The 72089-nt window shown below is 34.3% G+C and overlaps 1 protein-coding gene across 2 annotated transcripts; it reads right to left on the bottom strand.

Moving 5' to 3' along the window:
• Positions 1-19492: 19492 nt before the first annotated feature.
• On the bottom strand, positions 19493-43003 carry LOC149563323 (uncharacterized). 2 transcript variants are annotated; one of them, XM_089826664.1, is made up of 4 exons: positions 42047-43003; positions 39704-39841; positions 20084-20323; positions 19493-19981 (listed from the first exon to the last, which is right to left on the bottom strand). In XM_089826664.1, the coding sequence occupies exons 1-4, from the start codon at positions 42902-42904 to the stop codon at positions 19868-19870; spliced, it is 1350 nt and encodes a 449-aa protein (XP_089682790.1). In that variant the 5' UTR covers positions 42905-43003; the 3' UTR covers positions 19493-19867. The 2 variants fall into 2 exon arrangements, with proteins under 2 accessions (XP_089682790.1, XP_089682791.1); XM_089826665.1 differs by lacking the exons at positions 19493-19981; positions 20084-20323 and adding exons at positions 22773-23131; positions 23236-23475.
• Between the last annotated feature and the right edge of the window lie 29086 nt (positions 43004-72089).

Raw genomic sequence — 72089 nt, 5'->3', positions numbered from 1 at the left:
AACATCCTTAATCTTCTCTCTCTATTTCAAGGTTGCCTCTAATAACATTTCAGTCTCCCTTTGAGTCTCAATCTCCCTCTCTTCCTGCAACAACATTCTCAGAGGAAAAGATCAAGGTATATAGCCCGTATAGAAAAATTAGAAAGGGACTACAATAATAAATAGTGTGCACAAGATCATTTCATTAACATAAACATAAATATCTAATTTAAATATACGATTTGAACATATATGTACATATGTGTGTGTGTGTACTCGCACATATACACTTTAATCTATTTTTTAATATACATCTTATCATACTATAATATCACTTAATATTTATATAAGAAAAATACTCTCATAAAGAAACTCATATAAATAATGTGAACAAATACAAATTAATATACCTATTATACTCACTGAAAAGATATTTGTATGTTTAATGCATATATTACCTTGAACTCACCAAAAATGCTTTCGTCATGAAGCGATGCCTCTTCGAGAGGATATCTATTGTATACTAATCATGTCCTAAAGTTTTTGTCACTTGTTTCTAATATAGTTAACCAAAGTCAAGAGGCGCCCTCACAATGTCTTGTAGTTTTATCACCAAGACTTTATCTTTCTTCCAATTAGTGATTTAATGTTTAGGGAGTCGATTCCTTTATCGAAATTAAATCTTTACTTGTTTGTAGGTATCACATCATTGTTTCCATAATCTTCCTTCAATATTTGATTTCTTCTTTCTCTTTTATTTATGTATATTATCGAATTGTTTCCACTCTTTCCACAATCGATGCCTTTTACTTTGCACAATAATCATATACAAATTGATCTTTATGCTAAGACTAACTCCCTTGTTGACTATTATATTTAAGTGGCCTTCATGCCAATTTTATTCCCTTTTAGAAATTTGGTTTCTTTTCTTTCTTCATTGTACTCAACAATCTTAAGTTGAGTGACCCATCGCAATTACTGATACTTCGCTTGCTACCTCCTTGATGTACAAACTTGGGTTGCTAGTTTGATTGATGTTGACTGAGCTACTATTTGTGCGTTTAGATATTGCTTTTTTTTAATATTCAATATAATGGAGTTCGATGCTTAGATATTCCCCCATGTATTTGTATTCCACATAAGCTGTGTGGAATAGAGTCCCCTTCTATATACCCAAGGTGTGTCCCTTATAGTTGCACAAATATTTCACAACCATACAAGACCGGACTCCACTATGTGATTCTCAATACCCACTCTCCTTAGACTAGATCAAATTCAAAGTCTAAGACACCTCCTTGAGGCCTAACAAGACACAAACTTTAAACTGAGGTTTTTAGGGATGAAATAGGGTTTCTTTCAACCTTAGATGTAGTTTACCAAATGTTTTTACACACAAGTCACTCCAATATGTACTTTAGAAAATCAACTATGAACTTTGGAAGTCAACCATGAACTTTGGAAATCAGCTTACTCACCTAAAATTCCAAATAGACTAAAAGGAGAAACTAAGGATTTGTGAAGGAAACCTTCTTGGAACTCCACCATAAAAATTCTTAAACACCTTCAAACATTCCAATCCTTAAATCAACAACCCCTGCCAAGTTAGGACTCTTGACCAATCTCCTAACTCAAGTTGTTTGCAAAACTCTCCTAGGCTTAATAGGGCTAATTAGGTCTCTTTTCCAAAGCAAGTACAAGATTTTCAAAACATCTTCCAACCAATATTATTAGAATACTTCAGGGACATGTCAAAACATCTAAGTCCAAGTTCCTATAGTTCTATTCCACCCCTGGGCCAAGTTGTGCCTCAAAAACCCAAATCTGGACAATCACATTTAGATGCCTGTCAAGAGGGTTTAGTGTTTTCTCTCAACATTTTCTGCTTCTTGTTCTGAGACCCAAAAAATCTTAATGTACATCCTCTCCCCCTTCTTTTCACTAAGGCTTATCTTTTTCCCATGGTGGAATCTCTAGGAAAGAGAATTTTTCTTTCGAAACCCTAGTTCGGGTCTCTTTGCGACCAACAAGCAATCAAAAATTGATTTCTCTTAACCAGCATATTTTTGAAGTCTCAAACCACTTGCAAATCACTCATAAGAACATTCTTCAACTTTCCCAATCTTTCAGAATTGCATATGAATCTGTACAGTTCTGTACGAGTAGTTTCTCAAATAGTTTTAATAGGAAAATAACTGAGTTTTATTGATTCGAAACAATGATTACAATAGATTCTTCTCTTCTATGTTGAGAAAGGTTTCTCAACCTCATTTATGCCATTCCTAAATAGTTCCAACCGATAAAGATTGTTGTGAACGTCAAGATTCAAAAGTTGTGTTTTTGCACACAAATTGCATTATGCAACCTTAACAACTCTGGCAACTTTTTGCAAAACTTTGTCAAAAATCCTCATTCTACCTAGAAATTGTCCATAACTAAGGTATAAAATTAGGTTTATAACACACCTAATGTCTCCTTGCCTTACAAATTGGACATTATTTCTAGCATTGGATTATAGATCCAATTCCTATCCTAACCCTTTGTGTTTGATCCTCCTGATGTGCTTGCAATGTTAGGTATTGGAAGTGCTCCTGCACCATACTCTCGGGGTGCACTAATCTCAAGTCCTCTTGAGATAAGCTCTTGCAAACTTAGACCATGCTTCTGGATCTCTTGTCCATTCATACATACAAACTCTTCCTTAGGACATCCCTACCATTGAACCAAATACTTCTTGTATGCATTTTTCCTGGTTTGTTTGATGACCTTGGTGTCCAAGATCTTGTCAAGTTTTCTTGGTTCATGGGATGGTATCCTTGCTACATCTTCTTCTAGTTCTTCAAGCTACACTTTTGAACCTCCATTCACACCAACTTTTTATGGGGTTAGATCACAAATATTAAATATGGGAAAGATACCAAGGTGTGAGGGAAATTCTATCTCATAAGCATTCATTCCATGCTTCTTCAATATCTGATAGGGTCCTACATTCTTCATGAGTAGTTTGGTATGCTTGCCCTTTGGTAACCTCTCCTTTTTCAAGTATGTCCAGACCAAGTCTCCAACCTGCAATTGAACATCTCTTCTATGTTTTTCCTTAGCCTGTTTATATTTCTTTGCACTCTTCTCAAGTGCCAACCTTATTGAGTCATGAATCTCCTTCACGCTTTTTGCAAACTCCTCTCCATGAGCATTGAGTGCTAGAAGGTAGTTCCCTGAGTTTTAGGATACCTCTTGGATTCTGCCCATACACTATTTAAAAAGGGCTCTTCCATGTGCTTCTATTGATAGTCATTAAATGCAAACTTTGCTTATGGTACGACTGACTCCCACTTTTCTCTGTACTTCTTTGTCAAGCATCTAAGTAGGTTTCCAAGAGACTTTTTAACCACTTTTTTTCTACCCATCTGTTTGTGGGTGATAAGCAGAGCTAAAATTCAAATTAGTTCCCAATTTCTTCCATAAGGTCCTCCAAAAGTGACTAATAAATTTCACATCTCTGTCTGATAGTATGGTTGAAGGTAAACCATGAATTCTAACAATCTCCTTGAAGAACAAATTTTCAATTGATGATGCATCATTGGTGCTTTTACAACGGACGAAGTGGGCCATTTTACTAAATTTGTCCACTACAATATATATGCTATCATTTCCCTTTTGTGACCTAGGCAATCCCATCACAAAGTCCATGCTGAAATTCTCCCAAGGCCTTATAGGAATAGGCAAAGGTTGGTATAGTCCTACATTAGTGGATGTACCCTTGGCCCTCTGATAGATTGTACATGTTTCCACAATCCTCCTCACTTCAGTCTGAAGTTTTGGCCAATAGTAGAACCTTCTCACCTATTGCAAGGTCTTGTCCAATCCAAAATGTCCGCCCCTACTACATGCATGCTATTCTCTAATGATGTTCTCCCTCATAGAACATTGTGGAATGCAAAGTTGATATCCGTTGAACAGTAGCCCATTTTGAATCAAGTAGTCAACATATTTGATGTGATATGCCTCAGAGAAGTTAGAGCATACCTTATAGATGTCCTTAAAATCATTACCATCTTTATACATGCCTTTCAGCATTGATCCCTATACTTTGGAGTTGGATTTCCTGCACAACTAGATTCCTCCCACTTAGTGCATCTGCCACTTTATTGGAAACTCCCTTCTTATGTTTTATTGAAAAGGTGTAGGCTTGAATGGATTCTACCCTATTTCATGTGTTTGTGGCTTAGCTTCTCTTGGCTATTCAAGAAACTTAAGGCTTGGTTGTTTGTGAAAACAAAAAAATATTTTGGAAGGAGGTAGTGCCTCCATTTCTTTAATGACTAGACTAAGGCATATAGTTCCAAGTCATAAGAGGAGTATTTCCTCTTGGCTTCATTCAATTTCTCACTAAAAAAGGCTATTTGTCTCCCTTCTTGACTCAAGAAAACCCTTATAGCCAAGTTAGAAGCATCACATTCAATGGTAAAGATTTTTTGAAAATTAGGGAACACTAAGATAGCTTTCTCCATTACCTTCTACTTTAGCATTTGGAAGGCCTCCTCTGCATCCTTGTTCCACACAAACTTGCACTTCTACCCACCCTTGATTGTATCAAGGATAGGAGCACACAAATGACTGAAACCTTTGATGAAACTTCTATAGAAAGAAGCAAGCCCATGAAAGCTTCTGACTTTAGTCATGGTCCTAGGGGAAGGCCAACTCAAGATGGCTTCCACCTTCTCAAGATTCATTTTTATGTTACCTTCAAAGATCACAAATCCCAAATAAGCAAGTTCTCCCTGCATAAAAACACACTTGTATAAGTTTATAAAAAGCTTCTCTTCATGCAATCTCTTCAACACCAAGTTAACATGTTCTATATGTTCCTCCTTACTCTTATTGAAAATAAGGATGTCATCAAGGTATACTTTAACAAACTTTCCAAGGAATGGCTTTAACACATCATTCATTAATCTCATGAATGTGCTTGGAGCATTAGATAGGCCAAAAGGCATCACTCTTCATTAATACAAGCCTTTATTGGTTTTAAAGGCAGTTTTCCATTCATCACCATCCCTAATCCTTGTTTGGTGATAACCACTTTTTAGGTCTATCTTGGAATAGTACCTTGCTCCGCCTAGCTGGTCTAATCGGTCTTCTATCCTATGCATAGGGAATCTATACCTAATAGTGATTCTATTTATTTCTCTAGAATCAATGCACAATCTCCATGTACCTTCTTTCTTGGGTGCCAACAGGGTAGGTACTACACAAGGACTGAGGCTCTTTGAGATCAATCCTTTATCAATGATTTCTCGTATTTGTCTTGCCATCTCTTGATTTTTCTCTGGGGTTAACTTATATGCTACTTTATTAGGCAAGGTTACTCCTGGGATCAGATCTATGTTATGTCTTATATCTCTGATCGGGGGCAACACACTTGGCAATTCTTTGGTGACAATGTCCTTATACTAGTCCAATAGGTCTGCAGCCTCCTTAGGACCTACATGTCTTAAGGGCTTCACTTCCTTCACAACCTTCTTAGATCTAGCATCCTTAGGAAAATTGACTAGGGCATAGCATGGAGCCTTTTCCTATTTCACAACTTTTAGAAACTCTTTTCCATCTAAAAACAATTTTTTTGAATCTGTCTGCTCTTCTGTAAAATCTGGCAATGGTAAGAGAGTTACCTTTTCACCTCTATGGTTGATGGTGTAAGTTTTCAACTTACCATCATGTTGTGCCTCCACATCATATTTCCATGGTCTCCCTAATAGAAAATGATAGGCATCCATTGGTACAATATCACAGAGAACCTTGTCCTTGTACTTTCCAATCTAGAATTCTACCCAAGCTTGCTTCTCTATGATGGTTTGTTGCTTCTTTGTGAGCCAAGAAACCTTATAAGGGTTTGGATGAGGTACCTTCCTTAATTTTAACTTTTTTACTACCTCCTCAGATACTAAATTATTAGTGGATCCACTATCAATCAACATTCTGCAAACTTTGTCCCCACACTTGCATGTGGTTCTAAACAAATTCTTCCTCTGAGGTAGTTCATGGGTGCTTGGTGCATTCAAAATTGTCCTTCTCATTATAAGGGCTTCTCCTTTCTTAGGTGCTGCATAAGATTCTTGGTTTTCCTCTTCTTGATTGTCCTCTTCCCTGACTAGGTTTTCTCTCCTATCAGTTTGATTCGTTGCCTTTTCTGGACACTTAGATGTTACGTGCCCTGGTTGGTTACATCTGTAACATCTTGGAGGTCTTGATGATCTTCCTCCAAATCTTTCCCTCCCCTATGGGATCCTCTATCATTGTTCGCACTAACGGAATTGTCCTGACTAGTCTTCCCATAGTCTCTAGGATTTTGTCCTCTACGACCACTCGTTCCTCTTCCTTTGTTGCCAAAATATCTCATATTTCTTCCTTTCCCTGCTTGGTCTTGTTTTCTCTTAAGCTTTTCCTCCACTTTCAATGCAATTTGAAAGCATTTTTGGACTATGTTAGGAGAACACAGACTAATTTTGTCTTGGATATTCATCCTCAACCCTTGCATATACATAGCAAGTTTGACACACTTTGGTTCCACCAATTTGGACTTCATAGTGAGTTTGTGGAACTCTTCAGTGTAACTAGAGACATCGATCTCCTTTTGTCTCAGACTTTGCCTCTTCTTGTGAAGTAGAATCTCATAGTCCTTAGGCACATAGGCTTCTTTTATCAAGGTCACCATCTTCTTCCATGTGTTGATGGGATTTTTGTCCATCTTCACCCTTTCTGCTTGAGTGAATTTCCACCAAGTTAAGGCAAAACCCTTCAACTTGGATTTTTCTATTTTCACCTTTTGATACTTTGGTATAACTAGTGAGTGCATCAATCCAATCCATCACTTCTTCTGGATCCATATTCCCACTATAGACAAGAAGATCAAGTTTAGTGTCCATGGTCCTTCTCTCTATGGATTTCAAAGTCTTAAGGAACAACCTCTCTTCTGCAGGGATCTCTTCTTCTTCATCCTTCCAAGGGGTTTCTTTAGCACTCCCCTCCTTCTAATTCTCAAAGTTACCACTAAATTCTTTCTTGACTTGTTCTTTTAGTTTTTCCATATCTCTCTTCATTTGCTTCCTCTTAGCATCATGCTCTTTCACCACTCTTGGTAGTTTAGCATTTGTCATTCTGTTAGGAAGTTCATTCTCATTTTCTTATCCACCATCTAGCATGGTTGCAACTTGTCTTTCTCCAAAGATATACTAAGTTGCTTTGATACCACCTGGAGCAGAGTCCCCTTCTATATACCCAAGGTGTGTCCCTTATAGTTGGACAAATGTTTCACAACCATACAAGACCAGACTCCATTATGTGATTCCCAATACCCACTCTCCTTAGACTAGATCAAATTCAAAGTCTAAGACACCTCCTTGAGGCCTAACAAGGCACAAACTTTAAGCCTTAGATGTAGTTTCCCAAATGTTTTTGTACACAAGTCCTTCCAATATGTACTTCAAAAATCAACCATGAACTTCAAAAATCAACCATGAACTTCAGAAATCAACTTACTCACCTAAAACTCCAAATAGACTAAAAGGAGAAACTAAGGATTTGCGAAGGCAACCTTCTTGGAACTCCACCACAGAAAGTCTTAAACACCTTCAAACATTCCAATCATTAAATCAACCACCCTTGCCAAGTTATGACTCTTGATCAATCTCCTAATTCAAGTTGTTTGCAAAACTCTCCTAGGCCTAATAGGGCTAATTAGGTCTCTTTTCCAAAGCAAGTACAAGACTTTCAAAACATCTTCCAACCAATCTTATTGGAATAATTTAGGGACATGTCAAAACATCTAAGTCCAAGTTCCTATGGTTCTATTCCACCCTTGGGCCAAGGTGTGCCTCAAAAACTCAAATCTGGACAGTCACATTTAGATGCTTGTCCAAAGGGTTTAGTGTTTTCTCCCAACATTTTCTACTTCCTATTCTGAGACACAAAAAAATCTTAATGTGCATCCTTTCCCCCTTCTTTCCACCAAGGCTTGTCTTTTTCCCATGCTGGAATCTCTAGGAAAGAGATTTTTTCTCTCAAAACCCTAGTTCGAACTCCTTGCAACCAACAAGCAATCAAAAATTGAAGTCTCAAACCACTTGCAAATCATTCATAAGAACATTCTTCAACTTTCCCAATCTTTCATAATTTCATATGAATCCGTACAATTTCGTATGAGTAGTTTCTTAGACAGTTTTAATAAGAAAATGACATAATTTTATTGATTCGAAACAATGATTATAATAGATTCTTCTCTTCTATGTTGAGAAAGGTTTCTCAACCTCATTTATGCTATTCCCAAACAGTTCTAGTTGATAAAGGTGGTTGTGAACATTGGAATTCAAAAGTTGTGGTTTTGCACACAAATTGCATTATGCAACCTTAACAACTTTGACAACTTTTTGCAAAAGTTTGTCAAATGTCTCTAAATTTTACTAATTTTAATCCTAGACCCTACCTAGGATTCTAAGATGGTTGTAATCAATAAACAATCATTATTTAACCTTCTAGACTATCTTATCGTCATTCTACCTAGAAATTGTCCATGGAATGACTAAGGTAGACAATTAGGTTTATAACACACCTAATGTCTCCTTGCCTTACAACTTGGACATTATTTCTAGCATTGGATTCTAGATCCAATTCCTATCCTAACCCTTTGTGTTTGATCCTCCTAATGTACTTGTAATGTTCGATATTGGAAGTGCTCCTACACCACTGTGATTCCAATGGGCCTAACGAATATATAGCATCGGTTTGAAGATGGCCTTCATTGGGCACTTTGGCCTCATCTAGTGGAGATTATGTCTCTTGTTATCGTGGCACTTGCCATGATATCCAACATTGGTTGCTTTGTTTAATATGGTATTTGCTTTTTCATTGTTCCATGTAAGCTCTTCCTTATGTGGCTATGATCTCATCCAATGTATATAAACTTCCTTCAATCTGTGCTACCCATCTATTGAACACATTCTTTTAATCCCTTCCTATTGCTTGATATGCTTTATTAATAGTTTTTGTATAAGACTTGTAAATTGGAGCATTGCCCTTATGATTACTCAGCTTTGACTATCACAAATTTCCTCAGTCATGAAATGTATATATTTTATCTTCCGCTTCTATCTCACCCAGTATTTGCATTGACTACTTATATATGTGTCTCACGTGGCAATGGCTTTTGTTGTATATGGAGTATTGTTGTCTTTTGTTGTATATAGTGTATTGCCCTATATCCACACTGTTCTTCTTTCATTGTGCAATATCATTGTTTGTGGTTATTGTTCCCTTATCAACTGCTATCAATATCAGTCAATGAATTTGTATTCCATTTTATTTAAGAATGCAAAGCATATCTTGAGATATGAGTATTGAAGTCATTGCAACCCAAAAAAACATCTCACCCAAAAAAAAACCAGATATATAACCCATAGACACAAGAATAAAAATGAACATCTGTCGGAGTATAAAGTACATTTTCCATAAGGTTGTTGATGCCCTAATGTTTTGCTTCTGTCATTACTACTATCTACTTTTCTTATTCATATCATAGTCCAATTAATCACATGTATCACAGTGAAACAATCATCCATGAGCCGACTGTGATGACCCTTCCTAGTGTGGAAAATTTTATATTTTTAACATTGATAATAATCTCTGTCTATCAATCCATAGAAAATTCACTGAAGTCTCTAAATTTGAATTTATCTATCATGATTTTAGTCTTTCTTACATTTGCAACTAGGCTCTGATACCATGTTGAGTAACATGGATCGGTTTCTACAAATATAATTACACTGCCATTGTTATAGTATGTTCCAAATGCAGATCTCGATCTCTTATAAATATAAGAGTAGGAGGCATGTCTCATGAAGAGACATGTCTCTATGATTAATCATTATTAGTGAATATGTATATAACAATATAAATCACAATATAACATATGTATTATATAATATGTGTGTGTGTAATATATATATAATATAATATATATTTATTAATATTATATATATTTATTAATATTATATATATGTATTATAATTATAATATTATATATATGATATATATATCCACATTGTATCTTCTGATTAAATCAATCCGACTATAGCTATAATCTTAACAACACGACCACAAGTCGACTTTTTACAAATACAATCATCTAGAACCCAGATAAACATAAAATGCCTTAGTTAGCTTACAACAATCATTAAATACACATATGATAAATAACCAAGTCCTAAATAGGTCCACACACATCCCTAAAGATCGATCCATGTCACGATCACCACAACACATATTAAATGCACAAGTTAGCCAACTAGACCCAACAAGACTGCACTCCTTGATGAACTAAACCATTGAGCAACAACAACCCACCAGGCACGCCAAGTATCACCGAGCATATCGAGCTCCCACAAGCATCATCGAGCACTGTATCAACTAAGCGACGCATCCACCAAGTTGTATACCAACCAAGTACCGTAAAGATCACTGAGCTTGAGTTCCACGGAGCAACACTGGGATGAATGAGTTCATTTAGCCACCGAGTTCATCAACGAAGCCACATATCTTCCAACCAAGAACTAATAAGAGATGATCGAGAAATATCAATTGAGCATGATCTCATTCATTGAGTACATTTGGTGAACACCCAAGAACACTCCAAAGTAGTTATCAAGCACCCCTCCAAAAAAATCCAAAGTAGTTACCGAGCACAAACCACTCAGAACCCATGATGCTCCTACATCAAACTCCCCAAGTAAATAGAATATTGTGTTCCACACTTTGATATCATAAAAAAATTTGCACCCAACTTCATCTTCACCAAAGGCTTCCAATCCATGAGGGACAAGAGAACCAATTTACGAATTATCCACATTTGCCTTATCCATTCAAACACCAGAATCATTTGTATCACTACTAACCAATAAACATACAACTTACCACTTCCATCCATATTAGTAGCAATATTAAATCCATCATCAATACATGCCAAAGTCTCAACACCAACAATCTCATTTCTCACAATGAGATGCTCTGCAACATGTAAATCATCACCTACAACAACTTGATTATCTACGACCGGGTGCTCTACAATTTCCATGTCAGACACAACCAATTGATCATTAATACAAACCTCCATCCATCATCAAGTAGGTTAGAAACCTCTTCAACAACAATCACAAGTTTCTATGCAGGTTTCATATCATACTTTACAAACTGATCAACAAAACCAACCTTCACCTCAACCTTGTCACATGCTCTTCTCTTTCAAACAAGTCTTCTAACTAGGTAGACAAATCTCTTCTGAAATGGTAGACTCCACTTCCAATAACACATGACTTCCTTCTATTCTTCATCTTGTTTAGACAAAGTAGCATGCACCCAAGAAAACACCTCTATTACAATTGCCTCAACCAAATTACAGAGGTTTACAATCACCCTAGGGTTCAATCTTCTTAGAGGCATCTTCTAAGATCTTCGTAAACAAAGAATTGAACAAAATCTCTGCAATCATGATCATCCAGATTAACCTTTCTTAACAAGATCAACCTTCCATCTTTGCAACCATCTCTTCACATCCAAACAATTAGTCAATGAGTCCTCTACAAGTGTAGATCATATCACAATCTGCCACCCCACACCAAAATCATCAACTAGAACTCCCAAAGCTAATGATCTTCAACACAATCACCTAACCCAAGGTCCTGGTGCAAACTGCCTCACATTTAGCGATCTGTCTACACACTCAAGAACTCCTTTGCTTTGATACCATCTGATGTAGTGCAAGGCCTAGATAATCCCCAAAGGAGATGTCCAAGCCCCCAACAGTAACCGCACAATATAAACACAACACAACATACAAGATCAGATAACAAAACACAACTCTTGATTCATAGAACAATTGATTACATGCAATGTGCCAGGCTATAAGGCCTTCTTGGTTAAGGCCAACTATAAAGAAAGTAATACTTCTACAAGGTCCCTTAAGATCCAACCCAATCCCTAGCTAGTACACATTTATGACACAACAACAATTTGGTAGAAACGCCAAGCAAGATCTAAACTTGTGCTCACAAGCCACCAATCAATCTCCTTGTTCCTAGGCTCCAACTACTAGTTGTACTCACAAATTTCAAACTCCATCTTCTCTCCTACATCTCTGCTACCACCCTTCGATACCTACAACACTGCCTAAACCCTCCTTAAATACTTGCACGACCAAAAGTCTAACTATTACAATTAAAATCATCTTGAACTCAAATAAACATAAAATTGCCTTAGCATCTTACAACAATCATTAAATACACATAGGATAAATAACCAAGGCCCAAATAGGTCCACACACATCCCTATGATCGATCCACATCACGATCACCCCAACACATATTCGATGCACAGGTCGACCAACCAGATCCAATAAGACTGCACTCCTTGGTGAGCTAAACCACCGAGCAACAACAACAACCCACCAAGGACACCAAGTATCACCAAGCATACCGAGCTCCCACAAGCATCATCGAGCAGTGTAAGAACCTAGCTAGATTTTGTGCAATTCTTCATTTACAAAGATCTTGGAAGATGCCTCCAAGAAGATTGGACCCTAGGCGATTGCAAATCTCTGTAATGTGGTTGAGGAAAATGTAATAGAGTGTTTGCTCAAGTGGATGCTAGTTTGTCTAAACAAGTTGAAGAATAGAAGAAGGAAGCTATGTGTTACTGGAGTTGGAGTCTACCATTCTGGAAGAGATTTGTCTGGCTGATTAGAAGACTTGTTCAAAAGAGAAGAGGGCATGACAATGTTGAGTTAGAGGTTGGTTTTGTTGATCAGTTTGTGAAGTTTGATACTAAACCTGCAAAGAAACTTGTGGGTTTTGTCGAAGAGGTTCCTAACCTAGTTGATGTTTGAATGGAGGTTTGTATTCATGATTAGTTGGTTGTGTCTAACATGAAAATTGTAGAGCACTTGGTCGTAGATAATCAAGTCTAATAAATGACACCTAACCCAAGGCCCTAGTGCAAACAACCTCACATTCAACGATCTATCTACACACTCAGGAACTCCTTTTCTCTGATACCATCTAATGCGGTGCAAGGCCTAGAGAATCCCAAAAGGAGATGTCCAAGCCCCTAGTAACCATACAATAGAAATACAACACAACATACAAGATTAGATACCAAAACTCAACTCTTTATTCATAGAACAATTGATTACATGCAATGTGCCAAGTTGTAAGGCCTTTTCGGTTAAGGTCAATTACAAAGCAAGTAATACTTCTGCAAGATCCAACCCAATCCCTTGCTAGTCCAGATCTGTGACACACCAACAATATGGTAGAAACACCAAGCAAGATCTAAACTTTTTCTCACAAGCCACGAAGAAATCTCCATGTTCCTAAGCTCCAACTACTAGCTCTACTCACAAATTCACAACTCTAGATTCTTTCTTGGATCTCTGTTACAACCCTTTGATACCTATAACACTACCCAACCCCTCCTTAAGTACTTTAACAACCATAAGTCTACCTGTTACATATAGAATCATCTAGAACCCAAATAAACATTAAATACCTTAGTCATCTTACAAAAATCATTAAATACACATAGGATAAATAACCAAGACCCAAACAAGTCCACATGCACCCCTATGATCAATCCACATCATGATCACCCCAACACATATTAGATGCACATGTCAGCCAACCAAATCCAATAAGACTACACTCCTTAGTGAACTAAACCATTGAGAAACAACAACAACTCACTGAGGACACCAAGTATCACCTAGCATACCGAGTTGCCACAAGCATCACCGAGCGCCGTAATAACCTAGCTATGCATGCACCAAGTTGTATACCAATCGAGCACCACACTAATCACTAAGCTCTAGTTCCACCAAGCACCACCAGGATCACTGAGTCCATTCAAGCATTGAGTTCTTTGGCGAAGCCACATCTTCCACCCAAGAACTACAAAGAGACCAAGCAACATGAATCGAGCTTGAGCTCATTCACGAAGCATGTTCACTAAACACCTAAGAAAACTTCAAATAAAATACTAAGTACTCCTCCAAGAACTCCAAAGTAGTTACCAAGCACAAACCACTCAGAACACATGATGCTCCTACATCAATTTGACATATCCCATTTCTTTGTGATCTTCACTTTTGCAAAAATTTGTAGGACACACAAGCTCTAACATTGTTACTTGTAGGTGATATTTCTTCCTTTGTAGTGGTTAATATTAGAAAGGGGATAAATTTTAGAAAACAAATGCATACAATATAAAAATGTGTATAAAAGTTTCAGAGGAAATGAAATCAAACAATTGCATTCAATCCCTCCCAATGATATTTGTAAGGCATTGGAAGAAGGGGATGTGACTTGATAAGGGTGCATACCTTTTTATCCTATATTTAATATGTTTTTTGCATGTAGTTCTAAGTGCACTTGTGTCTATGTGCATGAATATAGACAACGATATTAGAAAATTCTTTTTATGCTCTCATGGTTCTCACTTGTTCTGTTATTTAAATTTCCCCTATTGCTCGCCAAAATCTTTTCTTTTTTTTTTGTCTTAAGAGTTGTAGGTAGTACCCTTGATGAAGGAATGATATTAATTCTAGGTATAGGAGTTTTATATTTGTAGGATAGGCTCTAGGCAATTCTCTTTTTCCAACCCCATTCCTTTTTTTGTCATGGATATTGTCTTGGTAAGACTCTTGGTTTATAGAACGATATTTTTCTTAACACATTGCCATGGATCCGAGTCATTGATTAATGTGCTCCTATCTAATTCAGGGGAACTTTGTCTTCCCATTTGGATAATTTTTAAGAGCCCAAACTAAAACTGCTCCTATAACTAAAATTTAAAATGTTAAAATCTGGATTTAAATGTTGAAACTCTATATGGGGCAAAGCAACTATGTGAAGAGAAATTTCATAGGTTCAATCTACTGCACAATATTTATAAAAGTTGTCAAGGCTTTTTGTTTTATTTTCTTATATTTGATAATGATGTATGAATCTTTGAAATGTTTATAGTTTATACATATTAGAATTTTCTTCCATGCTTAGGATTTATCATGCAAAACTGATAGCTCAACTAGTCTTTATAGTGATTTTTTTTCATATTTTGAATAACATAATACATCAAATATCTTAATTTGAATCTTTATTGTCTTTGTTATGGTTATTTATATGCTGAAAGTTTTTGTAGTTGTTGACTGATTTTGACGAGTTTAAGTTTTGGTCAATAGCATGGATGAAAAAAAATCAACATATATGGCTTCTTCTTTGAAGAATGTATTATGGACAAGAGAAATGGAACGCAAGTTTAGAGACTTTCTTTACGAGGAAGTCCAACTTGGAAGAAAAGGTTGAGGAGGATTTAGAAAAGAAGCTTGGACCGCCATTAAAAAGAGGTTCAATGAGGAGTTGAACCTAAATCTTTCGAAGGACAATTTCAAGAACAATCTCAAAAGATGGAAGCAAGGTTTTAGAGTTATAAAACATATGAGAAATATGAGTGGTTTTGCATGGAATGAGACTACTCTCTCTCTCTCTCTCTATATATATATATGTTGATGAGAGGGTCTAGGATGAGCTTTTGAAGATATTATGCTCTTTGAATTTCTTTGATTAAGTATAAGCTATCTTACTAAGTTGCTATTGAAAGACAAATAACTAATTCATTCATTATGTAAACATGTAAAGAAAAGAATTCAAAAATGTCAATGTATATAAGAGGCACTCATTCCAATACTACAATGACTTAGCCTTCATTATGGGGAATGACATAGCTGAAGGTACAACAACTGCAACAACTCAAGAGATAGGAGAATGAATGAGGCCCTCGATCTAGATGATGATGGGGATTTTGCTACACTTATCGATATTGTTGTTGATTTGGTTGATGACTTAGTTCAATCCAATCAATCTAGTGCACACGACAAATAGAGAATATCACCATCATCATCAAGAAAGCTAAAGAAGAAGAAGTTAAGCATGGATGCTTTGATGAATGTCATATGTGACGCCATCAATAAGTTACATGAGGGCCTCACACAACCTTAAATTATCAAAATGGATCAAAGAAAGTTAGATTCAGTTTTAGATAATGTGTTTGATGCCTTCAAAGCCATTCCTTGCCTTAGTGAAGGTACTACGTTAAATGCATTTGAAATTTTTTTCGTTGAAAGCTCAAGACCCAAAGGGTTCTTGAGAATGACTGAAGGGGACTGAAGGGGAAAGAGTCAAATATATACCAATGAAGTTTGAAGGAATCTAGATACAACATATCTTTAAACTCCGAGACTTAGTTTTACCATTATAACTTAAATGTTTTGCCATGACAACTAAACATTGATTGTCGCACTTTATCACTCTTGGTTGTGTTTGAACAATCCCAACTTCTTGCATTAATCTTCTCACTTATAATTATTCTTTCCCTTTTATGTATTCTTCCACTGTGCTTGAGAAGGAATTTTTGTTTTTTTTCATTAAACATGTCTATGAAAGGAGATTGCAACAAAACATAGATATTTGAAAAACTATTTTAAACTCGTCTTTGGTTTGTTTTCCAAGGTTTTGTAATGCTTTTCCTTTTGAATCATTTTCTGAGATGCTTGTGAAGACAAATATGCAAGCCATGCATTTCTATAAATGCAAGTTTGAGGTTGACTGGTTGTGCTAGGAGTTGGAGGTTCTTTTGAGAGAGACGTGTGAGTTTCTAGGAAGAACAATCGATTTTTGAAGGTTTAAAACAATGTCTGGTAGTACTTGTAGCTTGCTAGGATAACCCCTGTAAATCTCAATTGAAACATCTTATTTATTCATGAGCTTAAGGGAGTTGTACAACCCATTGTACTTGTACGAACAAATGAAGGACAATCGATCTTTGAAGGTTTAAAACAATGTCTGGTAGTACTTGTAGCTTGCTAGGATAACCCCTGTAAATCTCAATTGAAACATCTTATTGATTCATGAGCTTAAGGGAGTTGTACAACCCATTGTAATTGTACGAACAAATGAACAGACTTGAACAAAGTTTGATGTCTATTTCCACTCATCTACCCTTCCTCTACTTGTACTTCGATGAAGATTGCAGATGTTTTAAGACGTCCTTCCATTTTATGAGCGTATTGGTTTTGAGGATGAGTTGGTCATATTTCTTGAGCGATTTACTTCACTTTCCAACACCATAGCAGCGATTTGCATTTGATATCAGATGCACAATCATCATGTTATTTCAACTATCTGTGGCATATTACTTGTTGGGTTCATGTTTATATTGATTTTCTATGTTTCATGTACGTATTGCAGCAATTTATTGCATCTAATATATCATTGCAAATATTGAATGGTAATACCAGCAGTGAGTGTGGAAAATGCCGTGATTATTGTACTCGCCCCCAGCAAATAAACGATTATTCTATTTTTCTGTTGAATAAGTGGAAGTTTGCAGTATTCCCTCTGTACAAGTAGATGGTTTGATCCTTGCTTACCCCATTGAACAAGGTGTTAAATTTTTTTTATTAAGTTTTCCTACTGGATAAGTGAAAGACACCCACTAAATAAGTTACATTTTGCAATAACACCCCATTGGCTAAACGATTGTGTGCTTACTTTTACCGTTGCATATGCACCGCACTGAATATGTGGTATTGGTCGTCTTGTCATCCAGTGCTTTCTAATAATTGCAACATTCAATTTAACTATGCAGTCCTCAACATTGCATGCTCTCACCTTGGTGCTTTATTGATATAGGGTTGTTGACTTTGGTCAATGTGTTGTTGGCAAGTGCTTGTTTAAAATGTCGCACACATAAACTAATTCTAGGTGTCAATTTGGAGTTATTCAAATAGGAAAAAAGTTGTTAATGCAAATTAATTTATTTTAAAAAATTGTGTAAGAACTAATCATTGTAGTGAGAACTAACGAAGAATATGATTGTGTTGTTACACATCCCTAGGAATTAATTTTATCCTCACTTTACCTATTCACTTGGATTGATTCTTACTGAATAAGTATTCCCTTTTGATATGGTTTGAGTCTGTCGAGGTTAGAGGTTGCTTATGTTTTAGAGCACATGTTTATGATAAACTTGGTCTTTCAACCATAGAGCCCCTGATATGTGGGTACATAAAATTTTGATCTTTTCCTTTGGTCTCTTTATTTTACTTTGAAACTCAGTCTATGAGTTAAATGTAAATCTACAATTTTCAGAACATTGGACCCGTTTTTATGTGAGCTATTCCTATAATCTTTTTCAAAAATACTTACACACAAAGCCTTTCTTAAACTTTCATACTGTGATATTTTACATTATTTTCACATTACTGTAAACTCTCTTAGCAATAGTCAATAAAACAAGCTATTTGAATAGTCAAAACTTTATTTACTATTATAAGATTAACCCTTAATATGAGTGCACTTGTAGAATTAGAGGGTTATGAGAAAAATTATCTATCTCATATAATCAAGTTAAACTTCAAATAATCTTTCACTAATACCAAAAGGCCGGGACTCAAGCTCTCCAAGAGCTCTTGTTATAAAGATATGCAATGGATGACTGATCAAAATGTAAATTTAAAATATTAGTAAAAAAAGTATTGTCTACTTCACAGAGAAAATGTAATGATTCATGAGGAAGCCTTAAAAGTGAGCATTTGTCAATATAAGATCCTTAACACAACACAGCGTGTTGAAAGCATTATCACAAACCTCAGAAGAGGTTAAAAAGATACTGGAATTATACATTTTGGTGTATTGGTGAACTCTTCTCAAGCACAAGCACAGAAGACACTACTATACCAATACATCATAAATGAGGTTTGATTGGAGTTCGTTTGTCCAATAGACAGTTGAGATCATGGAAAAAATTGTGGAGAGAGCTATCACACACACACTCTTCCTACTGATAAGGATCTTTTGTGATTACCATCCTAATGAACATCGTATCTACAGAGAACAATAGCAGTTGGATTCAAAAACAAATCTGCGGTTCTGAAGCTCTCTTACTCCTTAGAATGAGAGCGCTCTAACATTCCTAGTTTATATGTCTGGCTTAGGTTTTCCATTTTATTTATAATTTTGTATTAAAGGTTATTACATGCATTTGTGTGTTTGTTAGTGGGTTACAGCGATGCATCTTGTACTGCCATAATTATTTGTCTATTTTTTGACATTTAGATTTCTCTTTTTTGAAGCTCCATGAAGGCAAGAAAGTACTTCAATAATTGAGCTCATCAATTGCTAATAGAGCCATATTTATTTGTCTATTTTTTATGACATTTACAATTCAAGAGTTGAGTCATATGTAGTTGGTAGTTCGATGATAGAGTTCATCAATGCTAACAAGCAATGTGATACAGCTTTAGTATCTGCAAATATATAAAGAGAAAATCAGAGATATAACGTTCCTATGATCTGTCTGACAAGTAAATGCTAACAAATAAGCCGTCGATTCAGAATGAACTAATGAATTTTAGAGATTTATGCACATAACCAGATTTTTATAACAAGCCATGATTTTATAAAAACCAGACTTGGTTAGTCTGCTACAAAGTATTTTAACTCCTGGTAAACCTAGAGACTTGAACAGAATGAATCAACTGGTCCAAACCAAGTCTTGTGACTATGTTCAAACTTGGAAGGGTTTCAATTGCTGATAGATTGCATAAGTGAAATATGCCTAAGAAATATACAAAGAGAACATCCTTATATTTCTCAATTGACAACCTATATATTATTTATTAGTAGTTAACTACATTGATATCTTTAGTGCGCAAGCAAGATAAATCTCTGGCATCTTCTCAGGGTCAATTCCCATGAACTGATTGGCAACTCTTTATAAACAGAAAACATCATTAAAGTTCTGATAGAGAATCTCTGTCCACGACAGCTTCTTTGTATGATGCATATGATTCAATAATTGCTTCGTATACTCCAACTCCTTTTAAATATTCAGCTTCATTTAAGAACTGTGTGCAGCACATTGCAAAAAGATTTAATAATCATTGCTAATTCTCAAATGACAAAGATAAAATAACAGTAAATTTAATAGAATCATTGTTAACTCAAACCTCATTATGGTCATGAACCAAGATGGGAGTATTTGCCATAGGCGAGAAACCAAATGCAGGAAGTCCATGCTCTCTCACAAAGCGGGCATCTGTTGCAGCTGGAAAAATCTCAGGCTTATGAAGCTTCCCTCCAACTTTTAAGATCGCTGCCTCTAGCAGTGTCCACCATGGGTTTGAATGGTTTGCAATCGTCACAAGTGGAAGCCCTAGCTTGTTTTTGATAGGTTCTTTTTGCTTGAACTGAACACAAAAAAGAACTTTTATACCCTTTAATATGGCTGAACTAGTTCTCTCATGTGATATGATTTCTTGTGAACATGAAGTGCATCAGATTCCAACATTTACAATTAACTGCATGGTAAAGACTACGCTTAAAAACTAGCTCAAAACATTCATTGCAAAAAAAAGTTACACTAAAGCTAGAAACGAATATAAAATGCATCTTTGGGGCCGTCAAATATTCTGCAACCTCTAAAGATGCAAAAAAGATTGCCTTTTGAGTGCCTCAGATATAGGGATATGCCCAAATGAGGAGAAATTGCAATTCAAAAGACTAAGTAATGCTTTCCAAATACTATCAAGCAAGATTCCACTTTCCATATCACTGGAAAGGACAAAACCATTTCAATGAAAGGAAGAACTATATATGGTGTTAAAAAATTGGGAACCCCATTCAGAACAGCCAGAGTACGCTATGAGATCATATGAGGGAAAATCCAAATTACCATGGCCTTGGCCACGTAGCTCCTCCTAAATCTTACATTCCACACCCCTCATCTTCCAATATATTTTGGGCCCTTATGTCCCAAAGCTGATTCATTGTTCTTCCAAATCCATTGTGAGAATTTATGTCCCAAAATCAAATCCTTAGTCCCTCCCCATCCATATTGGGTCCTTACATCCATCAACTCTACACCGCATCACCTTTATCTCCGCATCTCCTAAGGGCCCGTTTGGTTGCAAGCGTAGGAATTGAGAATTAGAATAGAAATTTTGAATGAGAATAGAGAATGAAGAATAGGAATGGAAAAATGCAATCCAATCTTATTTATCCCTTGTTTGGTTATGCAAGCTTAAATTGGAATAGGGTTAACTTGCAATCGGCGCCATTTGAAAATATTTCTGAAGATGCAATCAGCGCCATTGGAAAATCGCTGAAATATTTGAAAATATTGAAAACAAAGTTCCAGCGCTCACCCCAGGTCAATGCGGATTTGAAAATTTAATCAAATTTGAGAAAGTTCAAATGAATGCAAGAATAGCAATTCCAATTACAGGTATTTTTTGGAATGGACAAAAGCTCATTTTGGGGCTAAAATGAGAATACGTATTCCTATTCCCTATTCCTATTCCACGCACCAAACAAAGAATACAAATCATATTCTAATTTCCTATTCCTATTCCGGTTGTATTCCAGCAACCAAACGAGCCCTAAGTAAACCAAATCATCCTAGAAATCCCTAATTAAGATCACTAAGGCCTCACATTCTTGAACACTTCAAGCATCTCCCCTCCATTTCCCCATCCTAATTCTAAAGTAACAAAATGGATAAAGATGAAAATCCATTCAAATCCAAGGATTGCGATGTCCCATCATAATACAAGCTAAACAAAAGAAAATATGATCCAAAAACATGTTAAATTCAACAGGCCACAAAGTTTCATGTAGAAAATATGAAAAAAAAATTGTGTGGATTGCAAAAACGTATCCTAAACGACAATTCCGATTGGCATCCAAATTTTCACCTCCAAATTCTTTCTCCATTTGTAAGTCCTCCAATCCTCCATCTATGAGTTTTCCATCTTTTAAATTGTCACAAAGCATTTGTTTGCATTGACCTTTTGATCACACACCTAGCAAAGCATCACCTCGGTTCTTATACTTTTAGTGCATAGTGTCAAGCATTGTATCAAATCAATATTGCTTCAATCATTTCTTCAAACCCCAATCCATTCCCTTAATTTCTCCACCTTGTTTTCCTATCCTGTCCATTTCCTCCCTGTCTTTCCTATACCTCTCCATTAGTCCTCCGATACATTTTGAGACTATACACATTATTTTAACCCACTTAGTCTCTTGAGGGGGCATACTGAAGTCCATCATCATTCCTCTTCATCCTTTTATTGAATAGGTTTTATTGTCACTAGTTACCATCCATCCACTATATTTCAATCTTCTTTGATGTGACACCATATCCTCTAGTCACAATGCCATATCAAAGAGGGATTAAATATAGACATAGAATTTATATCAACAATTTCCATACTGATATTCTTGTAAATTGATTATAAAGATAAGCAATGGATGACTGATCAAATAAGTAACTGTGAAATAACTGTAAAAGAATACTTTCTAGTTTAATACCAGCAAAAATATTAAGAGAAAATGAGAGATGCAACATCCTGTGATCTCTCTGACAGTAAATGCTAACAAATAAGACAGATTCAGAACGAGTTAATGAGTTTCAGGGATTTATGCACATTATAATTTTTTTATAACAAACCAATGATTTTATATAAGCCAGACTTGGTTAGTCTGCTAGAAAGTCTTTTAACTCCTGGTAAGCCTTAGCAGGTTTCTGGGTGCTGGCATGTCTGAAAGAAGTCCGAATCAACGATCAACTTGGCTTGCTTGGCATAGAAACTTGATCAGAATGTTTCAATTGGCCAAAATCAAAATTTGTGACTATGTTTCAAACTTGGAAGTGTCTCAATTGATTAAAAATTGCTTAAAATATACGACCTGTAACATATACAAAGAAGGCATCCTTATATTTCTCAATTGGCAGCCTAAATAAAATTTATTAGTAGTTGACTACATTAACATCTTTGGTGTGCAAGATAAACCCTCTGGCATCTTCTCACAGTCAATTTCTATGAAATCATAGATGGCTTTTATAAACATAAAGCATCATTAATGTTCGGAAAGTATCATTAAAGTTCGGCTGAAGTGTCTCTGTCCATGACAGCTTCTGTGTATGATGTGTATGATTCAATAATTGCTTCATATGCTCCAACTCCTTTTAAATATTCAGCTTCATTTAAAAACTGCACGCATAATATTGCACAAAGATTTAATAAGCACTGCTAATTCTCCAATGATATAGAGAAAAAATAACAGCAAATATATTAGTATCATTGTTGACTCAAACCTCATTATGGTCATGAAGTAAGATGGGTGTATTTGCCATAGGCGAGAACCCAAATGCAGGAATTCCATGATCTCTCACGAATCGGGCATCTGTTGCAGCTGGAAAAATCTCAGGCTTTTGAAGCTTCCCTCCAACTTTCAAGATTGCTGTCTCTAGCAATGTCCACCATGGGTTTGAATGGTTTGTAATTGCCATAAGTGGAAGCCCTACCTTGTTTTTGACGGGTTTTGTTTGCTTTAACTGAACCAAAGAAAAACTTGTATACTCTTAAATATGATTCAACTATCTCTCACATATGATGCATTTTCTTATAAACATGAAGCGCATCAGATTCTAGCATTTACAATTAACTGAATGCCAAAGACTATTTTTAACAACTAGCTCAAAACTATTGCTGCAAAAAAATGTAAAGACTAAAGCTAGAAATGAATAGAAAATGCATCTACAGAGTAACCTAATATTTTCCAACCTGCACCTTACCAATCTAATCTTGCATAAAGGGTTGCCTTTTGAATGCCTCAGAACAAAATGCTCAAATGGGGAGAAATTACAATTCAAAACACTATAAGGAATGCTTTCCAAACACTACAAAGCAAGATTCCCCATTCTTTATCACTGGAAAGGAAGAAACCATTTCAATGAGAGTAAGAATCATATATGGTGGTGAAAATGAAATTGGAAAGCACATATAGAACAGGAAGAGCATGTCTTTAGATAACACAATACGAAAACAGCCCTTCGGTGATGGTTTTGAGTGTATGAAAAACACAAGGAAGACAAAATCTACAGGGATATGTGCCACTTGCAATAAAAAATCCAGGAAGCAAATCCTGCCAGACAAGACGTGCTTGTGACTACAATGTACTAAGGTACTCAGTAATCTGAATTCACAAAAAACCTTGGAGCCAATTGTCTGATGATATATGATGTAATCGTAGGGTTGGTGAATTCAAGATGCACAGGGGATTTTATTCTTGTCGCCTATGGCCAAAAGGGTGAAACTGGGTAACATAAAAAGCAACAGAAGAAAAGAATTTTCAGAAGTTGTCATCCATATCAGTTGTCCATCGTGTTCATAAATACTAAGTTTAAGTTTTCCTAAATATAGTACCAATGGTAATGATAATCCACTAGGATACTGGATTTCTCCAAAAACCTTGGATCTTGGTTCTGGTGTGATCCGGATCCAGATTCCAGCTGGGTTCTAGAATGGAATTCGTGTTCCCTGTGGGTTCCTCAGTATGTTCTGGAATGGAATTCAGTTTACCTGTGGGTTCCTCCCCGAGGAATCCAAAGGGAACCCAAAATCCATTCCAGAACCTTGCTGAAATCTAGGCAGAATCCAGAGGTATATGCAGGAATATGTGGGTTTGGGCACCCAAAAATGGGCCCCACTTTGTTTTTGTTTATTTTAATTTTAAATTAAAGTGAAACTAAACCTTAATATGTCCCTTCTAAACCCTTATTCGACCAACAAAGGTTGCCTAAAGTCATTTCATTTTTAAATATGGAATATGGCTTGTGATTTAAATTTTCAGCATCTAATGACATTTTGAGACTTTTGCATATAGTATGAATATGATATAATCATATATTGACAATTATGGGTTTATCATTTTGTGAAAATCACAGTTCTAACTTATTATTATTATGTATATGAACTTTGAAGTCTTGAACCAATGATGAATGAACATTGACATGTTAGATGCATGAATTTATGAATATACATATACTGTACACACATACATATTACATATACACAAATGTGTGTGTGTGTGTGTGTATTTGAAGATGTTTCTATATATAGCCATCGTAACAGAATCTTGCCCAAAGAAATTTGCAGAATCCCTGAACCAGAATTCAAATCCAAACCCAAACCAGAATTGGGATCAACTAATTAGGTGATCCAATACAAAAAGGTGAAAAATGCTGATGCTATGATAATAGTTGCATCAATGAAATCTTTTAAATTAATGAAAGGTGGAACACAAACTTTGAATCCCCCATTTGTTCAAATTGTTTTGACAGCCTTTGAACCAGGCTGATTGAACCCAAAAAAAGCTGCTTCTTGTAGCGCCTTATCCTACACAGACTGCCTAATGATGATCCATGTATCTGCACCTTCAGTAGGACACCTAAGACTATCTCTCATGTTTTCTTTGATTTCTTGTTTGCAACGGAAGTTTATAACATGTTTGGCTTTACGATTAATGGAAACATCAGCATCCTTGATATTGTGTTTGGCTATATTCAGGGCCTTGAGAGGATATTCAAGGTTGTTTGGTCTAGTGTTTCTGGTGAAATATTATGGCTGATTTGGAATTTTAGGAATAGCAATATATTTAATGGTAGATATATTATCGAGTCTCTGTGGACACTCATCTATCGCAATATTGATTCGCAGCTCACTGTTACAATGAGAATTCATAGAAGGAAGTTGAAGATCTCTTTAAGGATAGAACAGCAAGAATTTTTAAGTGGAAAATCTCCCATGGGCTCACATGGACTAGAACCAGCAGCAAGAGGTCTCCATTTGAAAAAGGGCTTCAAATTTTCATGGCTGAATGTCAAGAACAAAAGGAGAAGGAAAGACAAGAGGGCCCTCTACCTGTGGGGGCAGTGCCATTAGCTGTTGTACCTGACATTGACATTCCAATTGCAGTTCTGGAGCATCCTTACAATCAGCAGATATTATTATCAGATATCTGAGAGGACTTCTCATTGTCTTCTGGCTGACAAATGGATAAATGCACAAACATGAAAATAATGTTTATTTAACTTAATTTTTTTTCTATTACTTATAATGCATCAAATTACAAGATTACCAGTCAGCAGAGTTTATGGAGATGCATGCCGGATTCGCGCAGGGCCTGGAATTAACCTTGTGGATTTGTCCGGACTCGCAGTCTGCAATCCGGACAAATCCACAGGGTCAAATCCAGACCTTGTACAAATCTGTCACAAATCCACGCGGACCCAGGAGAATCCAGCATGAATCCCCAAGGATCCACAGGCCAAACTTGGAATAAGTACACACACACACACACATATGATCACAAATCCACGAATCGGATTCTTGAACCCGAATCTGTCCCTGAGGCCAAATCAGCAACTAAGAATAATATTGATAATTACATGTTGAAAAATGATTCACAATGACATTTTCAATCAATCAGCTGAGGCCAATATCACTTGCTCTTGTGATAATGGCTTTGTAACAACCGCCCCTCGCTTGCTACTAATTTTTTTATTTTTATTTCACAAATACCAACTTAATCTTCCAAACTTCTTATATAGCTTAAAAGTGTTGACTTCATAATTTTTCCAATTACCATAGTGGTGGCAACTCTATGCCACCAATTATGCTTACACTCAAAGCTGATAAGGTCCTGAGATTAACCTCCCCCTTAGGCCTATGCCTGGAGAATTCATTCCTAACAACTACCTACATATCCCCACAGGGAAAATCAAAGGCTTTGTAGTTCACCCTTGAATGTTAAAGAGGGTTAATTCTCTCCACTTGTGTGAGATCTCTAATTTGTCTTTAAATCATGTATATTTATTAAACTCAGTCCAACAATAAGTATTTTGCTTCAGGTAGTGTACAGATGTACACAATTACCCAGCGGTTGTGTCACTCCAAATTTCCCAATTCCGTAGAGTTACTCAAGCACACATCACATCCACACAAAGGATTAGCACATACACATAACACATACAATAGCTGTCTCTGGCATATATCATAAATACACACTGAGTAGCTCCAGGTTACATCACAATTTCACAATGTCTAAGAGCAACATACATCACCAGTACACAGTGAGCAGCTCTGGCATATGGTACATATACACAATGACTAGTTCCAGCATATATCTCATATACCAAAAGTGACTAGCTGCAGCATGCATCACACATACACAGTGGCTAGCTTCAGCATACATCACACACGTAGTGCCTAGCTCCAGCATACATCACATACATGAGGCTAAGTCCAATGCATGTCGCAATACGCAATTAATAGAATATACAGAGTAAGAAACTAACATATCCACAATAGATATCTATGACTTGCCCATAGTGCATCCCAAATAAAAGGAATGTCATTGTGCACTACACTAGGGGTCACTCCCCAATCTTCAGCACCAACAAGCAAATGGAAGTAGGGTTCTCCCATGCTACATTGAATATTTGTCCTCATCCCAATAAAGTCAAGTATACCATTTCCAAAATATTCCCAAAATCATACTATGAGGTTGGTCCAATTATTACCTACCTATTCTTTATTAAACTCTCTTCCTTGTGTCCACTAGGCAACTAAGAAAACAAGGACATCCATTGTCAAAATGTCACTAGCACTAAGGTCGATAGCCCCTGCCAAAATTCATCATGTTGTCTAAGAGGTATGACTAACAACTTGTAAACTTGACTAGCATCAATCTCAAGTGTATGTTCCTCGACTACTATCAATCTCAAGCCCTCATTCCTTGACTATTGTCAATCTCGAGGATGGATAAGCTTATCTCTAAATGCGCCATGGGGTTTCCATTGTGTCCTCGCAGAGCCCTTACTCCATTTGTAACTATAAAAGTGAGAACAAATATCCTTCTTGGCACTATTGCTAGAAGAGAGATTTCTAATTTGGAACAACTAGATCACAATTGACTGATCTAAGGGTATACACAAAGTCTTATAGGCTTGGGATTGAATTTCACAACTGCATAAAATCACTTGGATCCAACACAAGATGGAGTTTACTTGATCAATGAACAAAAACCAACTATAAGGTAATCAACCCATTCATTTATTCAGCTTGTTATTCAACAGTACATTATGTATTTAATGCAAGTCATCAAGTTTTCATCTTTTGATAACCATCTAATGCCCATTTTAGTGTCATCTGAAGCCTAGTGAATAGAGAAGATGAAAACTATTAGGAACAACTTGTAAACTTGTGAGCTATTCCCCCTGCCCCTCCGCCCCCCCCCCCCCAAAAAAAATAAAAAATAAATAATCCTCCCAAAAAACCTTGAGGTCTCGAGGGCATTCTTCACCCAAAGGCTACCTACGTACCCACTTCCAAAAAGATTAAAGTCACACAGCCATCCTTACAAGGTCTCTCAAAGGCCTATACATAGGTTCCCACAAACAAGCTTTCATTAATTATTGTTTCATATTTCAACAAAGTTCCTTTAAAAGATTACCAACATTTAACACTTCTTAATGGAAAGCCCAGAATTCCAACATAATCTCTAGTTTAGCTATCTAGACTATAACACTTTATGTTGGTTTTTCGGATCTGCTGCAAATGTATTAAGCACTGCCTTGTTAGGCATGTGTATTCCAAATGCAACATCCTCATATATATATATATATATATTTATATATTGAGAATAGGCCATGAATATACATGTCGCTACATGGACATGTCTATTCATTAATCAGATAATTAACAAATTTAATCTCATATAACATTGACCTTATATCTCAAATATAAAAAATGCATACACACACACACACACATATTATAACTCATATATAATAGGTTTATCCAACTAAAGCTATCAAACATCAACACTCCCTCTTAGCTTAGAAGGATAAACACATAAGAGTAAATATTACTTCAATGTAATATTATAAATGACAATTTTAAGTATACCACATCTGATATCTCAGAAGATTTCCACCATTTGATATCGCATTCGATATCATGAGTATTTGTCTACCAGAATATCAACATATGATATTCACTAAGTACCCAAATAAGGTTTGATATCACATCTGATATAAAGAGTATTGGCTTCCTAGAATATCAATGATATTCACCACGTACTCAAAAAGTTTTGATATCAAATCTGATATCAAGAGTATTGGCCTCCCAGATTATCAATGATATTCACCAAGTACTCAAAAGGTTTTGATATCACATTTGAAATCAAGAGTATTGGCCTCCCTGAATATCAATGATATTCACCAAGTAGTCTTTGAGTAATGGTCTTCCAGAATGTTGAGATGCAAGACATTCACCATATACTCAATTTGCTCAATCTCATAATACAAGTTATTATAAGATCGTCACCTTACAATAACTTTTGCAAATACAAGTGACACCATTTGGAAGCGTTACGAAGTGTCCAACTTCTCTGGGTCCTGATCAAGATACATGGGATCTGAATAATCAAGAGGCAATGATGCTTCTCAAATTATCTGTGGCTGATGAAATTCCATCCGGCAAGACAGTTGCTGAGATCTGAACACATCTCAAAGGTCTTCATGAGACTTCTAACAAAAGTAGAGCCTTCTTTATGAAAAACACTCTATTTTCTATTGTCATGGATGAGTGCACCTCGCTCCAAGCACACCTGAGTCGGATTCAAGAAATCCGTGATCAGTTACTTGCCATCGATCGTAAGATGGAGGAAGAGGATATTGTAGTTATCACTCTTCGGAGTTTACCAAAATCCTATGAGCATTTTATCGAGACTCTCAACATCACATCTTTTGGTGTTGATTTGAAGTTCACTAATCTCAACAACTATTGCTTCAGCAAGATCAGTGGAAACAACAGTTCGGTAGTAGCTCCACTTTCACCTCCCTAGAGCAAGCCTTTGCTGCGAAATCCTTTCAGAAGGATAAAGGCAAGTTTCAGCAACCATCTTAGAAGTGTAACAACCGGTTTTGCCGGGTCTAATTTATCATTCAACATACTCAAGGAATACAGTTACTATTTCATTTCATAGGAAAACAGTTATATCATTCATGTTCATGTGATTAAGATTTACCATTTAAATCAATTAAACAAAATTACATATCTAAATACAAGAAGTACCATCAAAGGAAATAACTATAGAAATTAAAAACCACATACCTTGGAAAACTAGGTTCAAATCAAACTAGGGATGCTTCTACAACCACCCGGGTTGGTCCACAAATACACTATAACATTTTCATCTAAAAATGATAATTACAATTAAATATTTCCATTACTTTTAAATTAGGGCATCACATACCACTGTATCAATTAGGGCATCATTTACCACGGATTCAATTAGGGCTTTCGCGACGATGGATACAATTTAGGGCTTCCGCGACCACGGATTCAACTAGGGCTTTCGATACCACAGATTTAACTAAGGCTTACGATACCACGAATTCAATTACGGCTTCCAATACCACTATATCTTTTGAGGCTCGATCTGTCACATAATCAATTAGGGCTTCGGATTTCTTTTCCTTCCGATTGCTTATCTGTGACAGTTTCACAAGATTAGATAAATACTTATATTCAGTATTCATATAAATGAAAACAATTCACAAATCAATCCCGGTGTAAAATAATGATAACAATGAATTTAACTCAATTCGATCTTACCTTTTCATAATAAAAATGATAATACCTATTTCTGATAAACAATCGAATGCATAGCTTACTTTTGTCTGACTCATATCCGACATCTTGAGAGAGGTGAAACATTGTTAGGGGCTTTACCACCCAACCTCGAACCACAATATATCCCCACACGATCTCCAATGAGAAAGGCCCTCCCTACCCGGAATTGACAGGGAACATCTTACCATCCACTGAGCTTCCTGGTAATTAACTCACCGTACAACTTGATAGTAGAAGTTCTCCATAATAGGAATATGCATGAACTATTAATTGATTCATATTAATTGATAAATATTGAAATGTCACAGCTATTACAGATTCAATTATCATAGATTCCTCTTTTTCACCTCACCACCCTTTTTCTTGGCTACACAGTCGGGTGAGTTCCAGGTATTATGAAATTCTCAGATTAACCGATTCTGCCAATTATACATGTATCCAACATTTCCCAAACTATGTTCATACAAAATGATTAACATATACAAAATCGAGTACTTTTCTAGGAAATGCCAGCACCATCAGATGTTTTTGAAAAGATTTTGGAGGGCATTTAAATTACTGTTTCCAAATTGGAAATAATGAAATTGAGCACTCATACAATATTTTCATAGCCTAGTTCCACACGAAAAAGCCTAGCTAGATCCAAAGAAGTTAGAAGACATTAGCACAAACTTATTGATTGACAAGTACAACATTATGATAGAAGATCTTATATTCAAAAGAATTTCATTTGGTGACATTCGGTTATTCTTAAGGAAGAAAATATAAACAATATGTTTACAATCGGCTAGCTTCTATTATCACAATATTTTTCTATGAAGTGACCAAGAATACAGATTTAAGATAATACAAACATTAATATGACAGTATAGACAGCCTAACTATTCTTGCGTGAAGATTCTCGAGTTAGGGACAGAGCCAACTATGAAAAACTAGTAAAAACAAATGAAAATGAATAAAGATATTTAAGACGCCACCTTACTTGACTCACGGCTCACTATATCCTGGCGTAATAGCTTTCTTCAGAACTCCACCGAAAACAGTAGACAATGGTGATGCAAAAATGTAAGAATCTCTTATCTTAGTAGCTCCGTAACAGAGCAGAGTAAGAGATGTTTTGTGGAGAAAGAGGAGAGTCGGATATCAGTCCCTTCCATTTGACTTGCGACCCGCGACAGGGATTAAGGCAGTATGTTGGTGAATGATTGTGAGTAGAGAACAAGTGTCAGTTAACAAACTCATAATATTGAGAGCTATCGCTAACCCGCAGCAATTATTATGGAAAATAGCTGTATATATCATTTTTCGAGTATAACTAAATTAAAAGAAAAGCTTGCCTATACAGCTCCCTATAGCTACAAGAACCCATATGAATATGAGAGTTGATGCAAAGTATCCCCGATATGATTTAAAATGATCTCGTAAATGGAAGGAGCTCAACTCTTCAACTCCCTTTAGTTACAAGAAACCCATTCGGAAACCCAAGATGACCATTTGGGTTCCAAATATTAAAATGACTAAGAAGAAAGAAAAGGATAAGAAGTTGGAAAGAATACAATTATTATAATTTGAAGTTTATAGTAATGCATAATTATTATAATTTTGAACATTATTATAATGTACAATTATTAAATTATTAAATGATGATGGTGCCAAAATATTTTTTTATATTTAAATGAACATTTATAAACAGTTATTAAAAAAAATAATACAACAAAAGATAATTTAAAATCCTTTAATATACGTTTAATATTTTATCCCAATTATTTTAATTAAATTATTAAACAACTCATGCAAGTCCCGCAGATGTATTTTGGTTAGGTCCTTTACCTCTCTGTCCAGTGATGGTGATGCCCTGCCTAATTCTTTTTTGACAATGCTTTCACCCCTTCGACATGCTTCCTGTAAGGAAATTCTTCGTAATTAAATTATATATATTTTAATCATAAATAATCATAACAATTAACCTTTCATCTTAATTCCATGAATTCGCGATTAATGATCAACTAACATGTCATCTTCACTTGAAATCATAACAACCAACTATCTTGCCATTTCACCAGATTATATCAAATTAAACTGCCAACTGACTTCATGCGAACCTTAATGGCTATATTTCAAGCTAGGTCAAAAGTTGGGATGTAACCAGAAGCCTTATGCTCCAGCATCAGATGGTTCCAAAAAGAAGAACATTCAATGCAACTACTGCCACAAGTTTGGACACATGAAGGTTGAATGTCGGAAATGCTTAGCTGCACAATCTAAGCAATCGGGTTCATAGCCCAAAGTGAACAGTGCAAAGCACATTGAGCAGGTGGAATCTGCCTTTTACGGCTTCATGGCTAAAAGACTTGCAAATTATGTGAAGTTGTCTGCTTGGTACATTGATTCAAGTGCCTCTCGTCATTTCACTCACCGCAGAGACTGGTTTACTGACTACTAACCTTATTCAGACTCTGTTATTTTTGGTGGCAAAGAAATGTACACGGTTGTTGCTAAAAGCAACATTCAGCTTCACTCTGCTGGGAGGAATCTCATATTCCTTGATGTGTACTACGTTCCAGGGATGGAACTAAATCTACTCTCAGTCAGTCAATTGCTGCGACATTCTCCACACTTAGCAGTCACCTTCAGTTCACATCAATGCACCATCATTGATCGGGCGACTAAGTCTATTGTTGCAGTGGCTCTTGAGGATCATGGTCTTTTCAGACTTACTGATTCTGGTGATTCTTAGGACTTAGCTATGGCTACTTGACGATCTTCTGTCAGCAAACTTTGGCATCAGTGATATGGGCACCTAAATGTGCATTATCTCTCACAGCTTGCTCGGGATGAACTTGTTCTTGGTTTGCCAGAGATTCAGACTCAACACCTTGGAGTTTGTGACACATGCTAGGCTGAGAAGCAACATCGCACACCGTTCACCAGTGGCGATTCATGGCGAGCTTCTCAAGTACTTTAGCTTGTTCATGCCGATATCTGCAGCCCTATGGCCGCTCCTTCTGTTCTTGGGTCCAGGTATTTTCTATTGTTTGTTGATGATTTCAGTAGAAAAATGTGGGTGTATTTCCTTAAAAAGAAATCAGATGCATTTCCTGTATTTTAGAAGTTTAAACCTTTAGTTGAAAAAGAATCTGGGAAATCTATTATTACTCTTATATCAAACAATGGGGGTGGGGATTTTGTTCTAATGTTTTCTCCAGCTTCTTGGATACACATGGCATCAAACGCCAGTTAACCACACCCCACACGCCACAACAAAATAGTGTAGTTGAACGTCAGAACAGGACAATCACCGAGATGGCTCGTTCCATGCTCGAACACAAACATGTTTTGAAGCAGTTTTGGGCAAAAGTAGTTAACACTGTAGTTTATCTGTTGAACCAATCACCCACAGTGGCAGTCAAAGGTAAAACTCCAAAAGAAACCTGGTCAGGTCGCAAGCCCAGAATCAATCACGTGAAGGTTTTTGGCTCCCTTGCTTTTGTTTGGATCCCTGATGCTTCATGCACCAAGTTGGATGCCAAGAGTTAGAAACTGATGCTTGCTGGATATAGTAGTCTTCACAAAGCCTACCCCCTTATCGATGTTGAGACCTCTCATCTCATCTACAGTCGAGATGTAGTCTTTGATGAGCAACAAGGACCATTCATGCCTATTTCTCCTGTTCCTGACCCAACAGACCAATCTAATCAAGCTCATGATTTGGGAGTTAGGCTTCCATTAGGTCCACTTGATGGGAGGGCTCTAGTAGCTACTGCAACTCTAGTTATACCAATGATACCTGTACAAACACCTTTGGCTTCTCTTGCAGGATCACCTCGCTTTGTAGATGCTTCACCTGAGTTTGATCCAGATTATTTTGATGAGGATCCTGCTAATCAAGCATCTCCTAGTACTGATGTTTGTCATTCTCCTATCCGGCCTAAGTGGTGGGCTAAGACACTTGCTAATCTTCATGATGATGAGCTCATTGATGGGAAAACTGCTCGGAAAAAGAACAAAACTACAGATTATGTTAACTTTGCTCTCATGGCCAACATTCACAGTGTGTTTGAACCTCAAACATATTCCGAGGCTAAAGGAATTCCAGAGTGGGAACAGACCATGACATCTGAACATTAGAGCCTGTTGAAGAACAACACCTGGGTCCTTTCTGATCATCCACCAAGGAAGAAACTCATTGGCTGCAAATGGGTCTACAAAATCAAATACAAATCGGATGGTACTTTAAATAAGTACAAAGCTCGTTTAGTGGCGAAGGGCTTTTCTCAGTGTTAAGGCATTGATTATGAGGAAACCTTTGCTCCTACTGCAAAGATGAGCACCATTAGATTAGTCCTAGCCATGGTAGCACAGTTTGGCTGGAAGGTCCATCAAATGGACGTCAAGAGTGCTTTCTTGGATGGTGATCTCCATGAAGAGGTCTACATGATGTAGCCTCTTGGTTTCAAAGTTGCTGGTAAAGACTATCAGGTTCTCAGATTGGTAAAAGCTCTCTATGGCTTGAAGTGGGCCCCTCGGGCATGGTACATAAAAATTGACAAGTACCTCAATGATCAAGGCTTCAAGAGGAGTTCTTTAGACTCAAATCTATACATCAAGACTACTGACAGTGACATCATCCTTCTGGTTATTTATGTGGATGATCTAATCATCACTGGCAGTTCGACATCTTTGATTCAGGGAATCAAATAGAATTTATGACAGTCTTTTGATATGACTGACCTTGGGCTCATGCATTATTGCTTAGGTGTATACTAGGGCCCTATTAGACAAATTCCGTATGCAGGATTGTAAACCTGCATCTACACCTATGGAGAAAGGTCTCGAGTTATCAGCAAAGTTTGATTCTCCTTCCGTTGATGATACTACATATAAGCAACTAATAGGCAGCCTCATCTACCTCTCTGCTACTAGGCCTGATATCAGCTTCGCAGTTAGCTATATTTCACGCTTTCTGATAGCTCCTAAGGTTGATCATTGGATGGCAGTAAAGCGTGTGCTTCGTTATGTGAAGGGCACTTCAGATTATGGACTTCTGTACTCTCAAAGTTCTAATCCTAAACTCAATGGGTTCACAGATTCAGATTGGGCAAGCTTTGTTGATGATAAAAAGTCAATATCTAGATGTGTTCAGTTTAGGATCCAATGTAGTCACATGGACCAGTAAGAAGCAACAGGCAATTTCTCTCTCTTCTACTGAGGCCGAAGACAGAGGAACTGTTAAGGCAGGATGTGAAGTTGTTTGGCTTCGTCGGATGCTTGGGGATATGCAGATGTCACCAATAGGACCAACTACTCTGTTTGTTGATGACGAAGGCGTTATCAAGTTACGAAATCCAGTCTTACATGAATGAACCAAGCATGTAGATGTTCACTGTCATCACATATGACAACTGATTGAAGAAGGGACTATAGATTTGTAGTATATTCCTACCACAGATCAGACTACAGACATTCTCAGCAAGCCCCTTGGTCCTGATAAGTTTGTCAAATTCATAGGACAGCTTGGTGTGTTAGATAGATTAACCATTAAGGGAGGGTATTACAATAATAGATAAGTCAGCTATTATTAGTTAATGGTTATCTTTTGTAAATATCTAATTAGCTTTAGTTTGCTCTCATTTTTTGCTTTCTCTAGAATAGAATGTTTCTATTCTTTACAATCGTTTCCTAAAGAAACATCGTCTCATTGTTTTGTATAAATTGACCATCTGGTCTCTGTTAATAACAAGCAAGTATTTACCAATTACTTCCATAATATCATCAGCATTTGATTCAGCAACTGCACTAGCCAAGAGAACTTAACAATCCCAATAGAAAAAAGTGAAGAATGAAGTAGGGGGCCATAGAAGTCCCAATTAAAACTCAAAATCTAATAGGAGCATTACATCCCAAAATTTGACCTAATTAAAATAGGTTATAGCCGTTGAGATGATTAGTTAAAACTATCATTTTCTTGATCATGTGATAAGGGAAGTTATAGTTAACCGTTTATTTCATGTGGAAATGGTTGTTATAATGGAGTCAGTTAACAGTTATTATGTTTACTTATTTATTGAAGATGGTAGTTAGCTATTGCTTTATTATATTCTAATATTGATTTAAATGGAAGAACTTGTTATTATTGTGGACATGTTGCATGGATGGTTGCATGAGCAGACAAAGGGGAGAAAGCATTGCTAAATGGGATTTGAGGAATGGGGCACTATTCTAGTCCATTTGTTTGATTGCCAGGTATGATCTCGAACTACCTCGATAAGGATTTAGCGACTTCAGAATAGAGTACACCACTGGACAGTCATGAGCTACTTGGACAAACATATAAGAAAGTGCATAGCTATCATTATCAAAAATTCATATTCGGAACGATTACCTTTGTTGTTACGTGATGTCATCTGTATTTCATTTATCATCACCTATATATATACGCATATATATATGGGTGTGTGTGTGTGTGCGTGTGCGTGTATGATGCCACCATGATATTAAGGTAATATCTATAGTTTGTACTTATTAATATATGTGTGTGTGTGTGTACAGATATCAAGAGGATATGATGTTAGAGATAAACCATATTTCTCCGAACTATGCATGTATATAGTTATACGTATTTTAATGAGTGTGACTCTAGATACAATAATAGCATGATGGAATCATTTAAATTTTATATATATATATATATATGTTAATGTTTTCAATGGAGCTCTTTAATTAATCAAACTTGTATTTCCCCTTGATAGGCAACCATATACACTTGGCGCCACCTTTCCTTTTAAAAATTGGTGACCTTGTAACCGATGGTCTTGGATGAAACTACCACCTTGAGTCGAGACTCATTTGAGCCCAAGGGAGATTATATACATCTCAAGTCTGACTACAAACGACATTCTATTCTCTTTCTCTTCTCCAATTTCTCTACTTTGTACACAACACCACTTGAATCAAGCATGGGTCTTCCCACGACTGATTTTGCATTTCATTCACAGTCGAGTCGGCTTGAGCCGTACAGTGGAGGCATCATTTGAATCCCACAAAGGCTTTTGTTTAGCTTATGTTCAGTAATTACACACTCCATTCTTTATGAATTTGGAACAATGCAATAGTTTTTAAGTTTGGTACCCATGCATTCGAATCATTATGTTTCTAAATTGATGCAACAATTTTAAGATGGATTATCTATGCGTTTGACCTTTATAATTTATTCATTAGTTGTATGATCAATGTCTATTGAGCTTTCTATTTAAGATCATTGAAAACTGTTAATATCAAAAGGGGCTTATATACAGTATGAGAAATTATCACCAAGATCAAGTTCTCTCCTCATTTTGTTTACGTTTATGATCATGTCTTTTACTTTGCCATGTGTGGTACTGAAATATAATATCGGCATGTTGCCAGAATTAAATTACATCTTACACAAGTTGGTTAATCACGGTGTACCCGCCAATGGATAGGAATCCATGAGTAACCACGATGATCCATGACAAAATAAGAAATCACTCTCTCCAAGGACTCACCCTGGTTGGAATAGCCAATGAAAGGGGGTGAAGAGGAAAAGAAATCCCTGCAAGGGAAGGAACAAAAATCAGAAGATCAATATATGTAAACATGATAAGTTTTATAATAATCCAAGTAAGCTCATGTTTGTCCAATATGTACCCTGTTATCAAGTCGAGCGGTGGTGATCGAGTATTAGAAACCCATATAAATCCTTGGCCAAGGCCGTTTAGAGGTATGCTTGCCTTTTATTTGATCAAATGATGTCGATGGTGCCAGTTAATCAGGCATGCCCACCTATTACTGAGTGGACATTCTAAACATCGGTATGCTCGAATGGCCGGACTATGGTGCCCCATGCCTAACTGTGGGGTAGCGAGGGCCTTTCTTGTTCAAAGATTGTGTGGGGATTAATAAGGTCTGTGGTTGGGAGGTTAAGCCTATCTCAATGCTTCTCCTCTTACCAAAAAGCCGAGGCTTGCACAACGTCTTCAGATACCTCAACCAGATTCTGTATGTTTTCTTTCTAGATTCCATCTTGCAAGTTCATTTCTTGTAATTATCATATAATTCATGGAATATATGGAAATGATTTAGTTTCTTTTGAATTGTTATAGAAATCAGTTAGCTAGTTAGTTCAGTTTGAAAGATTAATTCAGTTATTTTCACATGAAATGGATTGAAAAGTGTAAAAGATGTTTACTTCGGTAATATGGTTATGTGATTTACTTTTCCTAACTGTTTTACATTTTTTCAGTTATTTGGTTCTAGTTACGAATTTCAGAATTAAGTATCTATTTTTCAGTCTAGAAATTTGATATGTTACAAGGAGCCACTTCCTGAAGGTAAAGGAACAAATATTCCACACTGGATTGAGGAAAGGAAACAATGGATTACAGATTTTGAATTGCAGGAACATGGGGATTGAGTACTAAACAAAACTTGTTAGATGCCAATAGTCAACTTCAAAGAATCACTGAGGTGGGTGATGTACTAGCTGTTAGTATGAATCTCAACGTCCCAGGTATATGCCAAATAGCTGGTGGAATCAGTCCTTCTAGTGAAAAGTAAAAATTACCAGCATCAAGTGTCCATTTAAAGAATATATAGTACTATATAGTCAAGAGAGGTGGTGATTATTTGTTAATCTTTCCAAATCACCTCTGCTCTGTAAGGTTGCCAAAATATCAAATATTTTGCATGGCCTGACTTATTTACCAAAGAATTTGAGAAAAGGTCTCTGCCCTCTTACCATGAGCTAAAGAGGCTTGTACATTAACTATTCTATTAACCAGTTGAATATCCCTTCTTCAGTTAATACAGAGATACTTTTTTTTTTGGGGAATTGATAAACCACGTATTTGATTATCCCTTCTTACTTGAGATGCATATTCATTTGGGTTTTCCATAGTTTTATAAAGTCATGTTTTACTGCAAATTGATCTCATCTTCAAAACAGATTGATCAAACCATCACTGGCAGAGCTTTATCTCAGGCCTAAACAAAAAAATCCTTCAAACTCGGATATATAGCACATCAAACAGTCAAGGCAATATTCAATAGTCATCTTCAAACCTGAAATGTCATATTGCGTGAAGCAGGTGCCCATTCTTCTGCAATTCGTTTTTCTAAAGATTCGGCATTAGTGCCTGGTGAAACACGAATGTCAAAACCTGCTTCAGCCTCAGATGGTTGAAGATTCATGACAAATCCCTGCAACACAAAATCATATGTTTTAGTCCATTTTGTCAAGAAATTTGTCCTCATTTCATAAACAACTAAAAAGTAAACTGTATCACACAATCTACACAACTGCGGGATCAAAACTGATGGACACATACAAAGTCATACTTAATATTATGATATTACATGCAGATTTCATGCCAAAAATAGAAGACATTTATGTAAACAGATCTTAATCAACTTACAAACACTTGGCCAAGTATACAGTCCTACATCTATGCCTCGAAGAGAGAGACCTAGCTTATGTCACCCAACACAAATATCAGGTCAATCTATGAATTACATAAGAGAAAATTGATCCAAATTCCTTGATCTACAAGGTAAGAACACCCCTGAGATACACCTTACTAAAAATAGTCTTTTGACTATGTTTTTAAAAAACAGTGCAAGCCATCCATAATGAGGTCTGTAACCTTGGCTAAAAGACAATTTTCATAGCCTGGCCTGAAGAGATAATACTTGTATTTGAAGTGCATCAGAATGAAAACACACCATCAATGCCTGTCTTCTTGACAAACTTGGAACTAAAACTACATATGGTAGATATTCCAAAATTCTAGATAAGATGATATAGATGCGCAAAGAATTTAATCTAGCAAATTCTTTGCAGTAGATAATAATAGTGGCAGTCAGCATTGAGGACTCATGTTAATGGGAGCTGAACTAACAAATTTAGATTTGGAGAGTAACTAAGAGTTGTCTGGCAGAAACCAAAGTAAACAACATAAGAAAGTTGAAACCATAAATCTTGGATTAGTCCTTCAAGGAAAGGGAAAAATAATGCACTAACTAAGAGACATTGGTGGTAGAACAAAACGGTCAAGGTGTAACTAAAGGAGTTTGTGAACAAGGAATCAAGATTCAAAACAACCAGCACCCATTGAAAGGTATGGATGAAGTCTGACTCTAAGTTTTACATCTTTGATAAAACAAACAATGTGCAAAAAACTCCCTTTTGATTTTATTCGAGGACACAATTCTAATCAGAAATTGAGCTGACCTGTCATACATTTACCGTTGAGAAGATTGATTGAAAATTTTAATTAAGGTAAATGGTAAATAGCAAGAAATGGGGATCATATTACTTTGCATTTATTGTTTGTCAACAATTCGGAAAGGTTCTTTCAACTAGTCATTGTAGTTTCATTTCATTAGTTTGTGAGCAAAAGGAGCATGCCTAAAATGGTATCTGTGCCAGAGAAATATTTTCTTCCATTCTGTTCAGTAGCTTAATTTCAAAGAGCTGGCCCTGTAGACCTAATATTGATAAGGCAATATGCTTGCTCAAAATGGAAGGCTCCATAATATGAGGAAGTAGTTTAGTCCTCATAAAAGATTTACCAGAAAAGCTACCCATCCAATACAAAGCATGGTAAATACTATAAACCATGGACTCAAAAGAAACAAATGGCATAGACGAACTGTGGACATGGCAATATTTCTGCGCATCATAACCATGGAAGTTCTTGACCTGGGGCATATCTTTTTCAATTTCATAACAGCAGTTTACCACTCATATCACTGGTTAGACCATTTTCTCTCCAGGTGTTTATTTCCCCACAAGATCTGACTGCTCAAAGGTACTTGGGCCTTTTTGGAAGATGCTAATGAAAATGATATTTAAACTGTCAAATACTAACTACAGATGACAGTTCTTAGGAAAGATGGAATTGCAGGCTATGGTACAATTTGAACATGCTCAGAAGCTTAAATGACTCAAAAACAATATATTCAAGCGTCAAGCAAAAACTTTTCAGGGCTAACCTGAAAGCAATGATTTCTTGGAGCTCATTCATAAGAAATGCATATTTCACTCCTGTATGTGGGCTAGCGCTTGCAAGAGTTTCTGAAAAAATTCAATTCCAATCTTTTAATAACCTTGCTGGCCATCAAGGTCATCTTGCGCAAGCAGTGTTTATACCCTTCTGAGAACTTCTTCGTCTCTCAGCTTTGAACTAAAATATTTTTATTATTATATAGAGAAATTATAAGTATAATCGTGAGGTGTGGACATCCAATTCGATAGTATTTTAATCAAAACAATAATTAAGAGTTTTAGAAAAAAATCTTCTGCCATTGCCAAATCTATCCAGCCAATTAAGACAAAATTCAACAAATAATATTATCCAATTATGAAAAATAAAATCATGCAAAGTATGAATTCAATAAGCATACCGTGGGAGTTGGAGTCCCTGCTTTCAGAAAAACCGGATTGACAGAAATCACCTCTCCGTCAGCAGCCAATCCTGCCTTGACAAGATCAAACTGGGCTGCTCTAAACTTCATAATAGTCTCCACACTCTTCAACAGGTTCTCCATTGCACTGTTATCATACAACTTTGAGCCATGACCGGGTGCCCCCACTGCCTTTATAACCAGCCACCAGGGAGATCTTTCCCCATAAAACACTCTATAGTTCCCATCAGGCGAAGCAAGCCCTTCATCCAAAACAACGCCCACATTCAAACTCTCAAAATCCTTGGAACCCACAAACAATTCTGCACCATCACGGCCCCCAATTTCTTCATCAGGGACAAAAGAAACATGAATACTCCGACGAGGCACAAATCCTCTATTTTTCAGATTCCTGAGAGCCTCAAGATATTGCAACCCTACACACTTCATGTCTTGTGAACCCCTCGCAAAGATGTCACCATTGGAATCTTTGTGGGCTGAGAAGGGGTCGTGGATCCACTTCTCTTCCTCTGCAGGAACCACATCTGTGTGTGAGTTGAGAAGTATGGAGGGCAGAGATTTTTCGTTTCCTTGCCATGTGAGGAGTATGACTGGTTTTGACTTGACATATTCAAGAACTTGAACATCTAGACCAATGGATTTGGCTTGGGAGATTATAAAATCTGCTGCTGGCTTGTAGTTGGGATTGGGTTGTGCTGTGTTGATTTGAAGGTATTGCTGGAATCTGGAAATAATCTGAGAGTCTGATGATTCTGACCTAGTTATATACGTTGAGGTTAGGAGAACAATATTGATTGTGAAGATGAAAAATCGTAAATGGTTTTTATCCGCCATCATTGGAAGTATAGTGTGACTGAAGAACTCGGTGTCTTTTTGCAGAGGTAGTGTTGGAATATATCAATACCTGCCGTCAGCAATGAAATCCCGAAAAAAATTGTTTCGTATACCTTCCAACTAATTATAAATTATGAAATGTGTACTCCGCAAAGATTTATCTTTTGCAAAGTTAAATTGTGATTTTTATTGTAAATATTATAAAACAAGAGCTCTGTTTGAGCAGAGTCCCTGTCTATTGTGAAAAGTATGAAAAAATAGTATAAGTAAAGATATGTAATATTAGTTTGAGATATAAAATGTGAATACAAAATATTCATATTTTGACATTGTTTTTAAATATTTTATATATTTACTGCATAATTTGGGTAGCTTGTCCGTATAAAATAAAGGGCCTATCCATTGTTTCTATAGGCTATAGGAGGCCCATCGTTTCTAAGTATGATTATATCTGTAATAACATCTACTTTATTGGAATAATAATGCATCCAATTGTTGCAATAATTTATTTACAATGAAATATATTTCTATTGGAATAATAGTGCATCCAATTGTTGCAATAATTTATTTACAAATAAATATATTTGATTATAATAATGTAAGAATATTAAGCTACATCTTATTAATTTATAAATATATTAAAATTAAGTTCCATAAAAATACTTATTTATATTACATTAAGTGTATTTATTCTTGAAAGAAGTAATATAATTAAATTGATAAATTTTAGGAAAACTATTACTTATATTTTGAAAATGTAAGAATATTAAGCTACATCTTATTAATTTATAAATATATTAAAATTAAGTTCCATAAAAATACTTATTTATATTACATTAAGTGTATTTATTCTTGAAAGAAGTAATATAATTAAATTGATAAATTTTAGGAAAACTATTACTTATATTTTGAAAATCATGATTTTATCAAAACATTGCCAAGTAGTTAAAATTTGAATGTGAGGACGATTTTTGAAAATATATTCACTTAAGAAGTGATTAAAGTTTATAATTTGTAATTTTATTAAATAATATTTTGTATTAATCTAAAAATATGATAAAAAGTAATTTGATTTGATATAAATTATTTAAAATCTCATTATTTATAATTGTCTATTTTGAAAAATAATGAAGTTAAAGATTTTTTTTAAATATTAATTTTAAAAAATAATAAGAGATATTATTATTAAAATTCTAAAACTTTATAGAATTTTAAAATAGAGCTATGACATTTGAAAACTTTGCAATATAAAAATTTTCAATAATAATTTGTGTAAATTAATCAAGATATTTAATTTTGTTTTTATTTTTTATTGAAAATTTGAAACATTATTTAGTATTTTTCACTATTATATATATATCAAGAAATTTTGATATAAAAAACACAATCTAATAAGTTTGATATTAGAAAATTTTGAATTTATTTGTATATATCACTTTATTTTATTGTCCACTAAACAAAATTTTAGATTTTTAAAATAGCTATAATAAAATGATAAAAATGATTTTGTATTTTTAACTATAAAAGAAATATAGAAAAACACAAGTAAAATGATTTTGTATTTTAGATATATTGATTATAAAATAGTGTTTTTTATATTTATTTTATAGTAAAAAATACAAAATCATTTTTAACATTTTATCATAGCTATTTTTAAAATCCAAATTTTTATTTAGTGGACAAGGTAAAAGAAAATGATATAGACAAATAAATTCAAAAAGTTTCTAATATCAAACTTATTAAATGGTGTTTTTTATATCAAAATTTGTTGATATTAGATTTGATATATATATATAGAGAGAGAGAGATCAAAATTTGTTGATATTAGATTTGATATATATATATATATATATATATATAGAGAGAGAGAGAGAGAGAGAGAGAGAGAGAGAGAGAGTTGATTTGATATATATATATATATATATAGAGAGAGAGAGAGAGAGAGAGAGAGAGGGGTACAAAATAATTTTGACTATTTTATTATACCTACTTTTAGTATCTAATTTTTTGTTTAGAGGACAAAATAAAATAAAATGATATAGACAAATAAATTCAAAGATTTCTAATATCAAACTTATTAAATAGTATATTTCATGGAAAATTTTCTTGATATTAGATAGTGTTTTCTTATATATATTTTATAGTGAAAAATACAAAATAATTTTTAATATTTTATTATAGGTACTTTTAATATCCAATTTTTTTGTTTAGTAGACAAAATAAAATAAAATGATATATACAAAAAAAAATTCTAACAATAGAATCGAATGTTCATTTATTTTACAAAATTAATATCTTTTAAAATATATTTTAATATTTTGACATTACATTAAAAAAATTAATTAAAAAAATTAATATTAACTAATAGATTATTTTAAAAGATTATTAAAAAAATTACTTACTCATTAAGATAGAAAATAAAATTTACTTACCAAATTAAAGATTTTCCTTCAATTAAAATTAACAAAATCGATAGAAGAAAACTCGCGTATAACATACAACAAAAAAAAATAAAGATAAAATACATATAAAAACATTAAAAAACAAGAATATAAATCAATTGCAGCTATCATGCAAGGTTAAAAAATTCAGCATTCAAATAGGTGTAATAGTTAATTTGATGTGGGGTGAAATTGGTGACTTCAAAAGTACAATTTTATATGTGACGATATCGAAGAGTGAAAGTGTACAAAATGAAATGTGTATAAATGAGGTTTCGTATTCATTCATTCTGCTTGTCTCTATTTCCATCTTTTATTGGCTTTGTTATGCTGGCACGCAACCGTCATTTCCGTACCGTTCTACAGTTTAACGTTTGTCTCATATTTATTTGATGGTTAGTGGAAAACTTTATTTGCCGCAAATATTTAGTTGATGGTTAGTGGAACTCTTTATTTATTTGCCACGAATATTTATTCGATGGTTAGCGAAAATCTTTATTTGCCACCTATCTTTGCTCGGCGATGAGGTGGCAACACTGATAATAATAATAAAAAATATTGAGTTTAACGCATACATCATTTGTAACATCATCTAATGTAATTATGAAGGTATATAAAGTTAAAGCTTATTCGGTCAAATTAGTGTGATTATAGAATTGATTCAAGCCCACCACATTGTTCTAATCATAAACTCTCTTTTCGCCAGGTCTCATGGTTGTTAATGTGATATTATAAATTTTGGAAATCATCACCATCGTCATTTCTATAAAAAAAAATTTAGAAAACTAATAAAAGCACTAGGAAAATTGAACGCACCAATAGAAAAATAGAGAAATTTGTTGTGACGTCAAAATTAGAAATATTAAACACAATCAACCATACCAAATATTATTCTTTTCGAAGTTTGAAGGGCGAATTAATCGTTTATAATTGGTATGAAAACAATAGTCTTTGCCTTTTAAAAGGCAGGGACTAATAAACAATTGACATGATCGAGGAGTTTCATCTATATTTTTAATTTTTTAGGATTTCCATGTATTGTATACTAATATCTGATACGATGATATTGTAATTCTCCACTCTCCTCTTGATATCCAATGCTCTTCAGTTGTGGCATCTCATAAGATCTCAATGAAATCCTTTAAAGGGATGTGTCTCATCTTTTTCATTTCAAATAGCTTTGAGAAAATTTTCTTTTTTGATCATTTGTCCTTTATTTTTGGAAAATGTTGACACTCAACTCTTCTGCCTCCATTTAATATGTTTATTTCCTTATGAGGTTAAGCTCTGGTTTCGTATATATCTACTGGCATCAATTTTTTCCTAAACGTGAACTAATAGACTCCCTAAGGCCCCGTTTAGTTGTAGGAATTGTTGAATACAACATTCGTCAATGCTGGAAGAAAATCTCTTCTCGAATTTGTGCATTCTTAAAATAACTTCTGAAATATCATTTGACCCTAATTGGTTATCCTGGAAGAGGAGTCAAAAGATGTATATTTTGTGTTTGGTTGCAACAATTAAAATAGGAATTGGAATAAGTTTTTTTTTTGTAATTGCAATAATTTAATTTTTTTTTTAGGTCTAGTTATATTTTAAATATTAAAAAAATTGATTTTAAGAACTAAACTTTTTGTTAATTATTTAAAAACAAGTATCCTATTTTTTAAAAAAAATTGACTTTATAATTAATGTATAACACAACCTTTGAAAATATTTAAAATTAAATAAAATTATTTTAAACTTTTATTCAATGTATTATATAACTACTTCTAATTGATTTTTAAATATTTTGGTTTATTATTTAAAAAAAATTAAAAGTTATTATTTTAAAATGTATAGTTTTGATAGCATTGACATGACATTTCAATTTAGTTTAAATTAAAATATTAAAATTAAAACTTAAATATTTTTTTAAAATACAAATAAGTCATATTTAAATGATCTTTCAACATTATTTAAATTAAAAACTACACACAATTTATTTGTAAAGATAATTTTATAAAAGTTGATAAAAGATCTCAAATCTGATATGAGTCTTTTTTGTCATTTTAGAGAAATCTTATACAAGTTCCACTTATGGACTTTTTTGCATATGGTCCCAGCAAATAAATGCAATTACAAGGCAAAGAAAACGTCATAAAAAGTAAATTTCAGCCTTCTGAGCCTTGCAATGCTTGCACTTTATTCCTCCATCATGCACTATACTTGTTGTTCCTTCATCACACCTTGTTATTCCTTCATCACGCACCGTACTTGTTTGTGCATCACTAACCCAACTATAGAATCCACACCCATCATGTACCCAATAAAAAAGCTTTATTAGTTCTTAGCATAATAATTAATTATTAATTATGCTAATTTTAAAAAATATTATTTATAATAACCACCTTTTTTCTATTCGAGCAACATCAAAATTTACGCTTAGGATTTTTTGTTGTATTGGAGGTCTTTAACAAACATGGGCCAACACCATAGCAACATGTTGGCACATTCATTAAAGCCATCAACCCTACAACATCAAAAGTAAATTTTTTATATGAAAATACACCCTACAAAACATCAAATATATTAGCATAAACCAATGTTTATAAATCTTATTTTCTCTTTCCTTCATGGAATCTATTTCGATAATACTCAAATCCAGTAAAAATGCATAACAATTATTCAAGAGTTGTGGATGCCCAAAAATACCTATAATGAATGAGTGAGCTTACCACTATTATATATTGTTTATGATGAAAGCAATTAGAAAACACTATCATCAAGAGATGGTTTGTTTATATTATGATACTTGCTAAAATGGGTCTTATAATCTCATATTAATTGAGCTATAAATTTAGCTCTTCCACATCTATCAATTGGATTGTTTCAAGCCTTGTGTGTACCCAACTTGTGCATCATAGTTCACCTTCAAATAGATGTATCGTTATCATGTAAAGTAAAGTAGAAAGAAAAGGTTATGATGAGTTCATAATGATAATCATAAAATACATATAAGCACTGTGGGACCAAGAGAGTAGATACTATCTTGGAGATCAAAATACTATCATACAGGGCAAAGACTAGGATCAGAGACCATCATGAGCATAGAAGAGAATTCTCTTATGAAAAACACAAGGATCCCACTATCATAAAATTCAAGCAATGGAGTTGTATCAAATGGAGAAGGCAACTCAATGAATAAAGAGTACCATTTATCATTGAGTAGAAGGCAAATTGTGGTGCTTGCCCCTAGTTTACATTTTTGCTATTATTGCTAAACTCTTTTAGGCTAGTTTATGCTTGATGATTAGTAGCATTGTCTTTTAGATTATCAGATATTGTTTTCATACTCAATTGATTATATGATGAGACTACTTGGTACTAGTTATTTCATGTATGCATGATTATACCTCGATGATGATTATTTACAGTGATTTTAGTTATTTGATGATTTTTTAGTTAGATGAATAATGTGTATGTGTTTTATATGGATACTTACCCCATACTACATGTGTATGGTGTGCATGTATGTTTTCTTTATGTATGACATTTCTAATGTGGTTAAGGAAGGGAGTCATAGTCACCTGCTAGTCGGGATCTACACGATGCACCACTTCCTGCCATTACCTATTTAGTTTAGAATATATATGTTTTTATATGTGTGGATTTTACGCAAATTGCAAGTATTGGGTATTAACTTCCCTGAATTTCCAGCATGAGTGTTCCCTATAGCAATATCTCAATGGTAAGAGAGGGGAGATAAATTCTTGAGTCCAAATCCTAACCTTTAAACCAACTGTCCTAGAAAATTAGGACAAATATTTGTGATGATTACCCTTTTGAATGCATCGTATGACGTAAATTCAGGATTTTAACCTTTGAGTTTGATCTTGTATGTGGTACTTTATGATGGGTTTTCATATTTCATCTTGTAAGTCCTTGGTGATTTTTCTGTTAATTAAGTCAAATTAAAAGATTAGTTAATGATTTAATGTAATAGGAAATTTTAAATTTTTTTATCGGTAAACATTCGAAGCCTTCTGTTATATTAATAAAATTAAAAAGATTACAAGAATTCCTCCATTCCGGCAGGCATTGGTAGGAAAGAACGGAGTAAGAAAACCTTCAGTCTAGCTTGGGACCAAAGTCCTATTCTTATACATAAATAAAAGGGGCATACACTAGTAGGAATTTAATCAAAAAATACAAGATTGTCTACAAATTGTTATGCTCTTTAACATTGATCTTTATAATCCATCAGAGCTCTGATTAATGTAGTTTTAGATTAATTATCACCCTAGTTATAGTATAACATCACACACTTGCCAGCAAAAGCGTCAGAGGTTAGAGTAAATAAAATCCTTCATATTTGTACATAAATGGTTAGATCATTAAAATTTGAAAGGGGCAAACAATGATACTCAATAAAGAACGGTCTCGCAAAGGAGGAAGCAGATCGCTCTAATAATAATTCTAAAGTTATATTTAGAAAGTATGCCACATTAAGGTGATGAGTGTTAGTTGCTAAAGAGGGAGAACAGTAATGATAAATCTAAGTGTGAATTTTTTTAAATTATGATTTCCTTATTACATTCTGACTTCAGGATCTAACAACTAGATATTAAGATCCTGCACATACCAAATATTGCTATGAAAAAACAATAAGGGATACTCATAAAACAAGGCCAAAAACCCAAAGGAAAAACTAGCAAGGGAGTCGCAGATCAAATTTACAGAGACCACCAAAGCTAATCCCGCAAGTGATAAAGAAACGTATTAACAAGGAAGAAAGAGTATATATACCATATAGCGATTTTTATAGAGGAAGTTGATAATATATAGTATTGATAGAGAGTTTTATACTAATTGCTAAATAGTTGCTTATAAAATGAAGCCTTACAATATACATTTAATTTGTTTAATACTACTGCTTAAGGGAAAAAGCAGCCTGGCTAAATTAAGTAAGCTTGATCTAATATAGAGTCTAAACTCGATATGAAACTAGGTCATTACTATACATCAAAATTGACCCTATACTTCTACTATTATTAATTATTCTATTTTTTAAACACCATGATGACTTCTGAGGCCTCATGGAGGTTTTTGGCCTTCAAGCCCAGTGGAAATTCATAGGCAGTCCTTCCTCTGCTAGATTTGTCATAATTTGGAAGGCAAAATTCCACTTCTTCGAAATTTGAGAGGTTCGCGTCCAGCTGGATGTATGTGTCAAAAGCCCACAAGTAATTCGTCAGCCAGTCTCTGCCAGGGTCCTTAATGATTCCTCTCCACCTCAGCAAGAATTGGATACTTGCTTCCATCCTTGGCCATTATCTAAAAAAGAGAATATTGTCTTTGATGACCAAACACGGATGCTCAGGGCTACTTGCTAACTCTGAGCTTCCCAATTTATGTTTCATATAAGCTTTAGGCAGGGCAATTTTTAGCCTTTCATCAATGTTGGCTATAGCTATCTCTAGCCCTACTAACCAACAAGGATCAAACAGATTGTAGCTAAGCCTAATGATGTCTCATTTCTCAACCCCTTCCCTAGCAAGGTAGCCTACCCATAGCCCCAAGATATCACTATTAGTTCTCCACGAATAATCATAATTAAAGACCCCCTCTCCTAATGCTCTACTAATTGTAATGCGGCTCATATCATCTATTGGCTAAAAATCCTATTCCATCTTTCTTGCTTTACTGGACTGCAAAAAGCCATGTTGCAGTTTTCATGAGCATGATACAAACAAATGTTAGTAGCCATAGGGAGGCAATGTGAAAAACTCAAGATCTACAGTGGAAGGTATGAACTATAGATCAAAAAACCACTTAATATAGACATTGGGGGAAGGGTCTAAAACTCAGAATGATGACACCATCACCCACAAGGGTTAGATTAAATCACTCAATTTCATGATTAAGCAGATACTTAAGGAATGGGAGAAAGATACGCATCAAATTCTAGTATGAGGCCTGATTAATTATGATTAGGAAAAACATGAATACATAGGATAGTTAGGGGTGAAAATTAAAAGGGGCTTGATAAAGTTATCCAAGCTCGCTTTGATTATATAATAACCGATTTTCTCCATTTGAAGTTACCTTCTCTATATATATGTGAGAATCTTACCTCTTCGAATTTTTTTGGTAGTTTTAAGGTTACTTCTAGTCTAGAGTTTATGATTTAGTTTGGAGTTTCCCCTTTCCTAAGAGCATTTAATATAATCTGTGAGTCTCCTTTGATAATCTTTTTAATGCTAAGGTTACTACAAATTTTTAGACCTTCTTATACTGCTTTTAGTTCTGTCATGGTATTAGTTGTTATGTCCAACGACTTAGCCCTTTTTGCTAGCCAGTTTCCTGTTTCTTCCCTAATTATACATCTTATTCCTACCTTACCTAGGTTTCCTTTGGAGGCTTTGTCGAAATTCAATTTTTTCCATCCACTTGGTGGCAGTTTTTGTTTACATTCTTTCCTGGCCATATTATTTTTCTTCTTGTATGTAAGGGGAGGGTTAATAAGGTGAGGCCATAGTTTTTTAAACTCTGCATCCCATTCTATGAATGATCCTTCTTCTCTTAGTCTTTTCCTTAAGTCGTTATTCATGACTTCTGTAATAGCAACTTCAATTTTTGTGTAGATGACTTTAGGGTTAAGTTCTTGATTTTGAAAAATGTGTCTATTTCTTTCTTTCCAAAATTCTGAGGTTAAGATGGTTGGGGTGATATTCCAAAGTTTCCCATATACTTTATAGGTTGGATCTCTTAGCCAACCAATTAATTGATCTTGCCAATTACCTGCTAGGGGGGTTGTCTAGATAAGTTTGCTTTTGAGCCACCTCCAACATTCCTGTGTGTATTTACAGAGGTATAGAAGATGCTCTGTGGTTTTTGCACTTTCTTTACAGAGAGTACATCTTGAAGGCCCTTCAATTCCTAATTGTTGGATCTTGTCTACTGTTAGGATTCTCTTTTAGATGGCCGCCCATAGAAATATGCCTACTTTAGGGAGCCCAACTGAGTCCCAACATATATTTATTGGGAGGGTGTTAGCTTTCCATCTTTGAGGAGTAGTAATTAGTCTATACCTTTCTTTGACTTTGTATATTCCATCCTTTGAAGCTACCCAAATCAGTCTATCCTTTTTGTTTTTAACTGAAATCAGATGATTTTTAAGGATGTTTTCTAAAATCTGTTGATTTGCCTAGTTTAGCCCATAATCATCAAGAGGTTTCCATTTCCAACATGTTTCTGACCTAGAGTAAGTTATTTGTATGTAGTCTTTCACTTAAGATGAGATTTAGCATCTTGGGATGCTCCTGAGAGCTCTATAGGGGGGTGCTCATTCCATGTGTCTTCCTAGAACATTGCTTCTTCACCTCTTCCAATGTCCCATGTTAGATATTTGGTTATCAGATGTTGGCAATTTACTAGGAAGTTCCAAGCTGTAGAGCCCTTGGGGGGCTTTCTAGTTTTGAATAAAGATGTACTGTCCGATGCATTGAGGTATTTTTTATATAAGATTCTAGTCCACTTGTTGTGTCACTCTTGATACATTCTCTAGAATTATTTAGCTCTTAACGCTTCATTTTTCCATTCTAGATTTTTAATTCCCAAACCCCCTATCTCTTTAGATTTGCATATTGTATGCTAGCTGATAAGTGTTGCCTTCTTTTTATCCTCTAATCCATTCCAAAAGAAATCTCATAATTTCTTTTCATTTTTTTGGTTTATGTACTTAGGTACTTGTGAGCATGAAAGCTGATAGGTGGGAATGGCTGATAAAATGACTTTAATTTTTGTAGTTCTCCCAACTTTGGTCAACCATCTTCCTTTCCATGTCTCAGTCTGGTTATCAATTTTCCTAAGGATGAGATCCCATCTTGGGTTGGTCTTGCTATCTTTTTCTAGGAATATTCCTAGGTATTTAAAAGGTAGGGTACTCTTTTTAAACCCTAATTTGTTGCATATATGATTTTCTCTTTCCATAGGTGTGTTTAAGAAGAAGATTTTTTATTTTTCTGCATTAATTCTTTGACCCGAAGCTTTCGTGTATGTTTCTAGAATGTTTTGCATGTGTTTAGCATCATCCATGGTGTTAATTCCTGCTAGGATTGTGTCGTTAGCAAACTGTTGATGTGTCGTGTTTTTCACATTGTTGGTTACTCTTATTCCTTTAATTATGTTGTGGAGTTGTGCTGCTTTGATTGCTCTTCCAAATGATTCTACCATAATGATAAAGAGAAACAAGGAGATAGGATCTCCTTTTCGAATCCCCCTAGAAATACTGAAGAAGCCTTCTAGTGTACCATTGATAAGGAGGGAAATTTTTGGGGTGGATATGCATTGAAAGATGATGTTAATCCATTGTTTTGAAAATCCAAAAGCTTCCAGAGTTCTGCAATGAAATCTTCAGTCTACCTTATCATAGGCTTTTTGGATGTCTAGTTTTAATAACATGCATGCTTCATTATTTTTGTTTGCTAAATGGATTGTTTCTTGGATGATAGAGATACCATCAAGGATGGATCTCCCTAGAACAAACCCTGTTTGTTCTTCTGATATGAGTTTAGGTAGAAATCTTTTAAGACAGAACTTAGATAAAAGTTTCAAGAAAACTTTATAAATAGTATTACATAGAGCAATGGGTTTGAAATCTCCTGGTTTTGTACTCATGCTTTTTTGGGGGATTAGCGCTAGGAAGGTATGGTTGATTTCTGATAAGAGGGATCCTCCATTCCTGGAAGCTTCCAAGGATTTCCATAAGTCTTCACCTAGGATGCCCCAACATTTTTGGAAGAAGAATGCTTTAAATCTATTGGGTCTGGGAGATTTATCTAGGTTCATATTAAAAAGAGCCTCTTTGAATTCTTGGAGAGAGAAGGGCTTATTTAAAGTTCTATTATCTTCTTTTGTAACCAGCTTAGGAATAGTTTTAAGCATTTTCTCTTGTTCTATTCTGTTTGAATTGTCGTAATTATTGAGGATTTCTTTAAAGTAGTCAACAAAGATCTCAGTTTTTTTTTTGGATTTTCTATTTGCTCCCCTTGCAGATTTTTAATTTTTATTATATAATTACGTGACCTATTGTGAAGTGTGTTGTTATGGAAGAAATTTGCATTGCGATCTCCCTCTGACAACCACTTCTCTCTAGGTTTTTGCTTCCAATATATCTCCTCTTTTGCTAGTATCTCTTCTTGTTTTAGGAGGTATTCTTTTTCTAGTAGATAAGTTTCATTATTCATTCCTTTTATAATATTTTCTTTATTTAGTTTATCTAATTGTTCTTCAATATCTAGTTTTTCTTTAAAGATGTTTTTAAAATGTGTCTTGTTCCATTTTAGAATCTTTTCTTTTATGCTTTTTAACTTTGAAACAAAACAAAACATTTTTGAACCTTGGAAATGTTCTTCTTGCCACCATCCTTTTATTTGTTCCATGAATATTTTGTCCATAAATCACATCTTTTCACATTTGAATGGGTTCCTGCTTGATTTGATATGCTCTTTGATTTCCATTCTTACAGGGAAATGATTTGAGCCTACAATTGGTAGTATTTGTGCATTGATCTCTTTATCTAGGGCACTTAGCTCTCCTTTTAGGAAGAATCTATCTAGTCTTTCTGCAATATAACAAAAGCCTATCGGTTTATTGTTCCAGGTATATAAGCCATTTTTGGTAGGGATGTCTATAAGAGTGTTCTTCCCAATCCATTCCCTGAAATCTTCCATCGCTCTAGTTACTGTTCTAATCCCACCATATTTTCTTCTTTTTTTAATATAACATTGAAGTCTCCTCCTATAATGATGACCTCATTTGGTTTTGTATTAATGAATGAATTGATTTCGTTCCAAACTGCTAATTTCTCTGATGATGGAGTAGGCCCATTAACATTTATTACAATCTTCTACAATATGTTTTATTTTGTGCTTATGACTCTGCTTCTCATCCAATTGGTGTGGGTAGATATATCTTCTATAATGACATTTTGATTATTCCATATGATTCCTATTCCACTAGAAGCACCCCATGATTGTTTGAATTCTGATTTCCATTTTCCCAGTTTCTGACTTAATTTTATGCCGTCCTCTTTGTTTAATTTAGTTTCTTGAATTAATATAATATTTGAGTCAAACAATGTGAGATTACACTTTAATAAGCCTTTTTTGATAGGGGCATTAAGGCCCCTAGTGTTCCAAGTGGTAATTTTCATTGATCCTTGGGAAGCCTCTTCCCCTTCCCACCTTGTAGAATTTCAAAGATCTTAGTTTGTTCCTTTACCTATCCTATTGCTTCCCTCAATTCTTTTAGTGATTTTCTTCCTCGCTTTTGCTTGGATTTTTTGCAATTAGGTGTTGTAAGTCCTTCCTGATTTATAGAAAGGCCCATCTTTTCCAATTTTTGTTCCTTTAGCACATTTTCAACTATATCTGAAACTTCTCTTGCCTGGGTGTCTTTTGATAGTATTTCTTTGAGTAGCATCTTATTTACTTGGTAATCTTTTGCTTCTGAATTTTTCTCTTTTCCTTCTAATCCTAAATCTTTAATATCCTTTCCTTTGCTAGGGTTGTCCCCTGAATATCCTATTCCCCTGAAAATCCTAACTCATTCCTTATTGCTTGTTCTTCATTTTGCAAATTTATTCACTCTACCTCTGGGATTGTTTTCCTTGCTTTTTCTTTTGGTTCTTTTCCTTCTCTATTTGGGTCAAACATACCTTTTCCATTGCTAGGAGTTTGCCAAAATTTGTAGCTCTTCTTTTTTTCTTTTTTCTTGATAGTGATGTTGCTCCATTAAGCTGAATCTGTCAGTGGGATAGTTAGTTCTTGTTTTGGAATTACCAATTTATGAACTTCTTCTAGATTCTTGTCTTGCTCTGAATCCTTTTCTTTAGAGTTCTCTTGTTCCATTTGTTTAATACCTCATTTTTCAACTTGGTCTTCTGATGTCCCTTCTTCTAGACCTTTTGTCTGGCTATTATTTCTTTTTGGTATGTCCTCTATTTTTGGTAATAATATCCTTTTTCCTTTGTGCTCTAAGTGGATAGCTTCTGCTATTAGGCTTTGATCTATCAGATCATTCTGTAGTAATAGTATCTCATGTGATAGCATATTCATCTTTTTGATGTTGAGTTCCATTTCTTCTATTATCTCTTTTTCCATTTGGTAGTCCTTGCATTTTTTGAATTTGTTTAGCGAGTGCTAGTAGTTTGTGTTTTTCATCCATTCATTTTCCTCATTGCCTTCTCCTTCCAAGTTCCCTTGCTGGTGCTCCTTTACCATCTCTAAAATTCCCATATTTTGATTTGTAATCTTTTCTATTATTCTTTCACTGTCTCTAATATCCTTTTCTATTGGTTGTTCTGACATATTTTTCCCCTTTTCCTTGTTTGTTCCATTCCTTTTCTCAAGGCTTCCTTTAAAGCTATTCTTGATATGCATATTGTTGAAGTTTGTATCCTTGATTTTTCCTATTCTCCTAAATATTCTCTGAAGGTTGAATTGTAGATCAATCTGTTGGTTATAATTTACATGTTTACTTCATTGCTTATGTTTGTTTTCACTAGGACTCTTATTATGTTGGTTTTAGTTTTACTGGCTTCAATTCCTATGAGAGAACCTAGAGATTCGCCTTTACTCTTAGTGATATTATTCTCCATTAACTCTGATGGAATGTCTGTACATTCCATCCATTTAATTGAATGTTTACTTTTATTGAGGTTTTCATTGAAGTTAGGTTGCCATTTTATGAAATTAATGTGATGCCCCTTAGAAAAGTAGTTTGACAAACTTAAAATTTCCTATTTTATTTCTATGTTTAGGCATTGTATAAACCAATGTTTGTCGAAATAAGGAGTTATTTTACTTACCTTTTTGCCCCATTTCTTGGCTAGATTGCGTTCTAGCTTACTTCTTAATTTTGTTGGCTCGTTTTAGTGTGCATAAATGCCTTTCTCAGTGCATTCCATCCATCTAGCTTTGCTATATTCATTGCTGATGATTATAGTGCCGTTGTTCTTGATTTTGGCTGAATGCCCTAGATTAGGGCTTCCTTCCTTGCTTAGTTTAATTTCTTCTTGGTTTTTCTTTTGATGCGGTGGGATGTATTTCCCCTTTACTAGATGGATTGGTTCCTTCCTTTTGTTGTTCTTGAGGATAAATGCTTGAGATTCATACGCTCCAGTTTGTGCCCAAATATTGTTCAGAGGAGGGCCTATAAGTATATTGTTGGGCTCTAAAATCACTTTAGGTTGATCCAGTTTTTTTTACAGATGATCTTCTCCGAGCTAGGGATTTGATCCTTTGAAATTGAATATTTCATTTTGGTAAAGAAATCTCTTTGAATCCACAATCTTAGTTCTATGTCATCTTTTTTGCTTTGTGGTAGCTATCATCGTTTTTGCCTTGTCTTATTTTGGACGATCTACCATCCATACTTGATTTTGCTTGGTTGATACTTTTGTATGACTATGTTTCATTCCACATGTTGCTTGACAAGGTTATCAAAGTTGTTAGTTTTGACTTTGTAGGTTCAGAGATTTTGCTGAGTAGATGAGAGGGCTTCAAACTGGTTCCTTGTTTGTAATAGGCCGCTTTCCTTTTCCTAATACTGATTTGCCTGGTGGAAGGAAGTGTGATTATTCCTGCAAATATGTTTAAATGAGGGTTTCTTCAGGGGATTCTCAAATTTTGCCATTTTGCAATGTAATAGGAAAATTATTAAGATAATTTCAATATTTAATTATATTTAAATAATTGATCGAAATTAATTAAATAAAAGGAGTTAAATTTAAAGAGAAAATCATAAGTTCTAATTTGAGAGTGTAATAATATTAATTTAATTTAATAATAAAATATTTAGGAGATCATTTTTAAATAAATGCTAAATATTATTATTACTTAAGTTAATAATTATTATATTAAAATTGCTTCGAAAATTATTAAGAGAGAGTAAGAATTTATTTAATAAAGTTTATTTTAATTAAATTGCATAAATTTTATGCATGATATTAAAATATAATAAATCTATTAAAAAGAGAAAGCAAATAAATTTAATAAAGATATTTTATATTGCAAAAAAGTGTGCATGAAAACATAAAAGAAAAGATAATAAAGAGTTAAAGGGTGGTGATCAAGGATTTCCCTCCGTTGATCGCATAATCAATGCCCCGAATTCAGGAGAGAACTCCTTATTAGCAATTTAGAATTCATTTTCCATGAACCAAAGTTTTGGGAGAACCAGAAATTTTGGAGTAGGAATTTTTAGAGAGAAGGTTTTGAGAGTAGAGATTTCTCTCACAATCTTTGGGTGTTTGTGAATTTAGCATTAGAACCAAATAGATTCTTGTGTTTTGTTCAACCAATTAAATTATGTTATTTAAATAATCTTGTCTTCTTTGTGATTGTGAATTGTTTATTTGAATTTCATTGTGACGAATCTTTCAATATTGTATTTTGAAATTGATGGTATGCATGTGGATTTCGTCTATATACAGGAAGATTAAAATATCATTAGAACCTTCTTTCAATAGATTTTAAAACTGAAAATTAAATCAAGAAGGGTTTTGAAAGAAATATAAATTTAATATTGAAAATTTGATTAGATTGTTGTATTCTTCCTAACAGAGTGTTTGATAGAATATATATATATATATATATATATATATATTATAAAACATTTGTATTGGGATGGGGTTTTTTTATATTAAAAAAAAATTATATTAAATTTTTTTAAAAAGAAGGGAGGTGGGGTTTACCCCACCCCCCCCCTTACTCGTATCGATGGCAGTCTATTGCTGCTCATAGGTACTGTGACAGTAGCAGTATGCAGGCCCCTGTAGTAGCCATAGGGAGGGCGCATGGCTTCAAAGGTCGATGAGCCTTCAAAAAAATGCTTTATATATATATATATATATATATATATATATATATTTTAAAATTATTTTATTAAATATTAATAATAATAAATTTAAATTATTATTTATTATTAATTTTATTATTAATATTTATTAATTTAATAAATAATTAATGAATGTTAATATAGTTATTTTATATAATCATTAATTATTTTAATTACATTTAGTTTAATTAAGTTCAATTAATAATGGAAATTATTTAATGAAGTTCAAGATTTATTTTAATATTATTATTAATGATATTGATTTTAATAAAATTGTAATTATTTTATTTGAAAATTAATAATTATTATTTTAATAATTTAATAAATAATTACCTTTAAATTATTTTAGAATACTGGACTTATAATCGAATAAGGGTAATTGTGCATTTTATTCAAATATAAGAAATGGGTTAATTTGTAAGGATAAACTGTGAATCTCATCTACTCGAAACATATTTAATAAATAATTACCTTTAAATTATTTTAGAATACTAGACTTATAATCGAATAAGGGTAATTGTGCATTTTATTCAAATATAAGAAATGGGTTAATTTGTAAGGATAAACTGTGAATCTCATCTACTCGAAACATACATTGAAACAAATACTTAAACCTTACTATTAACTCAACTATGTGCTTTCAAAATCAAACCAAACTATGAAACTACACTATTATCTCTATGTTGTCTATGTTTTGGGTTTGGGTTGACTAGAGTATTGACCAATTTTAGGATGTCTACCAGAGGCTTGAGAGTTATGTGTTTGTGGTATTATGATGATTTGAACTTGATCTTTCAACTCAACCATGGTAATTTGTTTGGTATGCTCTATGATGAGTTTGGTTATATTATTTTTATTGTTGTTAGTGTTGTGTGATTACGAGATGAATGTTATGACATATTTGACTTAGCCTTTTTGAGTCTTCGATCAGTTATTTTTGGGATGCTCTCCAATTGCTTGTAAAGAACTGATGGTTTATTGTGATTTATCTTTTGATACTTTCCAGTCACTTGTATAGGACTGAGGTGTAATATTATGATTCTTTGATTTGTACTTTTATGAGCCTAGGGTAGGTAATCTGTATGTTAAGTTGGGAAGTGGCTTGCAATCGAGGTCAGGGCCCAAAGTGGCTGATAGGGTAATGCATTATAAGTAGTTAATAAGTGAAAACACTATACTAAATGAGAGTAAAATGAACCTAATAAGAGTCTTGTCTTTCCTTGCCCATGCTTCGAGTGTTAGTATAGACTAGGATGGGAGTAAAGAGGACACTTGGTTGCGACCATGCATCGTTAGTATGCCTTGTCAGTACGAAAGGATACTAGTGTCACATAGAGTGACTAGGAGGCCGGAGGATTAAAAGACTAGATGAGTAACCCTAGAGTTGAATCATGCGATGACACTTGCCCACTAGCAATATAGATTTCCTACATGTCTTTGTTTGCCTTTGGGTTTAGATGTCGACTTATCTTGGAACTTTTGAGTTAATTACTTTTAGGGTTTTTCTTGACTTAGAAATTACTTTTGATTTTTTTGGGGATTAATATTGTGTGTGGGACTTGAGACTATCTCCTCAACGTAGTGGGAGTGAACATTTTTGGGTTACCACGAGGTCGGGTGGTAGTGCTTTTTACTTTTACCATTGAGATCTGTCTATTGATGCCATGGCTGGAGTTCCTTGTTCTGCATTTCCTTTCATTCTATCTTTGTGTATTATGATGGATGGTTATATCTATATGATGGATGATTTTACTTATTGGATTGTACTTTATTTCATGGATCCAAAAGAGATGATGTAATCTATTTTATAAATGTATATTCTTTTAGCCTTTCATACCCTATGACATGTACACTGGATGATTGTGCATTCTAAAAGTATTGCCAAGTGGCATTCAGAACAATTGTATATTATTTAAATGAATTGAACTTGTAGTTATTCTTTCATGTGGATTTATTTATTAGACTTAGTATTGATTAAAATAAAATGTGACTCAACATCTTGGGATCCTTAAGGAACGTAATATGTTATGTTTGCTTATGTATGATTATATTTTATTGCTTTCGCTACTTTATGATTGTTGTACATGTTATTCTTTTTTAAAAAAAAATGTTTGACAAACTTAGTAAAACTTTAGGTTAGTTCTTTTGGATCCCTTGGTGGGGCATTACATAGATGATTGAATCATGCAACTCAAGAAGGCTTAGGTAGGCTTTAGGAAACCAATCAATTATGCAATCAATCAAAAAATTAAACATTCAGTTGAAATCACAAGGGAAATCATGACAATAGTTGAAGATCAAGATTGTTCGTTGGAGTTTGCTGAGGTTTTTTTAACTGATTGCAAACACTGAAGCTTGATTTCAAAGCGAGAAGATTAATGCATGAGGTTGTTATCTAGATCTTGAAGATGTATCAAATTGTTGATTTTATCGTGACCTATATTTCTTTTGAACTACTTGTTTATATTTAAGATATGGACCAGAGGACTATTATTTTTGCCTATACAACTCCAGTCATGGTCTACCTAAACCATGGATCTATAGTTGATGGTTCCAATTGTTCCCATCTATTGAGCTAATTCATTCTCACATTGATGTCAACAGATCAGCCACCATTTATCTTGTGAATGGCTGCTATCAATGAACTGAATTCAATATACACACTCTCAATCATCTTAATCATATAAAAGATAGTAAAAATATGAACAAACAAGACCTTAGAAAATAAGAAATCGTGACAAATAAAATATCCACATCAACTGCTATTCTTGGTTACTAATAAAAAAGCACAGTAGGTTTGAAGGTCTCAATGTGTAGAAAGAAACTAATATATTCAAATTTACAAGCACCCAAACAATGTAAACCTGAAGGCAAGTAACAACTATTATTTTGGTACAAACTAAAATCTCTAAAATTTATTTTGAAGTAGCTTGTGAATGGACCTCTCATTATAAAAACATAAAAAATTTTCCCTTTGAAGCTAGCCATAGTAGCAACTACAGCAATAGTAGTAGCTGCTACAACCATAGTAGGAGCTACTACAACCATCGTAGTAGCTACAATTACTTGTTCAACTTGTAATACCACTAATGACATTAGGTAACATGTTCATATAACATACCAAATATACAAAATAGTTAAATCAACCATATTTTGAAGGAAACCATTTTCAAAGTTGATTCATAATGTATACAATCATGAAGTAAGAAAGGAAGATGTATTTAAAGATAATTAAAATTATATAAAAATATCATAAGGTAATGCTATCAAGCAGCCATAATTAAAGGTGATTTTAAAATAAAACTGTCGTAAGGCATGCTATCAAGCAACCATATTTAAAGGTGACTGTAATATAATCAACCATTTACAAAATTGGTTGTTACGGTATCTAATTGAAATAATTTTAACAAAAATCATACATATATTGTGTTGTTTCTAGACTCTAGAGTCCTCCATACTTAAGTAATATGTGTTTGATTCTCTTTGGGATAGTCATTCTCAAAAATCCTTTTGCTCTTGTTCTTTCAACTAAAAATGCATCGTATGCCCTTATCATTATTTCTTTAGTAAGCCTAGGAATGACTTTGAGGGCATCATACATTTTCTCTGCAACTGAATCAGAATCTTCTTGATCCACTTTGATAATGTAAGGCTTTGACATTGCCCTCATGAATCATATTCAAGGCTTCAGAAATGCTATCCATAGAACCAACCATGCTCACCTTCTTCATCTTTCCCTTTTTGATGAGGATGGTGATATTCTTTGTCTAGTAGTAGCAGTTGAGTGGTGGGATTGAGAAAAATCATCATCTAAATTATCATCAATTGGTAAAAAAAAATCATCATCTAGATCAATGGTCTCATCCATCATGTGCCCTTCTTCTATTTCTTGTGGTGTGATAGTTGTAGTACCTTCTGCCATGTCATTTCCCACAATAAAGGCTAACTCATTGTAGTATTGGAATGGTTGCCTTTTATAGAATTTTGCATTTTTGAATTCCTTCCTCTAAAATGTTGGCAACATGAAAGAAATGGTTATATTTCACTTTCAATACTAACTTTACAAGATAAAATTTAACTTAAACTCAAATGAACTTCAAATAGCATTTTACCTTCAAAAGGTCATTCCAAACACTATCTTCAACACCCACAAATTGTGTGGCTTCATTCCAAGCAAACCCACTAGTGTTTCTTAAATCTTTCATGATTCTAAATCCTACCTTCCATGTTTTTAGTTTATTCTTCAAATTATCTTTGCTCAAATTTTGCTTCAAATCTTCATTGAAGCGCCGCTCAATGGTAGTCCAAGCTTCTTTTTTGAGTCCACCTTTACCTTGTCGACCAAGTTGGACTTGCTCTTGTAGCAAGTCAAGGAACTTTCGTTCCATCTCTCATGACCACAGTACCCTATTTGAAGATGAAGGTACATTGCTAGTTTGCATATTGTCAACCATGGTATTGAACAAAACAAAAAGTCATCACTCATGCAGGCAACATAATATAATTTTTATGATTGACCCTGCCACATCACAATCTATCATGCTAGAAAATAGATAAAAAGATACTAGAAACTTCATAGATAAAAAAATCATATAACATAATGAAAATTTCAACACAATCAAATCTTAGTATAAAACAAATAAAAATGCATTTTATGCCTTCTTTGTCTTTTGAAAGCTACTAATCAAACAAATATATAAGCTAAAAAAATACTGCTTTTGTTTAGGAGTGTGAAGGACTTTTTTATTCTAGTAAATGCCAGCCTATATCTGATACACCTAAAAATAGGGGATGATTGTGACATTCAGATTGTAGCAAAAGAAGCATTAAATTATTAGATAATTTTTTTTCAACATCGTTGTACAGTACATAAGTCCTAGGATGTGCATGTGGCAACAACTAGTAAATATAGGATCTTGTTAGAACTAGAGTTTGTGAGAGCCTTAATCAAGTGTAGATCTCTGGAAATGATAGTGAATAAATTCTCAGAGAATCCCATGAGCTATTCAAGTACAACCCCATTCAAATAGGTTATTAATTTTTAGGTTAAGTTGAGGATATTTTAAATTGTTACCTAAAAGCTTCATAGTGGCCCAGTTTAATCCATGTTGGATTTTAGCATGATAAGGTGATGATTCAACTACCACTTGCAAATGTTCTCAAGCCTCTACTAAATTTGTTAAGCCATAGAAATTTTTAAGATTTACAATATTTTTACTTGAATTTTAGGGCAGTGACAACTATCATCAACAAGATCTAGGCACAAGGGTGGATATCCTTGTTTGTAAATGAGGTCAGCTCTAAAAGTGGGATTCAGTGTCTAACTGAGGCAGGCCACTTATTATCTTCCTTGTAACTAATTATTAGTTAATAATTGTGTTATGAGTGACTGACAATTTGTCAACATTATGTATATTTTGTTTGTAGAATGGAGTAGTTGAGCTTGGTTTTCTCCTTCCAATTTCTTTCTATGGTCCATTTGAGACATTGATATGGCAATAACCATTTCATTTCATGCATCAATATGGTACCATTCCCACTATTATCCCTTCTTTTATAAAATTTTATTTGAAAATATCAACCTTATATATGTGGATGTTGTTTTGTTTTATATTTTATTATTTGCATTAATAGTTTCCAAATGGAGGAGTTTTATGGTATTGTCATTAGGCCTTTATATCATCTAGAATAATCTTGAGGGATATGTCATAAGCACTAGGCATGCTTCTATTCCTGTGGGTAGGTGCTACTGAAACATGATGATTGCCATTTGACATAATCAAAATGATTACAATGTTAACCTCCTTTGCTCTATTTCCCACTGATATGGGAGAAGGCCCTAAAAATGAATGATTAAACTGAAAGATGAATTGGAGGCAAGTCTAATAATGCTGCTTAATAAATTGGAAGTATTGAAATCTCCAGAATAAGAATTTTCTGACCAAATTTAGAAAATAGATGAAAGTACAAAGTTCTATAAGAATTCTAATGCAACATTAGAATGAAGCAAGAAAAGTGGCAAATTGAACTACATAATATTAAGTTGAGGTTGACTATTCAAATGGAACTATATAGTAGACCTTTCATAGGACCTAAATATAGAATGTTCTAAAAACTTCCAGAACTCACAACTAAGATATTCAAAATCTAGATTATTATGTAGGAACATAAACATAAACGTAAACAAGATTCTAGCAACTAGATTTTCTTCCATTTATTCAAATTTATTCTCATGAGCATCATTTATCATTTATAAAAGTTATTCAAATACCATCCAAGTACAAAATGTATAATATTTCAAGTACAACTAATTGCCTCATCTATAGTCTTCCCACATCCTTCTTGCTATTTCATCTCGAAACTTCCCACAATCATCTCTATCTCTCTGAGTCATCCCATATGTTTCAAGTATTGGTACATTTACCCCCTTACGGTTATCATCCTCTTCAATTTCAACTTTAGATGGAATGTTGTCTTCTATTGTAATGAAATTGTGCAATATGCAACATGCCAAAACAATCTTTGTTTGTGTCATGATTGCATAAGATGTTGCATGCCTCAAGATAGGAAAGTGTTACTTCAAAATGCCAAATGTATGCTCTATTGTATTCCTAAGTGAGGAGTCCCGGTGGTTAAATAACTCCTTCAGAGTGTTTATTGGATTTTCTCTACAAAACTCCTTAAGGTGGTAGCATGTACAATAAGGGGCAAGAAATCCTGGTATGTTTGTATATCTCACATCAACCAAAAAGTATTTTCCTACACAAACACACATAAAGTATAATGTTATAACCTTGACACATTTCTTATAAACTTCACTATATAGTTAAATACAAGATGATTCCACATACCGAGGAGCACTACCAGTGGATCTGAACTCGAGAGAGAAGAAGCAAGAACATGACTATCTGTGGAAGACCCTTCCCATCCAATAAGAATGTATTGGAACTTATAATCAAAGGAACACACACCCAGAACATTTTGTGATAGGTTGCCTTTCCTATCGTGATATTTGGCTTGTATGTCCACATTGACGGTAATAGGTATATGAGATCCATCAATTACTCCAATACAATCCTACAACTAGTGAATTTATAATTAAATTTCTAGAGATACAATTTCAAGTCAAAAAAAATGTTCCAATAGGAGATTTACCTTGAAGTAGGGGTCAAAATAGTCCTTCCCAAGAATTTTAGGAAGAGTGTTAGGAGTAGCAGGTATCAAGTAATCAGTATGTAGCACTAATATAGCCTACAATACCTTGTGGAAGTGTCAGCTTATTGACTCTCCAAAGTGAGAAAAGTTATGGGCAATCTTATGATTTCTCAAATTGTGGCCAAGGGTATGGAGGAACGTCAGTAGTTGTTCTTCCAACGATATGTTTATCATATCTTTAATGCTTCCATTTCTCTTAAGAATTTGAGCTAGACGAAAGAAGGTTATCTTACTCATGCGAAGTTGGTCACAACAATCTATCTCTGTTGAATGGATGATACACTTATAAAATGAAATTTCATCTCTTCTGAAATTATGCCTCTCTCCTCTAGCTTCTTGTAAACATGCTGCAATAGATATTGCAAGGGTGACAAGAGCTGTTACTACAACAAGAACAACTTTATTCTTCCTAGCAATGAGTCCATAAATCTTTGGATCATTAGCAAGATCCATCACTGACCTAAATACACATCACAAATGTTTCAATCAATTACCAACTAAAATATTTCTCTGAAACTCAAAATATCATGCCTCATCACAATCTATCATGCACTATTTCTATCAATTGTCATAACTATAATTATAATGGGTATCTATTGTAGAAACATAATTGAATGATTATAGTGTCATGTCCCCTTATCTGTTTTCATAGCCCCTTTTGTAAAATACCAAGACAATAGACTAAAATCAGAAATGCTTGTAATTTATGGGCTAACTTAAAATATGTCAAATATAGCTCTTGAAGATAGTAGACTAAAATCAGAAATACTTGTCAAGAAATGACATAAAATCCTATTTACAATATATAATGGTGGACTTATAAGTGTTAATATAATATAATGATTAACACAAATTAGACTTAGTATATCAATTCAGGGTGGACATATAATGGTGGTGCTTTATGATTTGTATGTTATGAGGAAAACTAAAAGTCAAATTTTAGTGACAGTACCTTTTTACTGTTGCAATGATAATGAGTTGCTATTAGACCTTGTTGAAAGTTTTCATAAAAGAGTTCTTGGGAAAGAAAAAGTAGTTAAAAGGTAGTTGCAAATGTTGTGGTAAGATAAAAGGTAGTTAAAGGAGACCACAACAACCTACTAGAGTTGGAAAAACAGAGCTTATAAAGGCTCTTGTAGAACAATCATTTGATGATGAAAACTTGTTGGTCCACATTGATATGTCTAAATATATAGAGCGACATTCGGTTTCCAGGTTGATTGGGGCTCCACCTAGGTATATATAGTGCATTCCAACTATTTTTCTATTTTCATATGCTGAACAAAAGTACAAGAAATAAACCTCAATCTATGTTTTCTTTTTATATAGAACTTGTATTAGTTCTACTCCCAAGAACAATTATTAGATATCTAGATTTCTCAATACTCTTTAACAGATTTGGAAATTGACTAGTATTCATTTTCCTACATTTAAAACTCAACTAATATTTTACTTAAATTTTTAAAACTCTATCCTCTATTCATTTCCTATTTCCAATTGATTATTCATAATTAATTTTTTAATAATGAAATAAATATTGATATAATTTTCAACTCTTTTGTCACTTTAAATGTCTTATAGTTCCTTGTTTGCCATATTTTTTAAAGGAAAAAACCCAACAAATTTTTTTGGATGGTTTAATTTTGAAATTGATTTCCCGATATTCATGGTCATGATAAGGTTTAATGTTTGTAATATTTGGAGCAACAACATGCAAAACTTGAATAATGAAAAAGATTCTTAAATTTTTATATCTCTATATAAGAAGAGATCATACAAATTTCAAGCAATGTGGCAACTCGTAGCACACAAATAGGAAGCTCACTTGATCACTAAATTACAGATCTCTAGATAATTGTTAATTCTTTAGAATATTCCATTCTTGCCCTTAAAAAATGGCATGGCATTAGACTGTAGCAACACATTGAAGACATGGATGCGAGGCAAAAGAAGTTCTTGTGATTAAATGCCTGAACTCATGAATATCCACAAACCAATCTCTATTATAATCCACACTCTCAATCATGCTCTCACAGCAACTCAAATCTTTCCCCTCCACAAAACCCAATATGGAGAGAACATCAGCCAATTCCATTGCACTAATAAACCCATCTCCATTTTGATCAAACACATTAAATGCCCCACAAATTGCCTTCTCTTCAACCTTCACATTTTCAGCTTCCTCTTCCTTGTCTATAAATATTATTCTACAAAACACCCCGAACTCATCTATAGTAAGAAATTCATTACCACATGCATACACTGATCACACTATGACCTAGGCTGATACTAAAAGTTGCATCAAGATCAACGTTCTTCTTTGGACTAAAGAAAGAACCATAATACCAACACCCATCATAGATGGACTTATTAACATCCAACATTGAAGAAATCTTTGATAAATTCCTAATTTTCTTTGAATCTATTTTGTTAAATGTTTAGATTTCCTGGATCCATTATTGCAGCTGCTAATCATGACATAGTCCATCCCCAAATGCCCCAAATTTACCTTATAAATTTAATTGCAGGAAGAAAAATTAAAACCTGATTACTATTCAAATACATCAGCCCATCTTTCTGTTTGCTATAAGAATGTTTTACTCCTCTTTCTTAATTCACTGATGAAATGAACAAATATGAACAAAAGAATTTTTTTTTTGCAAGCAATACACAATAGGATTTCAGAAATCATCTACCTTTCTCAGCCCATTACACAATTAATTGTTCCAAACAATATTTAGCTTTAAAGAAGTGGCTAAGTTTTTTTTTATGGCAGTGGCAAGGAGAAATTTAGTAAAGCTGATGAAACAAGAGAATCTTGTAACAAATTGCTTGACAAACTTTAGAGCTCTTTCGACATTGGTTTTACCATTTACATTTTAAGGTCGGTTTAGGTCAAGGTGGCAACAACAAACATACACATAATTTTTCTACCGTGGTAGGGATAAAAGGAGCTACCTAGGAAAGACCCTTGTGGATTGAGCCATATTTTATGGCTCAAAATTGTTGTAAGATTAAGATACCATTGAAGTAAACACTTTTCAATCTAACACCCTCCTCATTTTCTTCTACTCAGCAGTTAGATTAAGATACAATGAGTAGCGGTACATACAACAGTGGCCAATCAAGCAAACAAAAACACAATCCATCATGAGCAACAAGTATTAGTTTTTTATATGCCAAGCTAATAATAGTTATAACAAATTTACTTGCAACAATAGGATGTGGAAGAAGAATGTAGAAAAATGTGCATACAAGGATGGGAAGAATCAAAACTATCACTGGTGAAAAACCACATAATAACCACTTTTGCTCCAGATTAAACCTATGAACTGTGTATCTTTGCTAACACTTTTCTTGCCACTGGTAGCCCTCATCGCTGGTAGCCAAAGATGTCAGGAAACCGTTCCAAAAACCTATGAATGAAGATAATAGAAAGGCTAAACTGTTGCAAGAAATAAATGAATGAAAAATGACGACTGACCTCATGAAAATGTATCAATCAAAAAGATGCTTCGACTCTTCAATGACTCTAGCTCTGGCTCTTCAACAATAGAAAGGGGTTCTGGCTCTGGCTCTACAAACCCTATTTTTTCCCTCCACAAATTCGAACCTGTTGGCAGACCCGATATAACATTGAATTTGGTTTAGAAAATAGTGGAATAGGAATAGGCTATTCCTATTCCACCTATTTAATGGGAAGTCTGCCATGCCCATTTTGGGCTAAAATTAAAATAAATGTATTCCTATTCTACATTTGGTTTTTGCATCCAAAAACAAAATTTCTGAATTCTTGTAGTAGAATTCTCCTATTCGCATCCTATTCTTAAATTTGATTTTCAAGTCTAAATTTAGGATTTAATTATGGTATCACCTTATCGAGCAATAGATTTTTTCTATTTAATATTTTACTAAAAGAGGGGTAAAATTTTTATTGAATACCAAAGAGAACATAACAACAGAAGAAACAAAGAGCACTAAAGAGCTTTATCCTAGTCCATAAGTTGAGTTAGCTTATGAGATAAATTAGGGTGAAGCATCCTATGATCAATAATGTTCCAGTCCGACACATGCTCGGAGGCCCATTTAGCCAAGCAATCAACCACACCATTCCACTCATGAGGGATATGCATAAAAACCACAAAATCCAAAGAATTGCATAACTGAGTGATCTATTGAATGCCCAAAGCGAAATGCCAATCCACATCCACAAGGTTCTGTCTATTCAATAAATTCACAACCACCTACGAGTCAGTCTTACAGGTAATTCTATTTAATATTTGGGTTTAGGCTAAATTCAGGATTGTATTATGGTATCATACCATCGAGCAATAGATTTTTGCTATTTAATATTTTTTTAAAATGGAGATTGTGCATTTTCGCCTAGCCTCTTTGGTTGAGAACCAAGGTCAAAGGGCCCTAGTCTACTAGTGAAGTTGAAAGGCTCACAAAGAGCCCACCATGTTGAGTGCAAGGCCCCCAACATCTAAAAGGGATGAGGTTGGGATCATGCCCCAAGTCTATTTAATATTTGGGTTTATATATAAATGCAGTTTCTTGCACGTTACTTCCAAATAGGAATGAATTGCATATTTTACATTTGCATGCTTTATTTATTTATACATATCGATTGTAATCTTTGGGACCTCAGTACTTGGATTGTTTTTCTCCATTATAAGAAATCCTTTCAGCTAAATTTCTATTTGTGTTGCTTTACGTTGTTACTGCGAGATCTATTTGGGGGTATTACAACTATATCGGGTTAACTTCCCCGGGCCATGGCATTCTCTTCCATCCACAACTCTTCTTTATAGTGCACTTAGTATTTGCTTTGAAAAAATTATTTTGATGTTATTTATATACAAATATAAATCAAGTAAAATGGAGTCTTACTTCACAAGGTATTTTGAAATTCAATGAAGGCTCTACTCATGGAAACTTGGGTCTTGTAAGTATGAGAGGAGTTGGTAGAGACAACTAGGGAATGGTTTAGTTTATGTTATTTGTTTATAAAGGCTACCATACTAACAACTTGGTGAAGGTTATGATTATTTACTATGTTGTGAAGTTGGCTTGTCTTTTTGGATGGCAAATGCTTGAATCTACTTGCGGGTGGTTGTTCATTTGTTGACTATGCAACAGTATTTGAGTATGTTAGTTTACAGTTACTTTTTCTTGTCAACCAAATTTTTAATTTATGTGCTTCTCTAGACTTTGTTTCCTTCACTTATATCCCTAGGGAGTGGAATGAAGTTCTTGGTTGTCGCTAAATAGACTTATGATCAAATGTAAAACTAGAATATTGTGGAAATAGGGCACTTACCTTTTGGTTTGTCTTAACAACTTTAGACCAGTTAGTGGATATTGACACAATTGTTTGATGCTCGTACTACATTTTTCTTCTTACTTCAATAAATTTTAACCCCTCTTTTTCTTTTCCAAAAACATAGATTGTGGAAAAAAACAATAATTGCAAGGACAACTGCATAGCAAATCATATGAGCATAAATATATTCTAATAACAAAACACATACATAAGTTGAATTTACACATGCAATAAAAAAAATAAAAAGTTGAATTTATATTTGTAACTTGCATATGTTCTTGGAGGCATTCATTTATCTCATATACATGAAAATAAATTGTTT

This window comes from Cupressus sempervirens, chromosome 4, assembly GCF_028749045.1.
Source record: "Cupressus sempervirens isolate cs-2001-9-10 chromosome 4, ASM2874904v1, whole genome shotgun sequence".
Lineage (NCBI taxonomy): Eukaryota > Viridiplantae > Streptophyta > Pinopsida > Cupressales > Cupressaceae > Cupressus > Cupressus sempervirens.
The sequence above is the reverse complement of the archived record's forward strand: the minus strand, read 5'-3'. Positions and strand labels throughout refer to the sequence as shown.

What these genes read in the sequence shown, in the direction of transcription:
- LOC149563323 (XM_089826664.1), bottom strand. Translation starts at nt 42,904, where the DNA reads ATGATGGCGGATAAAAACCATTTACGATTTTTCATCTTCACAATCAAT. An exon ending in CAGGGACTCCAACTCCCACG is followed by an intron (nt 39,842 to 42,046) that starts GTATGCTTATTG and finishes TTTGTGTTGCAG; the next exon opens with GGATTTGTCATGAATCTTCA. An exon ending in CACGCAATATGACATTTCAG is followed by an intron (nt 20,324 to 39,703) that starts GTTTGAAGATGA and finishes TTTTGTGTTCAG; the next exon opens with TTCAAGCAAAAAGAACCTAT.